The 67,973-nt window shown below is 47.3% G+C and overlaps 5 protein-coding genes and 2 long non-coding RNA genes across 24 annotated transcripts; 5 read left to right on the top strand and 2 right to left on the bottom strand.

The window, feature by feature from the left end:
- Nucleotides 1-9,031: 9,031 nt before the first annotated feature.
- Nucleotides 9,032-15,055, bottom strand: LOC148385688 (uncharacterized). Its single transcript, XR_015863314.1, has 2 exons — nt 14,906-15,055; nt 9,032-14,679 (listed from the first exon to the last, which is right to left on the bottom strand). It is a non-coding gene; the product is annotated as an uncharacterized LOC148385688 (long non-coding RNA).
- A 3,441-nt stretch (nt 15,056-18,496) lies between these two features.
- ehd4 (EH-domain containing 4) lies at nt 18,497-27,586 on the top strand. 3 transcript variants are annotated; one of them, XM_088399849.1, is made up of 10 exons: nt 18,497-18,661; nt 19,135-19,279; nt 19,429-19,823; nt 22,173-22,349; nt 22,976-23,073; nt 24,670-24,836; nt 24,914-25,047; nt 25,109-25,220; nt 25,671-25,835; nt 26,229-27,586. In XM_088399849.1, exons 3-10 carry the CDS (start codon nt 19,594-19,596, stop codon nt 26,781-26,783), a joined length of 1,638 nt encoding a protein of 545 aa, XP_088255975.1. In that variant the 5' UTR covers nt 18,497-18,661; nt 19,135-19,279; nt 19,429-19,593; the 3' UTR covers nt 26,784-27,586. The 3 variants fall into 3 exon arrangements, with proteins under 3 accessions (XP_088255975.1, XP_088255973.1, XP_088255974.1); XM_088399847.1 differs by having other exon boundaries at nt 19,135-19,823; XM_088399848.1 differs by lacking the exon at nt 18,497-18,661 and having other exon boundaries at nt 18,780-19,823.
- A 5,102-nt stretch (nt 27,587-32,688) lies between these two features.
- Nucleotides 32,689-34,677, bottom strand: LOC148385686 (uncharacterized). Its single transcript, XR_015853087.1, has 2 exons — nt 33,491-34,677; nt 32,689-33,381 (listed from the first exon to the last, which is right to left on the bottom strand). It is a non-coding gene; the product is annotated as an uncharacterized LOC148385686 (long non-coding RNA).
- g2e3 (G2/M-phase specific E3 ubiquitin protein ligase) lies at nt 34,669-38,445 on the top strand. 3 transcript variants are annotated; one of them, XM_088356332.1, is made up of 10 exons: nt 34,669-34,817; nt 35,129-35,251; nt 35,591-35,688; nt 35,793-35,873; nt 35,959-36,083; nt 36,155-36,323; nt 36,401-36,507; nt 37,122-37,238; nt 37,329-37,453; nt 37,711-38,445. In XM_088356332.1, the coding sequence occupies exons 2-10, from the start codon at nt 35,185-35,187 to the stop codon at nt 38,001-38,003; spliced, it is 1,182 nt and encodes a 393-aa protein (XP_088212458.1). In that variant the 5' UTR covers nt 34,669-34,817; nt 35,129-35,184; the 3' UTR covers nt 38,004-38,445. The 3 variants fall into 3 exon arrangements, with proteins under 3 accessions (XP_088212458.1, XP_088212457.1, XP_088212456.1); XM_088356331.1 differs by having other exon boundaries at nt 35,793-35,894; nt 37,714-38,445; XM_088356330.1 differs by having other exon boundaries at nt 35,793-35,894.
- A 286-nt stretch (nt 38,446-38,731) lies between these two features.
- On the top strand, nt 38,732-46,851 carry scfd1 (sec1 family domain containing 1). 4 transcript variants are annotated; one of them, XM_088400911.1, is made up of 25 exons: nt 38,736-38,825; nt 39,332-39,402; nt 39,567-39,655; nt 39,727-39,817; nt 40,192-40,314; nt 40,465-40,552; nt 40,648-40,737; nt 40,809-40,864; nt 41,170-41,255; nt 41,317-41,416; nt 41,499-41,638; nt 41,708-41,798; nt 41,867-41,940; nt 42,243-42,324; nt 42,397-42,493; nt 42,563-42,633; nt 43,349-43,428; nt 43,953-44,015; nt 44,089-44,164; nt 44,495-44,548; nt 44,792-44,844; nt 44,924-44,957; nt 45,441-45,506; nt 45,578-45,646; nt 46,510-46,851. In XM_088400911.1, the coding sequence occupies exons 1-25, from the start codon at nt 38,795-38,797 to the stop codon at nt 46,564-46,566; spliced, it is 1,932 nt and encodes a 643-aa protein (XP_088257037.1). In that variant the 5' UTR covers nt 38,736-38,794; the 3' UTR covers nt 46,567-46,851. The 4 variants fall into 4 exon arrangements, with proteins under 4 accessions (XP_088257040.1, XP_088257037.1, XP_088257038.1 ...); XM_088400912.1 differs by lacking the exon at nt 46,510-46,851 and adding an exon at nt 45,787-46,037; XM_088400913.1 differs by having other exon boundaries at nt 38,784-38,825; nt 39,485-39,655.
- A 563-nt stretch (nt 46,852-47,414) lies between these two features.
- On the top strand, nt 47,415-52,659 carry coch (coagulation factor C homolog, cochlin (Limulus polyphemus)). 5 transcript variants are annotated; one of them, XM_088401455.1, is made up of 14 exons: nt 47,415-47,798; nt 47,971-48,012; nt 48,579-48,620; nt 48,704-48,872; nt 48,966-49,096; nt 49,188-49,295; nt 49,545-49,692; nt 49,796-49,899; nt 50,000-50,226; nt 50,288-50,402; nt 50,489-50,632; nt 50,739-50,895; nt 50,954-51,048; nt 51,669-52,659. In XM_088401455.1, the coding sequence occupies exons 2-14, from the start codon at nt 47,991-47,993 to the stop codon at nt 51,839-51,841; spliced, it is 1,635 nt and encodes a 544-aa protein (XP_088257581.1). In that variant the 5' UTR covers nt 47,415-47,798; nt 47,971-47,990; the 3' UTR covers nt 51,842-52,659. The 5 variants fall into 5 exon arrangements, with proteins under 5 accessions (XP_088257581.1, XP_088257580.1, XP_088257579.1 ...); XM_088401454.1 differs by having other exon boundaries at nt 47,416-47,798; nt 48,707-48,872; nt 48,963-49,096; XM_088401453.1 differs by having other exon boundaries at nt 47,416-47,831; nt 48,963-49,096.
- An 8,223-nt stretch (nt 52,660-60,882) lies between these two features.
- Nucleotides 60,883-67,542, top strand: LOC148385682 (dynein regulatory complex subunit 2-like). 7 transcript variants are annotated; one of them, XM_088401209.1, is made up of 9 exons: nt 60,883-63,095; nt 63,429-63,581; nt 63,690-63,857; nt 64,202-64,371; nt 64,882-65,029; nt 65,113-65,295; nt 65,368-65,586; nt 65,656-65,769; nt 66,110-67,542. In XM_088401209.1, exons 2-9 carry the CDS (start codon nt 63,465-63,467, stop codon nt 66,374-66,376), a joined length of 1,386 nt encoding a protein of 461 aa, XP_088257335.1. In that variant the 5' UTR covers nt 60,883-63,095; nt 63,429-63,464; the 3' UTR covers nt 66,377-67,542. The 7 variants fall into 7 exon arrangements, with proteins under 7 accessions (XP_088257335.1, XP_088257336.1, XP_088257337.1 ...); XM_088401210.1 differs by having other exon boundaries at nt 61,515-61,556; XM_088401211.1 differs by lacking the exon at nt 60,883-63,095 and having other exon boundaries at nt 63,103-63,581; nt 66,131-67,542.
- Nucleotides 67,543-67,973: the final 431 nt, after the last annotated feature.

Genomic DNA, 67,973 nt, shown 5'->3' with positions numbered 1-67,973 from the left:
TTTGTGGCCATTTTAAAGCCTTCTCGATGTAAGCCATGGCTATTTTTAAATTATCGCCATATTGCTTATGAAGCAGTTGTCTGGCTTCTCTGTAACCTTTCTCTGGGGTCATGTGTTCACAGCTTCTCACCAGATCTTGTGGCTCTCCACGTGTATATTGCTCCAGAAAGAAGAGTTTATCTTTCTCATTTTGTGTCTTATTGTCAATAGCATTGTCAAATGCTCTGAGAAAAGATTTATACTTGAGTGGATCACCTGAGAACACAGGAATATCTCTCTTGGGCAGCAGTGATAGGCTTTGCTGCTTGACCAACATTTCAGTGATTAGGTTTTGATGATGCATCACCTCATAAATCCTGTCACCTGTAGATGTGGGCTCCTGAGGACGTATAGGTGGGGCTCCATCTGAGTGATCCGGATGACACAAATATGCATGAGATGAATGTTTTGTGATACTAGCAGACACATCATACATCGGATGATCTTCCTTCTCTTCAGCATCTGCTGTCATCTGAGCCTGGACTTCAAGTACAGGTTGGGATCTTGGAAGACTTGCCAAAGGTTGTTCCAGCCTGTATTTCACATATTCATTCATTGCATCTTGGGGATCCTCGTGGTTCTGGAAAACTTTGAGCTTAGCAGTAGAGGCTGCTATTGCAGTTTCAATCTCTATCTCCTCCAACTCAGCCTTCAACTTTGCTTCCTGCAGTTGAATTGCCTTCTTCTTTTTTAGCGATTCAGCTCGTGCTAGAAGAGCTGCTCTTTTAGCCTCCTCTTTCATGCGAGCCACTGAACTCGTGTTTGACACAACTGAAGAACTTTCAGTCCTGGAACTCGATCTGCTCTTACTTCTTTGACGACGAAGATCCGCTATTACAGAAATACTGTCATATGGAGCAACCTCCTCTTCATTGTGAACACTTCTTTTACGTTCTTGAATCCAACCTTCAGTCTCATGCAAAAACTGCTTAATAGTAGCTGCCTTTGACTCGTACCAGTCACGCTGATCTGTGTCAGCTTCATCTGCAGGTAACATCTGTACAATATTGTTGTTTAGCAATATGAACTCTTCATGCAGCTTGTAAAAACTTTGATGTGTTTCTGACTCCATTTTATCAACATGCTCTTCATTATTCTTCATGTTGTCCATTTCCTTCATTTTAGCCGTAATATGAGCCATTTTTGCCCTTCTTTGTCCGATAAGCCTTTGGAGTTTCTCCTCGAGTGCCTTTTGTGTGTACTTTGGCTCCCTCTTGTGGTCACTCGCCTGCATTGCGTCCGATGCGGCAACAAACGATCGTTTCTCCTCCATGTTTTAATTTCAGCAATATCCAACAAGCTTTTTCAACAAACGATCAAAAAGGGCTTTTATAGTCCATGAACGTAACAGTATTTTTCTACTTTAATGTCTTCTTAACTTGCAAAACGACTCATTAAGTGTGAATAGGCGCTCCCTCCGTTAGCATAGTTAGCTTCGCCATTAGCATGTTAGCAGGTCAGCTACTCACGGTGATACTATGGCTCTCATCCTCTCGTCTTCCAAAAGCTTCCTCTCATTCGTCTCCTTCTTTCTTGAATGTCCTTTTATCCTCCTGGAGACAGTTTTTGACTAATATTATGGCAACAGATCCAATATCTGTGTCATTCCATAGACACTTGTAGTAAAGGACGCGTGCGAACCGTGAATTTAACAAAAAGGTCTTTATCTATAAAAAATACAAATACAAAAATTACGATAAATCAGTTTTACAATTCCCTTTTCTTTCTTTCCAAAAAATACACAGTATATACTATGTACACGATCTACACGGTCAAAAACTGTTTTTCTCCGTGTCTACGTAATCCAACTGTCTAAACGATCCCTAAAAGGTTTGTTCTAATGCAATACAACCTGACAGGAAATAAACCTTTCAAAATAAAACAAAATTTCACAATAAAAATGCCTAAACAAATGTCAATCGTCTTAACTCAATTTTACAAAATAAAAAACAAACCACAATACAATTAACTTAAACATTTCCTACTCATGGCTCTAACAAGTATAATAATAATAATAATAATAATAATAATAATAACAATAATAATAATAATACTTCAAGATTCAATAGTTTTTATTCGCCATGTTTGAGCGTGCTAAACAAGGAATTTGACTTTGGTAAACCACAGCCTCTGTTCAACATTTAGGTGACTAACAGCAACACTCAGAACATGTGAAAAATGGCAAATATTCTCAAACATCCCATGATCTTAAACTCCCAATAGGGCAAGGAAAAACTCAAAACTCCAGCTAGGGGAAATGAGAAATCTTGAGAAGAGACCACAGATGGGAGGGTCCCTCTTCTAGGATGACCAGGCTGCAATGGATGCAGAGAGGGCACATAGTACAAACACTGTAGACAATTCAAAAAAGGTGTGGAGAGCAGGATGTTATTGCACAGTAATGACTCTGAGACTCCAAGAGTGGTGTGAGTTCATCAGAGCAACAGCCTGGGGGAAAAAGCTGTCTCTGTGTCTGCTGGTTTTGGCCTACAGAGCTCTATAACGCCGCCCGGAGGGGAGTAGTTCAAACAGACTGCAACCTGGGTGAGAAGGGTCTGTAGAGATGTTACTTGCACGTTTCCTGGTCCTGGACAGGTACAAGTCTTGGATAGATGGGAGGTTGATTCCAATTATCTTTTCTGCAGTCCTGATTGTCCGTTGTAGTCTGTGCTTGTCTTGTTTGGAGGCCGATCCAAACCAGACCTTGATGGAGCTGCAGAGGACAGACTGGATGATAGCAGTGTAGAAGGTCTTCAGCAGCTCCCGCGGCAGGTTGAAGTTCTCGAGCTGTCTCAGGAAGTACAGCCTCTGCTGGGCCTTCTTCCATACAGAGTCTATGTAGCCGGTCCATTTCAGGTCCCGAGAGATTGTGGTTCCCAGGAACTTGAAGGTGTCTGTGGAGAGAATAGTATTACTGCGAATAGTGAGGGGTGAAAGTGGTGAAGGGTCTCGCCTGAAGTCCACTGTCATCTCCACGGTCTTGAGCGGGTTCAGCTCCAGGTGGTTTTGGCTGCACCAGTGGACCAGCCGCTCCACCTCCTGTCTGTACGCAGTCTCATCACCGTCCTGAATCAGTCCGATGAGAGTGGTGTTGTCTGCATACTTCAGGAGCTTCACAGAAAAGTCATCATGACTGTTCACTGAGGGCGCTGTGCAGGCCGCCGATTTCTGGATAATTGGCTGCAAAAGGCGTATGAGCAGCCTGATCCACGGGTATGTCACATGTCACAAACTGCGTGGCACCCCCCAAACACAGAAGATGGCCGACCTTCCGAGAGACTGCCTCTCTACCGAACCTCCATTCACGAACGTGGGCATCGATGCATTCGGACCATGGACCGTATCAGCACGCCGTACGAGAGGTGACCTCGCTCACAGTAAGCGGTGGGCAGTGTTATTTATGTGCATGAGTGTACGAGCTGTCCACATCGAAGTCATTGAGTCCTTAGACACCTCTAACTTCATCAACGCCCTCGGGCGTTTCCTTGCTGTCAGGGGCCCCATGAAGCTCATCTGTTCCGATCGAGGAACCAACTTTGTCGGCGCTTGTAAGGAGTTGAAGATCCCTTCGAACGTCGACAGCGTTTCGGTCGAGAAGTTCCTCCTGGACCAAGGATGTGCATGGAAGTTCAACGTTCCACACGCCTCTCACATGGGCGGTTTGTGGGAGAGGATGATTGGAGTAGCATGAAAGATCCTGGACTCAATGTTCCTCCAGCTTGGAACTTTGAGACTCAGCCACGAAGCACTCTCCACACTGATGGCTGAGGTCGCTGCGATCATCAACGCCAGACCTCTGATTCCAATGTCTACTGACCCAGACAATCCTTTCATTCTTACTCCAGCAACCCTCCTCACCCAGAAGGTGAGTGTACCTTCAGCCCCAGTCGGTGACTGGATCAAAGACCTCCACAAGTCCCAATGGCGCCAAGTCCAACATCTGGCCCAAACGTTCTTGGATAGATGGAAGAAGCAATACCTCGCATCACTTCAGCCGCGACAGAAGTGGCAGGCTCCCACTTTGGAGGGCAGGATACTCACCTTTAACCATCTCGAAATGCTCTTTGACACACTCTGATTCAGGCGATTGCAGTTCTTGTGACGGCTTGAGCGCTCAAAGGCCATTCACGGCTATTTAACCGTTAAAGGGGGTACAACTTTGTCCTTGCAAAACACCCCTCCCCTGTGCCTCTGCTCTGTTTCCCATCATAGTTTATAACCTCAAGGACATATGCCCGAACAAAACACCCTCCTGTATGTCATTTTTATGTCATTTTAATTGGATGGGAAAAAACTTAACCTTACACTCCTATAGTTTAAATTACATATCTTTCCGATAGTTTGCATGATTCATTAACCGTAAGTCAACTTAATTAACACCTGCTCTTTTGAACATTAACATCCGCTCTTTTGAACATTAACGTAAATCACAGACACACGCATGCACGCATGCACACACACACACACACACACACACACACACACACACACACATACACACACACACACACACTCTGGTACCATCATACATATATAGTATACAATAACAACACCAAATCATGCCTTTGATCTCAATTATTCATTAACCGTAAATCAACTTGTTAAAACCTTTGATATATACATCACACACATTTTAAATAATATTTTTTGACATTATACATTTTGATATGAGTGATTCATTAACCGTAAATCATATTTTATGACATTATACACTTTAATATTTAAACCGTTTGATGTGTAAGCCATCAATCAAGTTTTTGACAGCTCGACCTTTGGCCCCATCGATCAAATGTTGTTATTACCGTATTTGCCGGTGTATAAGTCGACTCGGTGTATAAGTCGACCCCCTCAAATTCTACGGAAATTTACGATTTTATGATATATCCTTTGTATAAGTCGAGCTCAATTGTTGCATTATATTAAACTTCAAAATTCAATCAGAAATATGCGAAATTTATTGACGAAATGTGTTCAAATTCCGGGAGGCCGTGCGCATGCGCAGTGGCCGGAAATAGCTCCAGCCGAGCGGATCGGCTGTTTATAAGCACCGCGGAGGAGATCACGGAGCCTCATTCGACTTCCAGCGGCCGGCGAGCTTGCGCACGCCGCCCGGCACCACCGGGAGGCCGGAAATAGCTTCAAGCCGAGCGGATCGGCACTTTATAAGCACCGCGGAGGAGATCGCGGAGCCTTATTCGACTTCCAGCGGCCGGCGAGCTCGCGCACGCCGCCCGGCACATCCGGGAGGCCGTGCGCACGCGCCAAGTGGCCGAAAATAGCTCCCGCCGAGCGGATCGGCACTTTATATGTCAGGCAGGGAACAAGACAGAGGACTCGGATGCAGAGTCGTTTCTTTCTGGGATTTATTCCAGCAAGCACACTGAGCAAAAGTACAAATCAAATCGCCTCTTGCGAGGGAAAACACGTGGCAAAAAGTACAAACAAAAGGTGTCGCACTGAGGCGAGTCAAAAGGCTAAAAGTACAAATCAAAACGCCTCTTACGAGGGAAAACACGTAGCACAAAGTACCAACTAAAGGAGTCGCACTGGGGCGAGACAAAGAGGCGATGGGGACCAAGGCACAAACAAAAGCGTCGCTCGGTGGCGAGACAAAAAGGAGGGTTCTTACAGAGAGTTCGGACATCAAGGGATCGCTGGTGGTCGGGACGAGGCAAGACACACTGGCACAAGACAAGGGGAAGACACGGACTAAATACACACAAGAGGGCGGGGACACAGGTGATGACAATTAGTGTCGATTACGCAGGTGCACACAATCAGGATCAGGGAAGACAAGACAACCAAACACCGAGGACGGAAACACGAACTGAAACGGAAGGAATGACAAAATAAAACCGGAAGTAAAGTTACGACAATTGACGAGACAAAAAACTGAAAAAATAAACGCGACCGCATGACATTATAAGCACCGCGGATGAAATCGCGGAGCCTCATTCGACTTCCAGCGGGCCGCGCACTCGCGCACGCCGCCCGGTTCAAATTTTCTAAGTGCAACGCACAATGAGATGCATGAGAAACGGCCTTGGTTACCATCACATTTGAAGCAATGAATACGAAGTTAAATTTTATGACTCGGTGTATAAGTCGAGGTCGATTTTTTTCGGTCGATTTTGGATCGAAAAAGGTCGACCAATACACCGGCAAATACGGTAAGTCCATTTTCCCTCTCTCTCTGGGGGGTACTGTCACGACTCGTCCCTGATCGTGTCCATATTGTCATAGTTTCTGTCCGTGTGTCTGTGTGCTCGCCCCTCCCCTCATGTGTGCCCAAGATCTGCGTGATCATCCTCACCTGCCTCTCATTAGCTGTCTTATATTTAAATCCTGTCTGCCCCTCACTCCCCTGTCGGATCGTTCTTGTTTCTTGGTTCCTGTCTTTGTCAGTTCTGTTTCGGTTAGCCAGTCTGTAGGTCGGTCTGTTAAGTTATGTTAGTTTGCCAGTTCTGTTGGTTTTGTTCCCCTCATCCTCCCTTCCAACTCCCTTTTCCCTCAATAAACACTGGTCCAAGCTGCATTTGGTCGCCCTGCTCCATTCCGTTTCCTGACAAAATAACATTTGCTTTTTCAATGTAGGCTACTCATACAGTTATAAACTTTCAAAAAGATTTTATTCACTTGAGATTTTATATACTTAAAAAACCCACTACCATTAACATTTAGCGACCATTAATGTTTGTGTCAGAAGCTCTTCTCTTCCAAATGATTAAAACTAAAACAACTAGTCACGTAGCGAATTATGGGAAAACAAAGTACTTAACAGGCAAGCTACAACTTAAGTCCAAGCTTGAAATCCATTGATAATGAAATGGACAAACATTGCAGGACAAAACAACAGCTCTTACTGAAAAACGTCAAAGACTCACCTCATAGCAGTTGTCCTTAGTGTCTTTTTTTTATTTTGTCTTTTAGAAGCAACATGCGTCGACTGAGCAATTTACTTGCTGCGGACACTTTTACTTCAACTTCTTCTTCTTCTTGTTTTTTTTTACGGCGGCGCACAATTTATCCGCGTTTCTGCCCCTAGCATTTCAAACGAAGCAATACAACATTGTTTGTACAAATTACAGCTGGTTTAGGGTTCAATATTTTATATTTGATGGATTTAATTTTGGCTTCTATATAAGGTCTATGGAATAACCTAATATAGACTTCTATATCAGGTTGCAGAAATAACCACACTTCACAAGGATCAGTGGTTGTTTAAAACAAAGCAATACAACTTCTGTACATTATTCATACAACTTATAGGGTTTAATATTTCATATTTGATGGTGGGGACAAGCGGGAAAGAAGATGGATGGATGGATGGATGGATGGATGGATGGATGGATGGATGGATGGATGGATGGATGGATGGATGGATGGATGGATGGATGGATGGATGGATGGATGGATGGATGGATTTAATATTGGCAAGAGGTTACAGAAATAACCACACTTCACACGGATCAATGGTTGTTCAAAACAAACCATCACAACTTCTGTACATGATGTATACAACTTACAAAATGGTTTTAGGTTTAATATTTCATATTTGATGGATTTAATTTTGTCGTCTATTTTAGGTCTATGTGTAGACCTAAAATAGACGTCTATTTTAAGTTATTCTATATGTAACACCTTTTTATTTTTGACAGTGCTTACAGTTATTTAGATAATAGACCAGTTCTAAGTTCGACTATATTTGTAGTGGTGATAGAATAAGTAAAATAAATGACCACAGACCAAGGTTTGAACTGAACTGCCGGCTTATTTTAGTAGAGAAAATAGTTGACATACAATTTACAAACAATAGACATAAATTTTACATTTAAACTCAACATTAGTTGAAGAAAATAATTTCCCTTTCAATTAAACTTTTCAGTTTAAGGAATTTTAGTTTCAACCCGGGTTGTTTTATTAGTTCTAAGGTTCAATCTGTTTAGTTACCTCACTTTGTGTTGTTTGAATAACATTCATTACAGGTAAGTAATTCAAAAGTAATATTAAATCTAATTTGAGTTCAGTTAAAGCCACTTTTAAATTCCCACCATTTCACAGATTTTGTTCAAACCAATCAATATTTCAATAACACCCTTACAGCATCATCACATATACAGTTCACAAAAATAAAAGTGATAAAATGTACAAAACTCAAAACAATTCAGCAAAAGACTGAACAACTTTCAATATCCAAATGTCTCTATATCCCTTCAGTTGGCTGAATAGACAGTCAATCCTTTCCGAATCCACTTCGGTGTAGCACAGGAAAAAAATAGATAGATCCTACCAGGTTCGATGAACAACGTCCAGCGAGTGCTCTCCGCTCCTGCGTGAGAGACAATTCAAAGGCCTCTTTGGTGGCTCGCCATCTTGCGACTCGCACAAGAAAATCAGCTTCGTTAATAGTTCAGATGTTTCTGAACCAACTCTCGTGAATCAAGTCCCGTTCCGCACTTGCATTACCAAGGTGAAAAGAAAGTTTGAAAACAGAAAAATAAGTCCATCAAATACAAAAAACTTTATATAATCCTGTTTCACTCTCTCTTCCCTTTAGTTTAACGTACTTACTCCCGTATTTAGCACACCTTCGTCGTCATCCCGAAAAAGAACGGCGGGAAAAAAAAAAAAAGTAGAGTTCGCATTTTTGGTCACATGGGCATTTTCATTACGTCATCATGTCTCCTTCAAAATAAAAGTGCATGTTCACACTTTTATCATTTTAACAAATACAAAACATTAATAAAATAATGAATTTGTATTGTTTTAATAATTGACATGCTTTTAATCTGTGTTGGTCTGTTTAGAAGATATTTAAAATGTACTTTCTTTATTTTTATTAACAGGCTCTTATTTTACAAGGCTATGTTAACCTGGGTTACATATACCGTAATTTTCGAACTATAAGTCGCTCTGGAGTATAAATCGCACCAGCCATAAAATGCCCCAAAAAGTGAAAAAAAAACATATATAAGTCGCTCCGGAGTATAAGTCGCATTTTGGAGGGCAATTTATTCGACAAAATCACACACCAAGAACAGTCATGAACAAGCAACAACAGGCTAAACCAGGGATGTCAAACATACGGCCCGTTGGATCATTTGATCCGGCCCGGCATAAATTTCTGAGTATGTCAAAAAAAGAAGTGAGTCTCTAGCTCATTTCTATCAAAAGTTATGATTTTTTAAAACAAATACAAACCAAGTGCTCCCTCCGGCCACGGGAGGGCAGTAAATGTGTAAAAGAGCGGCATTGACACGAGTTAGTACTAAAACTAAACCGTAAATCTTGCTTCACAATTCACCACAAGTTATCAGTCAACACACCCTTCCCAAAATGACACTGTCAAAAAGAAGAAAAGTGGACACGGAGTGCAGAGTTTTCAAGGAAAAATGGACTGAGCATTATTTATTCACAGAAGTGAATGCAAAACCAGTGTGCTTGGTATGTAGTCAGCAAGTTGCAGTGTTCAGAGAGTTTAATATTCGGCGCCACTATGAGACTCATCATAAAGACTAGTATGACCACTTGAAAGGACAAATAAGGAAAGACGAGATAAACAAATTTGTGGCTGGTCTGAAGAAACAGCAGTCTACTTTTACGCGCAGCCGCAATATCGCTGATGGGGCTGTAAGAGCCAGCTACATTATTGCTAACGAGCTGGTGCAGGCATCCAAGCCATTTTCTGATGGGGAGTTTGTGAAAACATGCATGTTGAAGGCTGCGGAAGTCGTGTACCCTGAAAAGCGACCTGCCTTTGCCAATATTAGTCTGACGAGGAACACTGTCGCAGATCGGGTGACAGAACTCTCAAGTGACTTGACGCGCCAAATGGAAGAGAAAATCAAGTCATTTATCGCATTTTCAATTGCAATAGATGAGAGTACCGATGTCACAGATATTGCTCAACTGGCCATATTTATTAGAGGTGTTGATGAAACTTTGACCATCACCGAGGAGCTGCTTGAATTGGTACCCATAAATGACACCACAACAGCAGACGACATTTTCAACGCTCTCGTTGGAGCGCTGGACAGGGCGGGAGCGAACTGGTCACGTGCCGTGAGCCTGGCTACCGACGGTGCGCCATCAATGGTCGGGAGAAAGGCAGGCGTTGCTACAAAATTCCGTGACAAAGTACAGACCGCAAATGGAGGACAAGACTTTTGGGCATTTCACTGTATTTTGCATCAGGAGGCGTTATGTTGCAAAACACTGAAAATGAACCATGTTATGAGTGTGGTTGTGAAAAGTGTCAATTTCATCAGAGTGCGCGGTCTAAATCACCGTCAGTTTGACACATTTCTCCGTGATAATGACATTCATGCTGGTCTACCATACCACACTGACGTGCGGTGGTTAAGCAGAGGTGCAGTACTCAAGCGCTTCTTTGAGCTACGAGGGGAAATTCGACAATTTATGGAGAAGAAGGGACGCCCAGTAAAGGAACGTAAATGCAAGGAATGGGTGCAGGATCTTGCGTTTCTGACTGATATTACACAACACTTGAACACACTTAACACTACATTGCAGGGCCGAAACAGAGTTGTCACTCAATATTACGACAGCACAAGTGCGTTCAAGATGAAACTGTCACTGTGGGAGACGCAGATATCCAGCGGTGAGTCTGCGCATTTCTCTTGTCTCACAGCTGTTCGTCCGGAGGCACCGGACCGTCCCGATAATGATTTGAAAAAATATAAAGACAACATAACAGATTTGCTGCGAGAGTTTGAGCAGAGGTTTCAGGTATTCAGTGAACTTGAGAACAAATTTGGCTTTTTTCGCTCGCCATTTACAGTGAAGCCTTCTGATATGCCAGCTGACATTCAACTCGAGCTTATTGACTTGCAGTGCGATTCCGCTATGAAGGATAAATTTGGGTCCGTGGGATTGGATACGTTTTATCAATATCTCGTGCCAGGTTACCCCAAATTAACAGCCATGGCTGCAAACGTTCTATCCATGTTTGGGACTACTTATCTTTGTGAACAGGTTTTTTCCGTAATGAACAATACTAAAACAAAGCAGCGCTCAAGGTTAACAAACACTTGAATGATATTGTTAAATGTGCTGCTACTCAGGATTTCACACCCAATATTGATACACTTGTGAAGGCAAAAAGATCCCAAGTTTCAGGAGCCAGCAGCTGCAAGTAGACTGCAGGAGTGCAGTGAAAGAGAAAAAAAGTGTGATGACACGAAATTTGTTTGCACTCATTAATACAGATCATTAAAAATAAGATTAATCTGGTTTCATATTAAAGACAGTTAATATTGTGCAGTATATTCTCAGCTTCAGTAGGCCCAGCCTAGTAGTTTGATCGGATGTAGTATAAGCATGCACTGCTATAACTTTTATTTTGTATTTCTTTTTTTATTTATTTCAAAGCAGTACGACAATTAAGGCGAGAATTTTTTTTTTCATAGCTCCCACTTGAGTTTGTTAAGTGTGGTGAGTTGGTTCAGGTGTAAAACTGCGTTCACTTCATTTATTAAAATAAACCAGTGAACCATGAAATAATTTTTTTTCATTGTTTGTGGAAAAAATGTGTTGTGCTTAGAAAAGATTCCTTGTCATCCGTGATTATAATATTTAGGGTAGGCTACAAATGTAGGCTGAATGATAAAACATAGTACTGAAAAACAAAGCAAAATATTTGGAGTTGACATTCTTTTACTGATCCGGCCCACCTGAGAACAGAAAGTCTGGATCCGGCCCCAGAGCCAAACTGAGTTTGACATGCCTGGGCTAAACGATAGCAACAACAGGCTAAACGATAGGTATGCTAACGTGACAAACACAAACAAAGAGCTGAGAACGGGCCTGACGTAACATATAGAGTTATTAAAGACAACTATTACATAAATAACATGTTCATAAAACCATCTGTGTCACTCCAATTCATTAAATCCATCGATCGTTCGATACGATAGCAACAACAGGCTAAACGATAGGTATGCTAACGTGACAAACACAAACGAAGAGCTGAGAATGGGCCTGACGTAACATATAGCGTTATTAAAGAGAACTATTACATAAATAACACGTTTATAAAACCATCGGTGTCACTCCAATTCATTAAGTCCAGCGATCGTTCTTTGTCAACAATGGGTGCGCGCGGCTGACGGCGCTTGCAATTCAAAATATTCCACAGGCCCTTATAACGATATATAAATTATATTTCAAATAACTATTATATAAGCAATATTATCAAACCATCTGTGCACTTTAAATCATTTAAATCCATCCATCAAATTCCTCATCCTTTGTCAACAACGCTGCGCGTGCGTCCTGACGTCAGCCTCGTCGTTATTCCACAGATCTACTATCTAACTATATTGTAGCGTTAACAAAGTACAAGGAAAGACGTGGGTTTGGTAAACGGCTCTTTAGTTAACAAAACAAACTTCCAAGCGTGTGGCGGCGTGGACTTCCAGCCACCGATGTGGAAGAGAGCTCCATACAATAGGACCGGGCGTGCGTAAAAGCCATGTCCGAGCCCCATGCACCGTCCGCGGACAGCCACCCGGCCGAGCGCCGGCCCCCGACTTCGATCCACGGAGATGAACGAGAGCTCAGTAGAGTAGGACCGGGCCTCCGTAAAAGCCATAATAGTTTTTCAAACCTTCTATGTCACTCCAAATCCTTAATTCCTTCAATCTCTGCGTCCTCCGTGTCACTTAGAAACAAAGCCGCTAATGATGCCGGTAGTACGTACGTCGGTACGTTTGTCCTTTATGTAAACAACCGCCGCGCCACGCCACACCGCGCCGCAACGCGCCGCGCCGTGCCACTGACGTCACTTGAAATTCAAATTACAGTAATGCTTTGGTACATCACGGTTCTCCAAACTTTCTTTCTGCTGCTCGATTACTGTTTTCTGCTGCATATTTTACAACTTGAAGATTGTTACCTGCAAAATATGAGTTTCTTTTTGGTGCCACTTTTCTTAAGCCCTTCCCATTTAGAGCGCCCTCATCCAGTTTCGTCTGAAAATATTTTTTTTTTCAGATGTAGTTTTTTTGTTTTGTTTATTTGGTTGTTTCATCAAAGTCAAAGTCTGCTTTATTGTCGATTTCTTCATATGCCAAGACACACAAAGAGATCGAAATTACGTTTCCACTATCCCACGGTGACAAGACAGTACACAATATGCATACAAGTAAACAACACAAAAAAAAAACAAGAAGGCACAAACAATGAATAAATAAGAGTGATGAATAAATAATAACTAAACACATAACATAATAAATATAAGAGGAGCAAAAATGGAGCAAGTGTGCATACAGCAGACAGTGGACTTGGATATGGCGCTTTAAAGTGTTAATTGCTTTATTTGATTTTTTCTCTACTTTTTATGTTTTGAATATGTTCAAGATAAAGATATAAAAGCATGTGAAGTGATGAACTATACTAAAAATAACATGTGAAGTGGTCAACTATACTTGTAAGTAAGTGATGTGTTAATGATCAAGTAAAAATTTGTGAAAAAAAACATAAGTCGCTCCTGAGTATAAGTCGCCCCCCCACCCAAACTATGAAAAAACCGCGACTTATAGTCCGAAAATTACGGTAGACCTAAAATAGACGTCTAAATTATGTCTATGTGTGACCTAAAATAGACATCTAAATTATGTCTACACATAGACCTAATATAGATGTCAATCATGTTACAGAAATAACCACACTTCACCCGGATCAATGGTCGTTTAAAACTCTGTTCATTATTTATACAACCTACAGCTGGTTTATGGTTTAATATTTCATATTTAATGCATTTAAATGTGTCATCTATTTTAGGTCTATATAGACCTAATATAGACGTCTATTTTAGGTCTACACATAGACCTAATTTAGACATCTATTTTAGGTCTATAGATTAACCTAAAATAGACGTCTATATCAGGTTACAGAAATAACCACTTCGCATGTATGGATCAATATGGTTGTTAAAGCCAAAGCCAAACAACTTCTGTACATTATTTATACAACTTACAGCTAGTCAAGACTTTAAATTTTTGAAATATGATCATATTTGATGTTTTTAATTTAGACGTCTATTTTAGGTCTACGTATACATAGACCAATTTTAGACATCTAAATTAGGTCTATACAGAGACCAGATGTCTAATAGACGTCTATGGCTGACAGGTGATGTTGTGAAGGTTGCTGACGCCATCCAGCAGGGTTCGGGGGACTGAAGTGCACACCACAACTAAAATTCTTGCTCACCTCTTGTGCCAATTCTAGATAGTGACTGTAATACCAAAAGAAACCACATGATGTCATAAATGGTAAAATACACACTGGAACTGCCTGAGTGGTACGTGTGTATTGTGTGTGTGTGTGTGTGTGTGTGTGTGTGTGTGTGTGTGTGTGTGTGTGTGTGTGTGTGTGTGTGTGTGTGTGTGTGTGTGTGTGCATGTCACGTGTGATTGGCGAGGAACAGGAAGTCGCCTCGTTTTTCAGGAAGTTGATGGCGACGCCATTGTTCTCCAGGAAGTGGACTCTCAGTCTAGGGCAGCTGTGCGGCGCCAGCAGCTTCCCGGAGATGAGCTCCAGCAACCGGATCAGAACTGCGCCGCTCTTCCGCGTTCGACTTCATCTACACAGCTGTCAGAACTGCACATCCCCCGCCTACATGTACGCAGACAGACACACACACGAGAAGCGACCGATGGGAAGTGTGTGTGTGTGTGTGTGTGTGTGTGTGTGTGTGTGTGTGTATGTGCGTGTGTGTGTGTGTTTGTGTTTGTGTGTGTGTGCGTGCATGTGCGTGTGTGTGTGTGTGCGTGTGTGTGTGTGTGCACGTGTGTGTGTGAGAGACACACACACGTGCACACACACACACAATACAACTTACACGTTGTTGCGTGTTGTGCGGGCTGTCCGATGTTGAGCCAGGAAAAACAAAGATGTGGAGTTTAGAGTTGGTTCTTTATTGGCAAGATCTTGGGTTGTTTAATGGCAGCCAGTACACATAGCGGGGCGGCACATAAACAACAACTTCCTTCTCCAGGTCAGCTTGTTTTATACTGTTCGGCAAGGCGGGAAATTGTCACATGACCATTTGGTATCTGTGAGTGTGGGGGGCGTCACCCCCCCGTGTGTGTGCGCGTATGTGTGTGTCTTTGGCTGTGTGTTTATACAGTTCTGTGTTGTATTCATGTTCTGATTGAGCAGTTATGTTAATATAAACTAATGAAAAGAATTGCACACATATAAACATTAAAACGTGCATGAGATTGTCTAACCTAACAGAATATGTGAACATTGCTGTTGCTCTCTCTTCAATGTGCACACACACACACACACACACTATTAGCCAGGAAGCTAACTGTTACACTTGGACATGTGGACAATTAGTTTGAAATGTTTTGACAGTTGCTTTCAAAATAAAGTGCGGAATGTTTCCCAAAGAGGCCAACGGGAAGTTGAGCTGAGGTGGTCAGAGGTCATTCTTCGAGAGGCCACCGCCATGCAGCTTCCTGCCAGTCTTCCACAAGTTCCTTTTGGCAAACAAGTGTATGCTCAAATTTGAGACCTAATTCAGATTTTTACTGATTTGATGACGTCATCAGCTAGCACGTCTACTGTTTGCTTTGTGCGCTATGTGCTCACCCCAAAACTCACATTCATACAAGCCAATGTCACGTCTCGTCCCCAACTGCTCCACTATGTGTCTGTTGTCTTGGTTTCTGTCTGTGTGCTCGCCCCTCCCCTCCTGTGTGCCCATGATCAGTGTGATTATTCCCACCTGCCTCTCGTTACCTGTCGTGTATATAAGTCCTGTCTGCCCCTCACTCCCTGTCGGATCATTGGTTGTGGTCGTTCGGTGTTGGATTTACGTTGTGTGTTCATGTCATGATGTTTTTTTTGGATCCTGGTTCCTGTCATTGGTAATGTCACCCTGTCTTTTTGTTTCACGTCTTTTTGGTCAGTCTCGTTGTTAGGTTTTGTTAGGTCATGTCAGTTGCCGAGTCTGTTAGTTTGCCTTTTTTGAGTTCACCAATAAACCCTGGTCCACGCTGCACTTGGTCGTCCTGCTCCATGCTCCACCCGACCGTGACAGAATGATCCGACCACCAAAACGACCAGCGCTTGGACCCCCCTCCACCACCAGCTCCCGCTGCGACGCACGATCCACGTCTGAGCAGGTTCCAGCGCCATGGGCTCCACAGCTGCCGTCTAACTTGCTCCTGCGACACCGGACCCACGGCCGCCACCAGACTTCGCTCCAGCGACGCCGGACCCGCGGCCGCCATGAGACTCGCGGCCACCATCGGGGCTCACCCCGGCGTCACTGGACCCATGGCCGTCGTCGGACTTCTTGCCAGCAACGCCGGACCCGCGGTTGTCGCCGGATTTTGAGCCAGCTGCACCTGGCTCCACTCCCACTGCTGCGGCGCGTGATGGCTCATGCCGCTACGCGCAGCCACGCCTTCTGAAATGCCACCGATCGCGGTACGGACTGTCAGAGTTGCCGCCGATCGAGGTACAGACTTCCAGAGTCGCCGCCAATTGCTGTACGGACTTCCAGAGTCGCCATCCGAATGCATTCTATGTTTGGGTTGCCGCCCGAGTGCGGTTCATGTTTGTGTTGCCGCAGATTGCGGTTCATGTTAAGGTTGCCACCCGAGTGCGTTTCAGGTTAGGATTGCTGCCCGAGTGCGTTTCAGGTTAGGATTGTTGCCCGAGTGCGGTTCAGGTTATGGTTGCCGCCCGAGTGCGGTTCATGTTATGGTTGCCGCCCGAGTGCGGTTCAGGTTAGGGTTGCCGCAGATTGCGGTTCATGTTAGGGTTGCCGCCCGAGTGCGTTTCAGGTTAGGATTGCTGCCCGAGTGCGGTTCAGGTTATGGTTGCAGCCTGAGTGCGGTTCAGGTTAGGGTTGCCGCCCGAGTGCGGTTCATGTTCGTGTTGCCGCCCGAGTGTGGTTCAGGTTATGCTTGCCGCCCGAGTGCGGTTCAGGTTAGGGTTACCGCCCGAGTGCGGTTCATGTTAGGGTTGCCGCCCGAGTGCGGTTCAAGTTATGGTTGCCGCCCGAGTGCGGTTCAAGTTATGGTTGTCGCCCGAGTGCGGTTCAGGTTAGGGTTGCCGCCCGAGCGCGGTTCTGTTCCCCAAGTCGCCGCCCGAGCGCGGTTCTGTTCCCCGAGTCGCCGCCCGAGCGCGGTTCTGTTCCCCGAGTCGCCGCCCGAGCGCGGTTCTGTTCCCCGAGTCGCCGCCCGAGCGCGGTTCTGTTCCCCGAGTCGCCGCCCGAGCGCGGTTCTGTCCCCCGAGTCGCCGCCCGAGCGCGGTTCTGTCCCCCGAGTCGCCGCCCGAGCGCGGTTCTGTCCCCCGAGTCGCCGCCCGAGCGCGGTTCTGTCCCCCGAGTCGCCGCCCGAGCGCGGTTCTGTCCCCCGAGTCGCCGCCCGAGCGCGGTTCTGTCCCCCGAGTCGCCGCCCGAGCGCGGTTCTGTCCCCCGAGTCGCCGCCGGAGCGCGGTTCTGTCCCCCGAGTCGCCGCCGGAGCGCGGTTCTGTCCCCCGAGTCGCCGCCCGAGCGCGGTTCTGTCCCCCGAGTCGCCGCCCGAGCGCGGTTCTGTCCCCCGAGTCGCCGCCCGAGCGCGGTTCTGTCCCCCGAGTCGCCGCCCGAGCGCGGTTCTGTCCCCCGAGTCGCCGCCCGAGCGCGGTTCTGTCCCCCGAGTCGCCGCCCGAGCGCGGTTCTGTCCCCCGAGTCGCCGCCCGAGCGCGGTTCTGTCCCCCGAGTCGCCGCCCGAGCGCGGTTCTGTCCCCCGAGTCGCCGCCCGAGCGCGGTTCTGTCCCCCGAGTCGCCGCCCGAGCGCGGTTCTGTCCCCCGAGTCGCCGCCCGAGCGCGGTTCTGTCCCCCGAGTCGCCGCCCGAGCGCGGTTCTGTTCCCCGAGTCGCCCCCCGAGCGCGGTTCGGTTCCACTAGTTTTTTTTTTTTTTTTTGGGACGTCGGGAGCCGTCCCTTGTTCTGTCACGTCTCGTCCCCAACTGCTCCACTATGTGTCTGTTGTCTTGGTTTCTGTCTGTGTGCTCGCCCCTCCCCTCCTGTGTGCCCATGATCAGTGTGATTATTCCCACCTGCCTCTCGTTACCTGTCGTGTATATAAGTCCTGTCTGCCCCTCACTCCCTGTCGGATCATTGGTTGTGGTCGTTCGGTGTTGGATTTAGGTTGTGTGTTCATGTCATGTTTTTTTTGGATCCTGGTTCCTGTCATTGGTAATGTCACCCGGTCTTTTTGTTTCACGTCTTTTTGGTCAGTCTCGTTGTTAGGTTTTGTTAGGTCATGTCAGTTGCCGAGTCTGTTAGTTTGCCTTTTTTGAGTTCACCAATAAACCCTGGTCCAAGCTGCACTTGGTCGTCCTGCTCCATGCTCCACCTGACCGTGACAGCCAAATCTGTTTGCGAGCTTTAATGACCTTGGCTCCCACAGTTGTTTTTTTTGGGGGTGGGGGTGGGGCAGCTTCACGCAGATAATAAAAGCATGTGTTTGGTTTGTGTCGTAAGGTATGAAACATCAAAGGATTTAAAGTACTGAGTCAGCTGGGATGGCAAACGCTGTTTATTGTCAACAAGTGCTTTGTGTGGAGTGACAACAGCCAGTATGGAAACTCGAAAGGTGACACCTCAAAAGACAACGCGTGCACACTTATATTTAATAGGACGTTCGTTAGCATTTGTTGCTAACGTCAAAGAAATTTATTAATCCAGGCCATCAAATGTGTTGGTTAAAGGGGAAGTAACACACACACACAGACACACACACAGACACACACAGACACACACAGACACCATTTCGTTGTAATATGTTCTGTGCAGCCAAACTCGTCGCAACAGTGTACTCATTAATGTTTCGTTTAGATTTAACAGGCATATGCCCGGGGGCGGCCATTTCGCCACTTGTTGTCGCAATGTATAATATCTTAAATTATCAATGTAGAATATGTTAAATCTTGCTTTGATTGCGCAGGCATTGTGTATCATGACGTAGGTGCGTATTTAGCGTTTTAAGATCAGGACGAGCCATGGAGGAGCCTGAAGCTATGAAGCAGGGAGTCAACACACAAGCCTCGTCGATTGTCCTCTTTTTAGAAATTCCCCTGCAAGCGTCGGTCAAGACATGCATAAACTGCCGCTTGACACAGTTTGTCCTGAAGGAGGCGCCGAGCTGCCTTCAACAACTGGCGACGCTCAAATGACCTCCGAAGTGCCATGACGAACGAGTGACACCACCTCGGTGACGTAGCAGCACTTTCAGTTGCACATTCAACCTATTCAGGGACAAAATGTCAGCATTATGAAACACATCCGCGCTGTTTGTTTCCGGGTTGCTGTGACGCAAACGTGAAGGGGCGGGGTGTTATGAGCAGTTTGTCCCTCCCGCAGGTAGGTTGCTCGCACGCCCATCCCCGGCAAGTTGCCCTCCAAGGCGTCGGTCAAAAAGTCCAAGACAAGGAGGGAAGTTGTAGCCCTTTACGCGTTGGCTTCTCCTTTTTTTCTCCCCCTCCCTTCGTTGTGCTGTGAGCGCTGCTGTCGCTGCTTGTGCTGGGGATGTTCAGTTGGGTGAAGCAGGAGCAGGGCGGCCGCAACAAGGAGGGCGAGATGTACCAAACGGTGACCGAGGGGCTGCAGAGCCTCTACAGCAAGAAGCTGCTGCCGCTGGAGGAGACGTATCTCTTCCACGACTTCCACTCGCCCGCCCTGGAGCCGGCCGACTTCCAGAGCAAACCCATGGTGCTGCTGGTGGGCCAATACTCCACCGGGAAGACCACCTTCATCAGGTAAGGCACGGCGCCACAGCGGAATATCCCGGCCAGCCGGCATTTGATTGATTGATTGATTGATTGATTGATTGATTGATTGAACATTTATTTATCCCCGGGGGTGGGGAAATTCAGGCCCCAGCAGTATCCATACCACAGAGCGGGGATACAAAAGACACAGATGGCTTAAGGCTGCCACACAACGGCGCCACAAAGAAAGCCAGAAAGTGCGAAAGATAAAAATTTGCTTCCCAATTCTTTGCCGCACCTTGGAGGGACAGAGTGCGACCGTAACAGTCGACGGCGTTCAAATGGGTTGGATGTGTTCGAATGACAACGACACGGGGCTGCTTTGAAGAAATCTCCACCGCTCGAACTTAACTCGATCGGATTGCGTCGGCTCTCGGCGGACTTCCGCGAGTTGAAAGCAGAGGCATCGAGTGAATCAAGACGCCCGGCCCTGGCATGCTCATGAAACTCGTGCCGCACCTCCCGCGCGATGTAGAGTAACTCGGTCCCTCATCCTATTCGGCATTTGAACCTACTAGTGTGGATAATTTGGCGCGAACGCGCTCAATCTGATGCTTTTCAATAGGGCCTGTGTGTGTGTGTGTGTGTGTGTGTGTGTGTGTGTGTGTGTGTGTGTGTGTGTGTGTGTGTGTGTGTGTGTGTGTGTGTGTGTGTGTGTGTGTGTGTGTGTGTGTGTGTGTGTGTGTGTGTGTGTGTGTGTGTGTGTGTGCGCGCGCGTGCGTGCGTGTGTGCGCGTGTGCGCGCGCGTGTGTGTGCGCGTGCTTGCGTGTGAGTGTGTGAAGGGGGTCATGTGACCATGATGTTTCACTTGACAGTTTCACAGCTGTAAAAACACGTTTTTTTTGAAAAAGAAAATTGAAATGTTCGCATATCTTTCAGTGCACGTGCACGTTGTTTTCGAACATTCACTTTGGACCTGCTACAAGTGTCCCTCCTTTTTTTTTCTTTCGGCTGTCGACACCCCCATTGTGTGCACTTCCTTCATGTCATGTGAGCACTTGACAGGCGCTCGCAGTTTGCCACCAGACTCGACGTGATTTCAAACTGGTCCACTTGAAAAACGGCCGTAGCCACAGGCTGCAACATACTTGCAAATCGAATGCAACCGTGGTAGAAGATGCGGACGCGGCTGCACACCTTTCTCACCAGACGTGAGATTGGTGGTCGGTGATCACCGACAGTCCAGTTGGTCGGGTTTGCAAATCCACACATCGTTGTCAAGTTAAATGAAACCTGTATTGCCATTCTTTTTTCCAGCGTTTCATTTACATCAAATTTGCCCCAAAGCAAATTGTGTGATTGTGACGTGTAGGTTGCCAGCCAAACAATTTGGGTACCAACCGACTCCAAGATAAATGAGAATGATGTTCAGCTATCTGTCTTGTTCCGATTTGCTCCATTTGTTGTCTCTTCCCGCGAGTAACGATTCACTTACCCGTGCACAATTTGTGAGGACTCTCACGCGGTTGCAAATCACACAGTATTATTTTTCACTCACTCGCAAAACTGATTTGGTTCTTGTTGTGACAGATTCGTTACTTGCTCAAATCATTTTTTACTTTTTGTGTTTCCTCGGGTTTTTGGGGAGCCTACAAGCTGCAGAGAAATCTGAGCTGCTGTTGCAGCGCTCATGTGCGTGTGTGCGCGCCTCTTTGGAGGCCCCACCCTGTTCGGAGGAATGCCGCCAATCACAGGAAAAAGAAGGATTACAACTTCATCATGCGGACGGGACTCGACATGTCGCTTAAAGCAGCCGAGCTAAACGACTCACGTGACCTGCCAATGAGATGGCGGCTCTATCACTCGCTTATTTTCTCGTTAACACGCGAGGCTGACGACGGCCCATGTCGTGATTTGGCCGTTTGTCGGTGCCGCAAATAGTAGTTGAATTTGTTGTGCGTGAGGAGTTGAGGACGGTCCCCCTGCTTACAGCAACCAATCAGATTGCAGCGGGGTGTCTACTGCCTACATTCGTTCTGGATATCTCAGCTCAGTGGTATTCCAAAAAAAATCGTTGCTCTTTGTAGAGGATAAATAATACATGACTGTGAGTACTGGGCTATTCACTGGCTCGGTGCTGTAGCCTGGAGGCACAAAGTCCCGCAAAATAGATGCTAATTGGCGCTTGCATATCAGGCCGCTTATTTTTTTTAATCCTCAAGGTTTCTTCTTAGGTTGAGCATGAAATCACATTCAACCAGGGCAATCGTGGTCATGACAGTTGTTATGGTGACATCACGTCAGAGGTAGCAGATGCAAAATGAGGCCGTTTCATCCAGTCGTCCCAAAAAAAAGAACGGGTCTTCGTTGCATAAGAGGAGGCTTCTATGACCACAGGTATCTTCTGGAGCAAGACTTTCCGGGTATGCGGATTGGACCCGAACCCACCACGGATGGCTTCATCGCGGTGATGTACGGCAATAACGAGGGGATCGTACCCGGCAACGCCCTGGTGGTGGACCCTAAGAAGCCCTTCAGGAAGCTCAACGCCTTTGGAAACTCATTTCTCAACAGGTATGCTTCTGATACTTAAAAATAGATTCAGCTCGCCGATAGGATCAGCACGGTAATTGCTGTTTTGACGCATTTATACGTATCAGGCTTTGCAAAAAAATTGAATCTGCCATCTGAAAAGTGAAGAAAATTTCAGAGAATTAGTATGAACTTTTTTCAAATCGCTTCCTGTTCCAAGAGAAGCAGCCGAGTGTTTTGCTCACTGCGCTTTTTGTTTCACCTTCAAAGCTATGTGGAGGAAGAACCTGTTAGTGCGCCCGCAACTTTTGTTTACAATTTGAACACAAAGATGTCAGTTGTCTCAGACAAAAAGCAAAATACTACGTTGCCCGCATCCACAAGTATTTTTGAGAGGAAGCGATGGGGAGCCATCTTGTGCCAGTGAGGGCCCCCCGCCTCAATGAAGCATTGTTTCCAGGGGGAAGCGTTTGTGCGTCACACGTGGCGGCATTGCGCTCTTGTTATTTTCCGCCTGCCATGGGATTTATGACCAATGAGGCGTTTATGGTCCCACGCGAACGCCCTTTTGGATGTACGCTGGGCTATCTATGCAAATACAAATACAGGCTCCACGAGCTAAGGGAGCTAAGCTAGTGGCCTTCCAATTGATCTGCTTGTGTGTACAGGTTCATCTGCTCTCAGATGCCCAATCAGGTTCTTCAGAGCATCAGCATTATCGACACGCCGGGGATTCTGTCCGGAGAGAAGCAGCGCATCAGCAGAGGTGCCCGCTAGCCCTCCGCCTTGACTTTTGCTTTGTCACACGCTCACCATGCAACGGCAGCAGGAACAAAGCGCTAACTAGCCGACACGTAGCAATACAACGCTATTTATTTCAAGAGTGGATTTCACCACCGCTGGAGCTGGAACAAAGCGCTTAAATAGATATTAATAAGAAATACTTTTTCTATTTGAACCGAGCATCTTTGAAAGCATCCCACTTGTCAATCAGACGCATGCCTGATTTAACATTTAGCTTTGAATTATTTGCCCATGATTTTTGTTGGTGCATTGAGGGAATCGGCTGCGCGAGGGACGGAGACGACTACTTTCAGGCAAAAGTCGTCATCCCTCGCAGACGCATTTGGAGCTTTACTTTATCCCCATGATTCCGTGTCGGTCCCGTCAACACATGATGCGTGGCGCGAGAAAGACGGGCCAACCCGCTCTCGCTTCGGCGCCGGTTTGAGGTCGTCCCTTCGTGACTTTGCGTTCGAAGCGGCAACATGAACAGTGTGCCAAAGAGCCCGCTGAGTTTGCTCGATGACATCCCCGGCCTCAGCGAGTCGGGCGGAGTCTCGGTGGGAGGACGAGTGGAGATGGGGGGGCGCGTTGCTGCAATCTGGAAACATTTAGCGCTGCTCAGCCAATTCACGCACACGTGCACGCCCTTACAATAATGTCACTCTTGTCACGGCATATTTTGTACTAATATGAAAAGGAATCTGAAAGGGAGCCCTTGATTGTTTCCAAGTCTGAAAATGGCCGTGCTACTCAAGTCACAATTTGACTCGAATCTCTCAACTCTGCCATCAAGAGTGATGGTGTCACGAGTTGGAAGCAGTTGTTGACATTTGACTCGTGCGTCTCACACCGCAAGTTCCACATCCTGATTGGCACCAGGATGTGTTTCCATAGTGACCAGCAGGCCGGTTGAATGAATGAGCGCCCTTTGCGGGTTTTCTTGAGTCAAGTTGACAGTTGCCACGTGATTTTGTTTCACAATGCTAAAAAAGGAAGCAAGATTGCTGGACAAAAGACATTTCCTCAAAAAGGGGAAATGGAACCTATGAAGTCTTCACCCGGCATCCTGCACATACACACTTGAAACCGCGGAAGGAAACTGACACCCGAGGGCGTCGCCTTTGTCACCGCCATCCTTCATTTATTGATGGAGAAAAGCTGCTTTGGTGGGCAATCGCCTAAAGCAACTACGGCAACTTCACACCCTTATTGCATCTGCGAGAAACTCAGTATAGTTCTGGGGTCCTTTCTCGGGGGAGACATCAAGGACTAGGTTGGCCTGTTCAAAGACAGCTTGTGGCTGATGATGAAGAGGAAGTATTCTGGCCTCCTGATGGGGCAAAGGGAAGGACCCGTGTGTGTTTTGGGTGGGGGGGCTAAGCGACAGTTTGTAGTAAAGCTGCACTACTAGGTGGATTTTTTCCTCGATCGGATGGGCCGGGGTATAGGGGTCTGGAAGGTGAGTCTCCTGATCAATGATGTGCTTCGGAGAGATTGGGAACTTTTTGGCTTGCGCTTTCCAGCTTTACAGTGTCCAAGCACGTCAACGTAAGGGCTCCTCGTCCTATGTGAACAGGTTACGACTTTGCCGAGGTTCTGCGTTGGTTCGGCGAGCGAGTGGACAGGATCATCCTGCTTTTTGACGCCCACAAACTGGACATCTCGGACGAGTTCTCTGAGGCCATCCGAGCTCTCAAAGGACAAGATGACAAGATCAGGGTGGTCCTCAACAAGGCCGACCAGGTCCGCTCTCCCTCGCGTCCGTTGCCTCGCCTCATCCGCAGCCTTAACGCCTTTTCCTGCCCACCCTCGTGTTGCAGGTGGACACGCAGCAGCTGATGCGTGTCTACGGCGCCCTCATGTGGTCTCTGGGCAAAGTGATCAACACCCCGGAAGTGGTGCGGGTTTATCTGGGCTCCTTCTGGGCCAAACCCCTACAGAACACAGAGAACAGGTACCTTCCCATAAGGCGTGTCCGTCCCTTGACCTCTCGCTAAATTCACTCTCGCCCTCAGACGTCTATTTGAGGCGGAGTCCCAGGACCTCTTCCGGGACATCCAGAGTCTTCCGAAGAACGCGGCGCTTCGCAAGCTCAATGATCTCATCAAGAGGGCCAGGCTGGCCAAGGTAAGACGGGAAGTGCATGGCGAGGTGGGAGGAAGTCACATAGGCGCATGTTAAAACTGGAAAGGTTTAAGCAAGTCAATTACTGGCACGAATGGCGGTGCTCGGCTCCAATGAAGTGGCTTTGGGGGACTCGACGCCAGAGACACAAGCAGAAATGGGGAAAAAACAGCATTACGCTTTATGTCTATATTTGGGCACCGCACTCAAATGTGTGTCAAGTATTTTGAAATGAATCTCATATTGACTTACTCCACCTGTGGAATGCAGAGGGTGACATTGGAAACGTTTGTGGAATGCGTGCGATGCCGTTTCCGCTGCCGGCGTCATGCGATATCCCCACCAACGCCAGCCCACACGTTATCAGCGCCTTTCTGCGCTCTGTCTCCTGTTGGAGAGAGGACCCTCCGAACCATCCCACGTTTGCATTGACGCTGGCCGTGTGCTTGGCAGGTGCACGCCTACATCATCAGCTACCTCAAGAAGGAGATGCCATCGCTGTTTGGGCGCGAGAAGAAGAAGGAGGAGCTTATCGCGAGGCTGCCTGAGATCTATGCCATCCTGCAGAGGGAGCACCACATCAGCCCTGGAGACTTTCCTAACGTCAACAAGATGCAGGTACGTAGAGGGCAATGCTCGACTGCCCCCCCCGCTGTTGATGTCAAGATTCATTGGGCATTGAATGACTCAACAACGAGTCGATAATGGTTTAGCGCCATAATAATTCCAAATCTTCGAATTGATTTCTCCATTGAGATCGGCATGCTGAAAATAACGCTGTGGTGAGTCTACAGGTGTAACGTCAACTCCTCTTCAATCCTGCTTTTTACGCCCGCCGAACGTCCCGGTCAATGGCGGGCTACTTTTACTTGCGCGCAGTTATTTCTTTGGCATGCAATCACAGTAGCGGTCTGACGGACATATCACAACCACCGGGGTGAATCAAGCAGACGGGTTCTGTTCGAAGGATAGGACCGGCGCCCCAATGACAGCTGCGCATGTCTCTTCCAGGACATGCTGCAGCACTACGACTTCAGCAAATTCCCATCGCTGAAGATGAAGCTGATCGAGTCCGTGGACAAGATGCTTGCGTCCAAGATCGCCGGGCTAATGACCATGATCCGCGAGGAGGAAACCAAGGCGCCACCTGCCATGGTGTCGGGCGGCGCCTTCGAGGGCTCCCAGGACGGCCCCTTCGGCCGCGGCTATGGCGAGGGCATCGGCGCCGGCGCCGACGGAGCCGAGGACTGGATTGTCAGCCGGGACAAGCACCGCTACGACGAGATTTTCTACACGCTCATGCCCGTCAATGGCAAAATCAGCGGCGTCAACGCCAAGAAGGAGATGATGAACTCTCGGCTGCCCAACACTGTACTGGGCAAGATATGGAAGCTGGCTGACTGCGACCAGGATGGCAGCCTGGACGACGAGGAGTTTGCGCTGGCTCAGCACCTCATCAAGGTCAAGCTGGAGGGCTACGAGCTGCCGGCCGAGCTGCCCCCACACCTGGTGCCGCCCGCCCATCGCAAGCACGCCGAGGCTGAGTATGATCCCGGCGAGGACTAGACGCTCGCGTCCATGCACCCTGACTGACGCTCGACGACAACAGGCACCTGTGTTTATTTGCTATGCTGCCCGCTTGCTTGAAATTTTTGGTTCAACTCAAAATTAGCAAGTTTGCCATCAGCAGATTTTTGGGGAGGGACTCTCGTCTTTTTATTTGCTGAAAAAGTCGCTTATTTGCTGTTTTTGTTCTCACTGCATCTTGGCTTTGGAACTGTTGAAGTGAGTTGAGGCGCTTTATAGGCAGATGTAGTGATTTGCCGCCATCTTGTGGTTGGCTAGTACAGTACACTTTAAACCGTTTTAGGGGCGTGTCACTCACAGGCCGGATGAGCTTCATTTAGGGCAGAGGTAACCCACCTTTTTGAAACCAAAACCAACTTCTTGCCCACAATGCTTAAAAGCAAAACATGGTTTTGAAGGTCCTTTTCATACTGGTTTTGCTGGTGTCACTTGCAAGACTCGGCAGCAAAAGCAGCCAAGATTTGAACAGCTGCACATTTGGTCACCAGGCAACCCGCTACGCTAACTCAGCAAGAGATTTTAAGATGTGAAGACGTATAGCCTTGTTAATTAAATTTGAAAAAACTGTGTTGTCTATATGTATGTGTATATGAACTGTTTTGGAGCAATGATCAAAGTATTGTACATCATTTCAAGGTTCTTGTCCCGCTCTGTTGTTCCATAGTTAAAGGACACATATCATGGGAAATCAGCTTTTTATGTTTTTAAAGTCATTTTCTTGTGTATCTGGACTATGCAGGAGTGTAGAAAAGTGTAATATATCCCTCCAGGTGCTACAGAGATACTGTTACGATCGTTTTGGGAGGCTATTTTTTACTCTGTTCAGATTTCTCTGTTTTCTATGACTTTTTTTAATCTTACAACACATCCGTTGGGGCGGGACAAACCAAACAAGGTAATGGGTATTGCCAAACGGAAATCCGAGTAATAAACATGGCGGATTCACAAATCTGCCATGTTTGACGTATCCGCTTGTTTATAACTCAGTGAGACTTTTGTAGTCCAAACAACTCAAGAAGGCCGAGGGGGAGAAATCAAAATTTTCCACACAAATCATTGCACAACATCACAACCTCAAAGAAGTGCCTGGTCAAATTTCATTTTTCATGCAGTTTTCCCACGTCTGTGGACAAAGTCCTGCCTGTTAAGGAGTGTTTCAGAAATCTTTTGTCAATATAGAACAGGGGTCACCAACACGTTGCCCGCGTGCACCAGGTCGCCCGCAGGACTGTTCTAAAATTAGTTCAAATAGCGGCACTTGTCAGTGAGCTGCATCTATTTATTTTACACTTCACTGGTTTCTTTTATATCAAACAAATTGTTTTAGGTTATTCACCTGACATGTTTCGGCGGTTTCTTCCGCCTTCATCAGAGTGTCACAGATGTGATAGTGACGCATCTTTATCAGCAGATGGATGAAGGCGTGGCTCACCTGTCAGATTTGACAGGTGAGCCACGCCCTCTGCTGTCCATTCACCTCTCCAGAATGCTGTTCCAGGTTGTAGAGAGCATATAGGCTCCCTCATCCCTGTTGATGGTTCTCGGGCCCCGCTTGCGGATCTCAATGGCCTCCCTGATCCAACGCTGATGTTTATTTTCTTCAGTGCGGATGACTCTGGCCTTTTCCCAGTTCATGATGTGGTTTTCTCTTATTTATGGCACACCAAAAATTCATAAACCAGGTACACCTCTCCGCCCCATCGTAGACAGCATAGGGTCAGTCACATACAACCTTTCAAAAGCACTCACAGAAATAATAAAACCACTACTAGGACTCACGGATCGACACTGCAAAAACTCGAAACAACTCGCTACAGAACTCACACACGTAAAGGTACAGAAAGATGAAATGCTCATATCACACGACGTCATTTCACTCTTCACAAAAACACCCACACATGCCACCATACACATAGTACATGACAGACTATCAGCAGACAGGACACTTAAGAAACGCACAAACCTAACAGCACGGGACATCACCCAACTACTCCACTTCATCGCCACCTCCACATACTTTCAATACAGAAACACAATTTACAGGCAAAAAGAGGGATTCCCCATGGGAGACCCTCTTTCTGCCATCATGTGCAATTTTTTCATGGAAGATCTGGAACAAAAGGCACTCTCAACAGCTCCGGACACATACAAACCCACGCTATGGAGACGCTACGTCGATGACATTCTAGAAAAAACAAAAACAGGACATACACAACACCTGACAGACCATCTCAACACCATAGACACCACCGGTAACATTAAATTCACCCATGAAGAAGAAACAGACCAAGCCATAGCCTTTCTAGACATCAACATACACCATACAAACAACGGAGACATAAAAATAAAAGTACACAGAAAACCCACACACACCGACCAATACCTCCTCTGGACATCAGAACATCCCACTATACATAAACTGTCAGTTGTCAGAACACTATATGAACGCACAACAATAATCACGGATCCGGAGGACGTAGCACAGGAAGAACAATACATACAACAGGCACTTAAAAAATGTCAGTATCCACAATGGGCAATAACCAAAGGTGCAGAACAGGTAAAAAACAAAGGATACAAAACACAGGGGAAAAGAAAGAAACAAACACGGAAACAAGAACCCAGTGGAATGGTGATTTTGCCGTATGTCAGAGGAATTACGGAACGCATCAAAAGAGCCATGAATAAACATAACATAACCACACCTATCAAACCACATACAACACTCCGTCGAATACTGGTCCACCCAAAAGACAAAGTCAACCCGGAAAACAAATGCAATTCCATATACGAAATTCCATGCAAATCATGCAATAAATCATACATTGGAGAGACAGGGAGGAACTTCATCACAAGAAAAATAGAACACAAGAAGGAGTGTGAGAAGGAGACGGCAACAAGACAAACAAGAGCAATAAAACTACAAGCAGAACAGGAGCACTACAAGTCAGCCATAACCGATCACTGTAAAAGAGAAAACCACATCATGAACTGGGAAAAGGCCAGAGTCATCCGCACTGAAGAAAATAAACATCAGCGTTGGATCAGGGAGGCCATTGAGATCCGCAAGCGGGGCCCGAGAACCATCAACAGGGATGAGGGAGCCTATATGCTCTCTACAACCTGGAACAGCATTCTGGAGAGGTGAATGGACAGCAGAGGGCGTGGCTCACCTGTCAAATCTGACAGGTGAGCCACGCCTTCATCCATCTGCTGATAAAGATGCGTCACTATCACATCTGTGACACTCTGATGAAGGCGGAAGAAACCGCCGAAACATGTCAGGTGAATAACCTAAAACAATTTGTTTGATATAAAAGAAACCAGTGAAGTGATTAAATAAGGAAAAACAAAATGAACTTAGTACAAGTATTTATTTTACAGTCAAACCTCGGTTTTCGAACGTCCTGGTTCTCGAACAAATCGGAATTCTAACAAAAAATTCTTGATTCAATTCTTCGGTTGTCAAACAAAATTCAGAGGTCGAACCTCGCGAGATGAGCCGGCAGGACCCGAGAAAACCCGACCGTGCGGCCCGGATGCCGACTGACTCCGTTGTTATTGTATTTTCGTTACTTTGAGGATTGTATTAACCCCTAATCATGCCTCCAAAGATAGCAAGTGGGAGCAGTAAAGCCATCCTAAAACACATAGACGCTCTTAAAGCAATGCGACAGTGAGCGCCCGGTGCCCTGCGGTTGCGCGATTGGACCAAATTAAGCTCCCTGCGCACTGAGGTCCACTTAAATTTTGGAAGGTACATCAGGACTTGAAAAATATTTTCTAAATTTCAGCGACGGCTCTGTCACAATAATGCGACCAGCGCGGTGCAGTTGCGCGGTGGGCGACACGTTACACTGTTAAAAATGGCTGTGAAATCTACAGTTACTTACTGTATTAAACACAGTAACCTTACTGTGTATGATTATTACAGTAGAATGCTGTAAGTGTTACAGTTACACCTCGTAAACATGACAAAATCACAGTAGGATAAGTATTACAGTGAAAAATACAGTAGTCGAAGCATTACTGTAAAAACATCACAATAGCCAGTATAGTACTGTAAATAGAAAAGTAAACTTACTGTAATTTTATTGTCAATGTCGACTGTTAAAAATGGCTGTGAAATCTACAGTTACTTACTGTATTAAACACAGTGACCTTATTGTGTATGATTTTTACATTAGCTTGCTGTAATTGTTACAGTTAAACTTCGTGAACATGACAAAATCATAGTAGGATACGTATTACAGTGAAAAACACAGTCGTCGAAGCATTACTGTAAAAAAATCACAATAGCCGGTATAGTACTGTAAATAGAAAAGTAAACTTACTGTATTTTTATTGTCAAAGTCGTTGATGAATGAACATTGAAAATTCCTATTTAAATTTATTTATATATATATATATACATATTAGATATAAAATATCTCATAATAAAATCATTGATTATCATATAATTATCACATAATCATTATGAGTTTTAACTCATAATGACTTACCATGGCATTTTTTTTTATTCCCAACATTACGTTTTTTCCCTTTTCTTTTTCACTGGCGGACACGGGCTGACGTGATTTATCCAATGAGGATCAAGAAAGTTCAACGGTCTTGCTTCGAATGGCCAATCACGTCAAAGTAAACGGGACAAATCGCGATCACAGCGATTGCACCTCTGAATCCCACAACAACATTTCTTACACAAGGCTTTGTTTTGTGCTGTGTGCTTTTTGTTTTGTTTCTATGTGTTTGCGTCGTCTGTGTTCATTTGTTTCAGTTTGGCAGCGAAAACGGCTCCGAGAGAGCGCTGTTTTTCTTTAACTGACCAGATTCTCTTTTTTTTAAAACTTACTGAAGCACTCGCAGCGACAGTACGACGGTCGTTACTGTGTCGTTATTTTATATTTTTCTGCTGCGCGCGGGACAAGATTACTTTCCCGCCTGTTTTTTTTCTCCACCTTCTGCCTCCGTGTTGGTTTTCCTCCTGGCGGCTCGCGACGTCCATAAACTCCCGATTATCTTTTTCGCAAACCTGATTGTCCATTGCATTCTGTGCTTGTCTTGTTTGGTGGCCGATCCAAACCAGACAGTGATGGAGGTGTAGAGGATACACTGTAAAAAAAATCCTGTAAACTTTACAGTAATTAACTGGCAGCAATTAGCCAGCAACTTATTTTAAAAACATTTCACAGTAATTAACTGGCTTCAGTAAGTTTAAAAAAAAAGAGAAACAGCGCTCTCTCGGAGACAGCACAAACACACAGCACAAAACAAAGCCTTGTATAAGAAATGTTGTTGTGGGATCCAGAGGCGCAATCGCTGTGATCGCGATTTGTCCCGTTTACTTTGACGTGATTGGCCATTCGAAGCAAGACCGTTAAACTTTCTTGATCCTCATTGGATAAATCACGTCAGCCCGTGTCCGCCAGTGAAAAAGAAAAGGGAAAAAACGTAATGTTGGGAATAAAAAAAATGCCATGGTAAGTCATTATGAGTTAAAACTCATAATGATTATGTGATAATTATATGATAATCAATGATTTTATTATGAGATATTTTATATCTAATATGTATCTGTGTATATATATATATATATATATATATATATATATATATATATATATATATATATATATATATATATACATATATATAAATTTAAATAGGAATTTTCAATGTTCATTCATCAACGACTTTGACAATAAAAGTACAGTAGTTTACTTTTCTATTTACAGTACTATACCGGCTATTGTGATTTTTTTACAGTAATGCTTCGACGACTGTGTTTTTCACGAATACAAAATCACAGTAGGCTGTGATTTTGTCATGTTCACGAAGTTTAACTGTAACAATTACAGCAAGCTAATGTAAAAATCATACACAATAAGGTCACTGTGTTTAATACAGTAAGTAACTGTAGATTTCACAGCCATTTTTAACAGTCGACATTGACAATAAAATTACAGTAAGTTTACTTTTCTATTTACAGTACTATACTGGCTATTGTGATTTTTTTACAGTAATGCTTCGACTACTGTATTTTTCACTGTAATACTTATCCTACTGTGATTTTGTCAAGTTTACGAGGTGTAACTGTAACACTTACAGCATCCTACTGTAATAATCATACACAGTAAGGTTACTGTGTTTAATACAGTAAGTAACTGTAGATTTCACAGCCATTTTTAACAGTGTAGACTGGATGATGGCAGTGTAGAAGGTCTTCAGCAGCTGCTGTGGCAAGTTGAACTTCCTGAGCTATCTCAGAAAGTACAACCTCTGCTGGGCGTTCTTCAGGACAAAGTCTATGTGGCCGGTCCATTTCAGGTCCCGGGAGATTGTGGATCCCAGGTGATAGCATTACTGAGGATGCTGACGGGTTGAAGTGACGAAGGGTCTCTCCTGAAGTCCACTGTCATCTCCACGGTCTTGAGCGGGTTCAGCTCCAGGTGGTTTTGGTTGCACCAGTGGACCAGCCGCTCCACCTCCTGTGTGTACGCAGTCTCGTCACCGTTCCGGATCAGTCAGATGAGAGTGGTGTCGTCTGCATACTTCAGGAGCTTCACAGAAGAGTCGTCTGAGGAGCAATCAGTGTAGAGAGAGAAGAGCAGTTGGAAGAGTACGCACCCCTAGGGGGCGCCAGTGCTGATAGTCCGGGTGTCGGATGTGATGGTCCACAGCCTCACCTCACATGTTGTTTCCTGTTGGTCAGGAAGCTGGTGATCCACTGACAGGTGGAGGCAGGCACCGCGAGCTGGATGAGCTTCTGGTGGAGGGTGTCGGGAGTGATGGTGTTGAACGCCGAGTTGTTGTCCACAAACAGGATTCTGGCGTACGTCCCTGGGGTGTCGAGGTGGCGCAGGATATAGCGCAGTCCCATGTTGACCGCATCATCCACCGACCTGTTTGCCCGGCAAGCAAACTGCAGGGGGTCGAGCAGAGGGCACGTGATGTCCTTCAGGTGGCTCAACACTAGCCTCTCAAAGGATTTCATGACCACAGATGTCAGGGCGACACGTCTGTAATCATTCAATCCTGTTCTGGTGGGCTTCTGGATACTCCAGATACATAAGAAAATGACTTTAAAAGCAAAAAAAGTCGATGTTTCAAGGCAAGAGTCCTTTAAATATAATGAAACTATATTAGACGCGAGGGCACCTCGTAATAATCTCTTAGAAAATATTATATTTTCACGACGAGCAAACGAGCGCCAACGATCACTGTGAGCATTTTGTCGTCTAAAAGCGGTCTATTAGCGGTCTATCCGTTCACCCGGGTTTGTCCACTCTATTAAAACAATATTAATAGCTTTTCATTCTTTTAACCGCTGGCGTCATGTTTGTTGCTCAGTTCGACCATTTCAAATCGGCAGCGCTATCCGGTGGCTAAATTGTTGAACTTCCATTCCAATGTCATTTAGGCCACAAACGGGATCCTGGCGCACGTCCCTGGGGTGCCGAGGTGGCGCAGGATGTAGTGCAGCCTAATGTTGGCCGCATCGTCCACCGACCTGTTTGCCCGGTCTCTTACGTCCAGATAATATTATTTAGCATTCAAAATGTCATAAATATGATGATTTTTAAAAAAAAATCTGTTTAAATGGTTGTATTAGTACAAGGGATTCAATTCTCTGTCGTTTTCCTCAAAAAGGAAGCTGAAATGTATTTCTTTTTTTTTTCTTTTCACGATAAAACACGTCAAAAAGGAACGGGAACCCGCCGCGTAAACTAAAACTAAAATTGTTGTATGAAGAAGAGACAACTATTTTAAAATACAAGAAAGACACATCTTCAAAAAGAATGCAATTCACTCATTCGAAAGGCGGTGAACGCAAGGGACGAGAGAATGTCCATCTTCGAGGAAAGGGGCGGAATCGGAAATGACGTATCTTATTTTGAAAGAGCGAATTTTCAAAAGAGTTAGCCATCAGAAAGAACACCGCAAGTCCAGAAAAGACAACAGAGCGACATAAAAAATCATTGCAAACTTCCAAATCACGCGCTGAGCCTTGACGTAGGTCCACTCACTCTTATTCCACCGACATTTTTGTTTCGGTTTGGGCAGCTTTTGCACGGTTTCTCGTGTTAAACCAAAGAATGTTCATCAAGTCAACGGATAGCGAGAAGCAGTGGCTTTCATTTGTCAATAAATGAAACATTTCTGATGTATTGCTCCAAAATCCCATTTTAGACGAGAGTGTCTAGCTTCAGTTAGCTGTGAGTGTTTGCAATTAGTCATGATTTGAAGTTTATTTAATAGATATGTCTATTTTGGCAGCCTTGCTGTGTCTGTGAATGTATGAATGCATTTGTTGTTGTCTGCAGCATCAGACTTGAGTTTTCCAACAATTGTGTGACCGCTGACCCTGGAGAAGAACAACATGAAGAAGAAAGCCAGGCGCTTTGGAAGGCACAAAGCGGTCACCAGCAGCGAAATGTTGGTCCAGTGTAAGTATGGAACGAGGGAAGACAACAAACAACTCCCTTTATTACTTTTGACTTAGATTTGAAGCTTTTTTTTTTCTTTCAACGAATTGGCTTCTTTTAGTACTGCGCTTATTGTTGTCTTGGTTCCTTTTGAGCAGATTTGGATTTATTTTGTGAATGAGCAATTTTGTATTTGACTAAATTTTGTCGCGTCGATTGCTTTTGGCTTCATCCTTTACTCAGTTTATTTCATTTTAGATGGGATAGTTGTATTGAGTTGAGTATGTTTGCGCTAAATTTAGTTCCCTCTTCATTTTTTTTCCCTCCTGCTCGGACCCGATGTTGCGTGGTATCTCCCAGGTTGCGTTCTCTGCCGACGCTGTGAGGATGACCCCGCCTTGTTTGGGGACAAATTCACCCTGCGGGAGGACAACATCTCTGTGCACTACTTCTGCTTGGTCAGCATCGAGTTGCGCTTTCGTTGCCCCGAGAAGCCCTTCCTTCATAGACAAAGAACCAAGACCTCATCCAGAATTTTGACTCTGTGCGCTTCTCCTCGCAGCTGACGTCGTGCGGCGTTTACCAGCGGGGCAAAGATAGCGAGGGCGTGTTGGGGTTCTTGGTGGACGACATCAAGCGGGAGGTCCGCCGCTCGGCGCAACTGGTCGGTTTGCTTTGCCGCGTCGCCGCTGGCCCGGCAGTTGAGCCTTACTTGTTCCGTCTTGTAGACGTGCTGCGCGTGCAGGAAGAAGGGCGCATGCGTGGGCTGCAATGTGAAAAGTTGCCGAAAGACGGTGCATTTCCCGTGCGGACGCAACAGTGGGTTTGTTTCGCAATTTACCCAAAACTTCCCGTGAGTCTCGCGTCTTTGGCCTCGCGCAGCGCAAAATGTGCTTGTCCCACTCTCTGTCCATTTGTCCGCAGCTCTTACTGTCCCAACCACAGCCCGTCCCAGTCTGCATGCGTGAGCTCAAACCCGAGCCCGCCTCAGTCGTGTTCCGTGTGCTTGGATGCCATCGACGGCGACCTGTCCTACGGCGTCCTCAAGTGTCCGTCCTGCCGCGCTGGCTGGTTCCACAGAGACTGCGTGCAGGTGAGCTCGCCCGCCTGCAGACTGACGCCCTCACTGTGGACGCGCCTGGCAGCTGTGTGACATTATGTGCGCGTCAGAGGCAAGCGCACAGCGCTGGCCTCTTCTTCTTCAGATGCGCCTTGTGCAATAACAAGGACGAGTACCAGCGGGAGATGCTACGCATGGGAATCTACATCCCCGAGAGGTACGCAACTCAACACCGCGCAAAAAAACACATAACTAGAGGACCACCATAACACAGCGTCAAATGGCACATAAAAAAAACGGCAACATGAACTGACAACTGGCAAAAAAAACAGCAGCCAAGACATCGCCAGGCATCAAAAGGAATGACATAGAAACACACAGGACAAAACAGCACGAGAACGAGGCAGCGCAACACGATACGGGATGCACAAGCGAAGGAAATGCAACAGGCGATGCCAGGCAGGCAAAAGCCAAAGAGGAGCGCCGAGCAACACAAGCGCACAGCTGGCGAAGGCAATGCGAGACGGGGTCACGCTGCAAGCCGAGACGCCTGCAGACCATTGCTGTGGTCTGTCTGTCTGTGAGTCACTCGAGGCCCCTGAGGATAATCCTCAGAAGCGCAAGGCTTGCTTTAGGGAGGCTGGAGAGTTCACTGAAGGAGGAACCAAGCTCTCGGTAGTACCACTCTGACGTCAGCGCAGGGCACCACAGCCAGAGGTGTTCGGCGGATTCTTCCTCTTCATCGCATAGTCGACATCGGGCGTCGTCACACTTCCCCATTAGATGTAGCCACCTCCTGAGCGTAGTACCATTGCTGTGGTTGCGGTGCAGAGACGCATCATGGGAGTTGGAGGCCAACGCCTACGCCGACCTGCTAGAGGTCTACATGCACTGCGACGCCCGCGCCTGTGTTTGCACCAACGGACGTGCGCATTCCGCCAAAACCGGGTGAGTCCGCCTCGCCGGAGGTCACCACATTCCCGCGACGTCGCTCTAAAAGTCGTCGTAATCTTCTCTCCCCATTGCCATGACGCTCAGGTGGTTCACAGTGATCAGATGCCTGCTGTGCGGGTCTAGGGGGACGCACAGGAAGTGCTCTGGGCTCAAGGTGGACGCCGCCGACTGGACCTGTCCCGAATGCGCAAAGTCCACTGACAGGAAAGGTGACCAAAGCCGACGCCCCTTTCAAGGCCCTTTTCAGCCATCTTATGTCCACACGACTTCCTCCACCTTGACATACTTGTAGAAGCCCTTGCATATGCCTCATCCCCCCTTGTTCCTGCTGGCAAATTACCCTAATCCCACTGGCACAACAATAGTCCCTCCACATGAGTGTAGCCGCTTCACACGGAGATGCGGGCCTCTCCAGCACACCCCAACGCACCGCATCCCCTCTTTGACATTGCAATTGTTTCTCCAGCAGCCAGCCACCGCAACACCATCTTCCTGCGAGATCTCCTCCTCTTGGCCACCGGTTCACCGACGCCGCCGGCCTCCCGCCGACTCCCTCCATCTATCGCCTCTGGCCTCACCGCCGACACGACAAGGAGGAGGAGGACAAAACACGACCGAAGCAGGGCCTCTTCCCGCAGAGCCAGCTCGAGGAGAACCCCCTCCTTCTGCCCGTCAAGTCGTCCTACCAGCCCGGCCGTTGGCCATCATACGCAGCTCCTTCCTGGCAACGTTGCACCATCACAGTTTCTTAACAATTAAGTTTTTTTTATTACTCTAAGACAGGGGTGTCAAACTCATTTTTTTCGCGGGCCGCATTGTAGTCATAGCTTCTTTCGGAGGGCCATTATGACTGTCAACCCAAATAAATGTATGAGCACCTCGTATTATATACAGTAAAAGCTACAAAACAAACTGATTAAATTATGATTAAAAGTGAACACAATTTGAAATTCTAGTAATGACACACGAATTTGATGCAGAGTTTGTCTTCGCGGGCCACATAAAATGATGTGGCGGGCTGTATCTGGCCCCCAGGCCTTGAGTTTGACACCTGTGCTCAAAGATGTAGCATGAAGAGAATAATGTGACATAATAATTGACATTGTTCACTTGTTAAATTGTGACTTTAGTATCAACTTGGAAAAATACAACTCTTAATTCAAATAAATCCTTGCTTGCTTGCTTGCTTTGTTGAACTGGCTTTTGTACTCAGATTCTTCCCTTGTGAAGACCTCCAAAGTTTGAATTTTCCTCCAAGGACTACAAGAAAGACCTTTGATACATATGTTTATGATTCAAATGTTTCTTTGTCACGGTGCTGACAATCACACTATATCATTTTGGAATAATCCAGCCAAATTGACACCCTTTATCGGGGAGGGGGACAAATCGGTCGCGTCCAACGTCGTTCACTCAAAAGGTAGCGGAGTAATACCTCCTCTCGGTCGTCTCTCGCGATGGTTTCGTCAAACTGCGTCAGAGTGGCGCCTTCTCCTACTAATGCCTCTTTGTGCTGATAGACACGTCACCGACAGTCCACAACATCCAAGATGGCGGCATCGGTGCGCGACAAGCAGACAGGTACGTGTCTTCCGATCGTAAATTTTCAAATCACTTGTCATCCGTCATCTGCTGCCGGTGGTGCACTCTTGACTTTTAAACTGTCCATTAAGACGGACGCGTAATTTAAACAAGCGTTCATGGACCGCCATATAGAATTAGCTTCTGTTCCCTGGCGCTCTCCCCCGTATTTCGCATTGACGTCTCGTCTCCAAAGATTTGAAATCATCGAGATGGCAAAGAAATTTCAGGATGAAAGTGTAAGCAAAAGTTGCCGCTTAGCTCGTCGTGCGTGTCCCAAAATTGATTGCGTCCGCTGCACATTGGAGGAGAGCAACGCTTGATCGTCCCGAACGGAAATGCGAACCTTTCCCTTGACTCTATTCCCCGAACATCTCTTAAATTTAACCTAAGTTCCATCGAACAAAGTGTAGCAAAATAGAGCCAACCCGAGCAGGGTCTCGGCGCGTCTCAATTGATGTTATGTCTGCTCACGTGTTGTGTCTTTTCTCGCGGTTGCCGTCCAGTGGCTCTGAGGCGCATGTTGAACTTCAACACTCCTCCCGTGAAGAACGCCACATCCGAGCCAGTATGGAAGGTAAGAAACAAACACAAAATGACACACAAACTAACGAACCAATGGCATCGAAAGCCGACTCGAGCATGTGAACTTCACTTAGGAGCGAAGCGGGAGAACTCCATCGGATGGCAGTTTGAGTGTGGCGAAAGACGCATCGAGACAAGTTTGCGTTTGTTTCCTAGGTGCTGATCTACGACCGCTTCGGCCAGGACATAATCTCACCTCTGCTGTCTGTCAAAGAGCTGCGGGACATGGGCGTCACCCTGCACCTGTGAGATGCCGTCGGGCGGGCGCACCTCACCTCGCCCCGCCATCGACATCTCGTTGCCTTTGTGCCTTCAGCTTGCTCCACTCGGACCGAGATCCCATTCCCGACGTGCCGGCCATCTACTTTGTCATGCCCTCGGAGGAGAACGTCGACAGAATGTGTCAGGTGCTGGCGCAGGCGCCTGCGTCTCTCGAGTGGAACGTTGCCAACCTTTTGGCACTCAGTGACCCGCGTCGGCAACCCAACCTTGAGTTGTGGCAGGTCTCAAATGAGCATCAAACTCAAGACGCAATTTTTTTCCCCTCATGAGGTTACACATTGGCATCGCCTTATGGCGCGAATGGGCACAGCCGGCTCCGGTTGCGCCTTATTTGGTCTTGGCCCGCTCCTTGAGCACGCCGTCATTTTGTGTCCAATTATCGGACTGCTTGTTGATCAAGCGAGCGACCTCTCGCAAGTGAAAACTCCCAAGTCGAGTTGATGTCAGCAGACTTCTGATCCGGCTCCGTGTGTGCATACCTGTGTGTGCGCGGGTGCAGGACCTGAGGAACCAGCTGTACGAATCGTACTACCTGAACTTCATCTCGGCCATCAGCCGAAGCAAACTGGAGGACATCGCCGGTGCTGCTTTGGCCGCTAATGCCGTCAGCCAGATCACCAAGGTTGCCACGCTTACCCTTTATCGATTATCACTCACAAATTTCAGGATGAACAAAATGCGATACAACCTCGGTGGCCTCCTGTTATCATTTGGACCCAAATGTTTCTTTTATAATGGCATTGGCTAACTGGACCTTTTTTGGTTGCTTCAGGTTTACGACCAGTACCTGAACTTCATCACGCTCGAGGACGACATGTTTGTCCTGAGCCATCAAAACAAGGAGCTCATCTCGTATCACGGTGCCGCTTTACTGCTACGTCATCGCGCGAGCGCCTCACCGCTGCTGGCTGCTGCCGCCCGCTCACTGGCACCATTGTGGCGCATCACCCTGCAGCTATCAACCGGGCGGACGCACAGGATGCCGACATAGAGGCCATCATGGACACCATCGTGGATAGCCTCTTCTGCTTCTTCGTCACCCTTGGTGCGTCCCCGCCAGCCGCCGACCCGCCCTCGCCCTGACCTTGACGACGAATGCGCCCTGTGCTTGCGCAGGCGCTGTGCCTGTCATCCGGTGTCCCCGTGGCAACGCGGCCGAGATGGTTGCTGTGGTGAGTTGACCGGCGCCGTGCGCTTTTCAGCCCCTTTTGCAGGCGAAAACCCACGAGAGCGTGGTCAAACTCAAGTCGGAACCTGGTGACGTCTCGGCTGGAGACCCAGAGAACCAGAGACCTGTCTTTTAAGCTTGTGGTCAGTCACAACCATCGGGGCTCCATTACCGTAGAGGAATCGGAGCGTGTCAGTCGGTTTTGGTCCAGTTCCACATTGGGACAAAGTGATCCTGACCCGCTTGTCTTCTGAAATGGATGCGTGACCTTTTGATTTACTTCACCGTCCACCCCACCCCGTCTCATAGAAGCTGGACAAGAAGCTGCGTGAAAACCTCCGCGACGCCAGGAACAGCCTGTTTACGGGAGACAATATGGCCGCCGGGCAGTTCAGGTGAGCACACATTTCTTGCCAGCAGCGGCTCCCGTGACGCTTGTGGCCCTCTCGCGCGCAGCTTCCAGAGGCCGCTGTTCGTCCTGGCTGACCGCAACATGGACATGGCCACACCCCTTCACCACACATGGACATATCAGGCGCTCATCCATGATGTCATGGTGAGCCGTCTGTTAAGTTTTTGGATTATGATGAATGATAAGTCCACTAAAATTATATTTTGACTGTTGAACTGCCCGCCAGGACTTCCACCTCAACTGGGTGGTGCTGGAGGAAGGCGCGGTGGCCGAGGCGTCCCCCGCCGGCGCCAGACCCAAAAAGAAGAGCCGCCGCACGTACGACCTGACGCCCGCCGACAAGTTCTGGCAAAAGCACAAGGGCAGGTGAGTGGCCGGGGAGCGAAGGGAGAGCAGAGTGCTTTTATGACCGCGTATGCTCGCGAGCGGCGGCAGTCCCTTTCCGGAGGTGGCCGAGTCAGTCCAGGAGGAGCTGGACGCATACCGGGCACAGGAGGACGAGGTCAAACATCTGAAGAGCATCATGGTGAGAAACCCCGGGTGGGTCGGGTGCTGTCCCCTTGCCGCCGCCGGCTGAGCTCTCTGTGCGGGCAGGGCCTGGAGGGCGAGGACGAGGGCGCCATCAGCATGCTATCCGACAACACCGCCAAGCTCACGTCGGCCGTCAGGTGCGTGGCATGCTCCCAGCTTCCTTATTTGCGAGCAAGTTAACCCATCCCCATGGGAATGCCTTCATGCAGCACCAAATGCAGCAACTTTCTGGGCCTGCTGTTCAACGGCTTTTATGCTGCTTTTCTCCTCACCCAGGAGGCAATGTAAAACCTACATGCATACGAAACATAAATTTGATGGCGAAAAAGAGCATCACAGTTTTGTATTGCTCAGATGATAACGACTCGATGCCCGTGACAATTGTTATGTCGAGAGCAAGACTATGTGCGCAGGGTGACTAAGTTTGGTGTTTGTCTAGTTCTCTGCCCGAGCTGCTGGAGAAGAAACGCCTGATTGATCTGCACACCAATGTGGCCACGGCCGTCCTGGATCACATCAAGGTACCGACATGCACGCGCTGCCTAACCTGTAAAGTACGCGCCGTGACGTGTCGTGCCCTTGTGTGTTTTCAGAGCCGAAAATTGGATGTTTATTTTGAGTATGAAGAAAAACTGATGAGCAAGTCGACTTTGGACAAATCTCTCCTGGACATCATCAGTGATCCGGATGGTACGTGCGCACACTCACAGCTCGGTCTGAGCGCCTTGTTGTTGATGCCACCCTGTTGTTGCTCGTCAGCGGGGACTCCGGAAGACAAGATGCGACTCTTCCTCATCTTCTTCATCACAGCTCAGCAGCCTCCTTCTGAGGTATCGCCAAGCTTAGAATTAATTTTTTTTTACTTTTAAAATTAGTCAAAATTGTTGCATGCAGCAAAAGCCACAAACAATTGACAGGTCACCAGATAACAGCAAAACACTACTTTTACCATAATGAAATTTCTCAGGCGCTTCAGCATGTGTCCCCGCAGATTCCGCAAGATGATGCTAAAGTGATCCTTTGGTCCAAAGGAACTGCTTTGATCACGTCTTCAATTAGTAATGCCCTCGCAGCTAGATGCTGCAAGATGGCGGCAAAGCACTCCTTTTGTGTAACAGAAACCCTAAACCTATTTCCTTGGCACTTCACTTCGCTTCACTTCGATGTGTTTTGCTTGAGCACAAAACGGCAACTATTTTTCAGCAAAGGTAAGTTAGGAGAAAAAAAAAATCAGCGACGAGGTGAATATTGAACCGAGCTCTCTCCGTGTGTGCCTGCCAGGGGATCTGTCTCGCGTGCGTGCGTGTCTGTTTGTCTGTCTGTCTGCCTACCCCTGCGCTAGAGCAACCGCGCTGATGGCCATGACAGCGGCCATGTCGTAAATCGTGCTCGTCCTTTTCCAGTCCAAACCTTCTCTAAGTACGACGGAATGTTCCCTTGCCGCTCTTTTGTTTTTGCACTGGTCCTTTTTGTTTTGCCCTTGCCGTGGCTCCAATGATACCAGCACGACTTTGTTTGTTGCATTTGTTTGTTGTGTGCCTCCAGTCTGACGTGGAGCAGTACAAAAGGGCCATGCTGGATGCCGGCTGTGACCTGTCGCCCCTCACCTACATCAAACAGTGGAAGTGAGTCTCTGTGCCTGCGTCCTTCGATGAGCAATGCCTCCTGCTTTGTCTTCCCCCCCCAACTCCCCCACTTGGCCGCATGGAAATTAAGTTGCGCTTTTCCCGGAGGATGATCTTGGAAAGACGAGTTGGCGGGTGGAGATAGAGAGCGGACAACCCAATGTGCCCCCCCTCAAAACGTGTCCTCAGGAACACAGTCGCTTGGAGTACAGCGTTTAGTTTTTGCTCAGCAAGCTCAACTTGTGGTCAAACAGTCCAGAGTTTGAAGGAAAACAACTGAGGTTCCATGAAGACAAAGTAAAAGTATAAAGCCCGTCTGACCAGCCTGTCATTGAATTGCTTCTTTTGATGCTACAAACCCTTGCAGCCAAAAAGAGCATCTGCAGGCCTCCCCCTCCGAGTCGTGTGTGGGCTTTCCTGTCAAACCTGCAAAAAAATTGGACCGATGGATGCGTGGTCCGCTGTGATGCCTTTATGAGAACAAATGCCGCTGACACGCTTTGATTTGTGTCTTTGCTGTGCAGGGCCTTCACCAAGATGTCCACCACCCCCGCCAACTACGGCAACAGCGGAGTCAAGCCCATGGGGTACCTTCTTCAAATAGCCAAAGTAAACCCGATTTCCAGCCTGAGCTTGTCCTCCGTTCCTCCTCCTGCTCAGACTCTTCTCACGAGTGATGAATAGCGGCTCTCAGCTGGTGATGGAGGGAGTGAAGAACTTGGTGCTCAAGCAGCACGTGAGTCAGCAAGCAAACACCTGCGCAAGTCGTTTCCATGCCGCCTCACCGTTCATTGTTCCACCGGCCCACTGGCGTTGCCCGCAATGATGTCATCTCTTGATCACATCACCTTGATGTCTCGTCTCCAAAACATTCCACTCAATATCTTTCTTTACAATTTTGTTCAAGATCAATGATGATTGATCCCAGAAGAGGCCCTTTTTTTCCATTTGGAAGGAAAGGAAATATTTCTGCTTTCCTGATTCTTGTCTCTTTGTTGAAGTTAACAATTCACCTTGCGTCTCGAGAGGGCAACAGTCGCTATTAACGATGTGTTATCACTTTCAGAACCTCCCGGTGACGCGAGTCCTCGACAACCTGATGGAGATGAAGTCGCACGCTGTGAGTATAACACATACACACACACACACATACACACACACGTGAGCACGAGCACACACAAAGCGGTTGTTGTGCTTGTTGAAAGGAAGACACGAGCGAAATAATTTGTACCGACACGCTTATTTTTTCCCCGCTTGACTTGCTGTGCTCACACTAACCCATCTTAACCTTGGATCGTGAGGCTCCACCTCCTGGCTGCCAATAATTTTCGTCACGTGTTTGTTTTTTTCCTTCCCGTTCCAGGAAACGGACGACTATCGCTACTTTGACCCAAAGATGCTGCGTGGCAGCGAAAGGTAGCGCACGCGCAAGCGGTTGCTCTTAGCGCCGCGACGACGTCACAGCAATGTCATGTCTCCCTCGCGTCGTCCGCAGCTCCATTCCCAGGAACAAGAACCCTTTCCAGGAGGTGAGTCCATCTGTTTTTGACCGATACGTTCATCCATTGACTGAATTGTAAATGCCTTGCCAAGGACAAGAAACGTGAGCTGGATGACAACGAGACAACTGAAATATTTTTGAAGAAAAAAAACAAGCAGTGTGAAAAAAGCAAATAGATTTTAAAAAAATGTACAAAATGTAAACATTTCTGAAAGAAAGGAGGAGAAAATGTCAAATTGGATATAAAAATAGTAGATTAACTAATTCTAGTTGTGTAAAAATGAAAAAGTAATTCTGTGGCAAAAGGGAATGAATGAGAAGGCAAAAGGTTCAGTTTGAAAAAATGTGCTGTATTTCTGGATGCAAAGGTAAAATGCAGCAAGAAGAAAGTCAAACAGAAAATTGGGTCAATGCAAACATTTAAGTTTGTAAAAAGCTTTTCAGAAATTCTCCAGAAGGGAAAAAGCCAGTTAGTGTTGCGTATCACAATCATGACCTTGTTGTCCTCGAGGCCATCGTCTTTGTGGTGGGTGGCGGAAACTACATTGAGTACCAGAACTTGGTGGACTACGCCAGGGTATGTGAACTCGCACGCACACACGTACACACGCACACGACTCACCGTACTGACGTGTGTCTGTGTGTCAGTCAAAAGCAGGCAAGAAGATCCTTTACGGCTGCAGTGAGCTGTTCAATGCGTCGCAGTTCCTCAAACAGGTCAGTTGCAGCCCCCCCCCCCCTTTTTTTTTTTTTCTTTTTGGGTGAAAACCTTTCAACTTGTGGCCTTCTGACGTGTGAAAACCAAATTGAACACCGTGTGTGCGTATGTGTGTGTGTGTGCGTGTGTGTGTTTGCAGCTCTCCCAATTGGGCCAAAAATGAGGTGGCAGACCCCAAAGAACATTTTAGCCTGTGAGCATAAGTGCTTGGGATGGATGAGCGCATCACTTGCTGTTGACCGGGTGGATGTTATCCAGCAGCATCAATACAAAAGAACTTGACCAACCCCCTTTTTTAAAGTGTGTTGCTTTTGGAAGATGTATCTGAGGAAACCCTGTCTGTCAATCACCCCATAAATCAATATGTAGAATAAAAATCGTCAAGCCTCATCAAGTCCAACCACGTCATCGTTTTTTGCAAGCACATATGCGATCAAGTGAGGATAATCGGGCCTTGCCATTGACAAGCGGCTTGATGCACGTATACCAGCCAGCCACCAAATCCAAAATGAGAGTCTTCAACTTTTAGCTGACAACAAATGATTGTACAAGTCAAAGTGACATTTTCAGACAAAAGGCTCCCAAAAAAAGAACAAATCTCTTTAGTGGTGCCATACTACTGCAGCGCTGCCGGACACAAAAGCTTCTTGTGCTGTGAGTCAACAGAAAGCTTGAACTAAACCAAGATGAGCCACACCTCATGCAAAGTAAAGGGAAATGTGCTTTTGGGAGTTTGCAAACATATTTTTTAAGGTTGTGTTAAACTTATAATCATATTAATATCTAGTATTGGAGTGCTCGTGTGGATTGGTGGGGGCCGAGGAATGTGCAGGCAAACTGCATGAACTTGTTTTCTTCGAAGTGTTGTGGAATAGGCCCGGATAGGGAGTACCGGAGGAGACCGTCTCAAGGTCGGTGAGGAACGAGAACAACAGCACGTCTATGAGACCGGCCTTCGAGGGGAAAACCCAACCGTCTGACCTCAGCGACACCTGGACCGGGGAGGAGATGGCCATCGACCAATCATCTCACAATATTTTGCATGCTTTAATATTCATATTGTGTTTCTTTAAAACTGGGCAACCCGGAAGAATGTGTCGTCTTTTGGTGGTCACAAAAACGCACAAGTTTTAGTGTGAGGGACCCGGGACCCAGGCCTGTATTAGTGCGCTTTGTCAGGAATAAACAATTGGTAAATTTGGTCTGATTGATCTACTGGTCTTCTCTTTGACAGAACGAACTCGCAAAATTGTTAGGTGCGCCAGTGTGTGGATTAGGACATAGCAATTTATGTGTTAAGTGTTGATCGTAATTTGGAGTCAGATCAATAACTAGAATCCGTAACCTAACAAAAGACAGTCGGACTCTGGCTGAGGGGAGAAAACGGCGCCTCCTCTTGGAAGGAGAAGGACGAGGAACCACCGCAAGTTTTCATATTGGAACAAAGAAGATGAATATGAGGCGTCCGCGTCCTGCTGACCGAGCTCCACTTCCCGGCCTGGAACCACATGAGAGACATACTTGCTCTCCGTCTCAGCTGGAGACGCAGTAGGAGGAAATTCTCCTTCCTCCGCAACAACATCCTGTCTCGTGTTGATGTCATCAGGCCAAATCTCATTTGCTTCCATCCCAATCAGCACAAACCCCGACGACTGGGGAGCTCTTGCACAAATGAGTGAACAGCAAGGTCCAATGAAAAGCAGGCGGAGCGTGGCTGGCTGCATCGTCATTAGGCTCATTTCACTTTTTTTTTTTTTCCAGACAAAGCAAGACATTAATCAAAGAAGCGTGCAGTTTGACACTTTGACCTAGCTGACTGCCAATCTCGAATCACCTCGAGCTTAAAAAAGGATTCGGGCAATTCTGCCATTGGGCGAGCAAAATGTAGCCCAAAATATGACAAGTTGGAAGCTGATATGCTTTCTCTTCTCTTTTGACTTAATGTTTTTCTTTCCACTTGGACTTGAAAGGGTTGAGGTGAAAAGCTCGAGTTGTTTGTTCTCCCGTCGTGACTCGTCAGAGGGCGCCGCTGCCTCTACGCCCGTGGAGCGCGTGCACGCGATCGTATTTAAGGGCTCCGGTCAGCCAGTCTTGTTCAATTTCTTCATCCTCATCCAGGATTTCGGATTTACTTGGATTCCAACCAAGGCGGTCAGCGTTGGCAACTTGACATTTTTTGCCGTGGTGCGATTGCGTTTGCGTGGTGTCGGGCCCGCGGCCCATTTGTATCTCGTTTGCATGAGCGGCGCCTCATTAGAATTGTTGCATTTACGCCCCTGTGCAGTAAGTTTGACGACTCTTTTTTCATTTGCTTGTCTTCCAGGCGGCGGCATCGGTGCGCTCATGTCTGCGCTCCTTTTCAGCGGTACCGGCTGGCACCCACTCGTCTCCGCTCGAGCGTGATTCTTCTGCGGCTTTGTCTCTGTCGAGCGTTCAATTCTTCTTCTCAAGTGCCCTCCTTAGTTCGGGCAGAGCTCTGTTGTTCCCCGTTTACCCTTAATTTCCGACTCGACCATGTTCTGTTCTGCGACGTCCTTGTTCTTGTTCCACCCTTCCAATTCTGTAGTTTTAACATTTTTTTTCCCCCAATCTCACCCGATACTTTTCCTCTCTTCTACTGTACTCTAACACTTTTGTATTGGAATCCACTGTCTTGCACTCGATTCCGTGCGACCTGTATCCACACTCGTCCAACTCTAGCCTCCATTTCCACTTTGTTCTGCAGGACTCTGTAGCATTCTGTGTTATTTTTCTATGTCCGTCCATGATGCCGCTCATCGCCGTTTTACTTGACTCTCTGTTCTATTGGTCTGGAGTCGACTCATCTCTGTTCGCTCCTCTTCCCCCCTTCCCACTCATGTCCTTTGTTTGCCTCCATTCTGTTGATGTGTATTGCGATGATGTTTTGAATTCTTTTCTCTCTTCTTGCAGGTGTTCTCTTCCTGGTGTCATGGCGGTCCTGCGAAAGCTCGGGTGCGTCCTCACCTTTTTTGCTCGTGGCCCTCGAGCTTGTTTCGGTGTCTTGTGAAGTTGCTGTGTTTCTGCCGGTTGCTTAGTAGCGCGGGCGCTCACCTGCGGCACCCGTGCTGCCGACCTACACCCGACGGCGATGGTGGGCGGCGTCCCGCTGCGGTGCCCGCCCCACTGTGCGCAACACAGACTCTCTGTCTTCGGCACCACCGTGTACGCCGCCGCCTCATCCATTTGTGGCGCCGCGCTGCACAGGTAAAAAGGATTATTTAAGCCTCGCTGTCCCACCTGCCCACATGCCTCGACCTCACCTCCCGTTTCGCGACACAACATGTTTGTCTGCAGCAGCGCTGTAGGACACACTGGTGGCGAGGTTCTGCTCAGCCGTCTGCCGGGACAGCAGCACTATGTGGGCACCCTGGCCAATGGCATCCAGTCTCAGGCCCTGTCACGCTGGAGCGCCTCCTTTACCCTCCAAGGTAGGGTACGTGGGTATGGCTAGCGCCGGGGAACATGAGCACTCACCGGGCCAGGTAGGACTCACAAGGGACTCTTTCCACTGTGACCCAGGGCTCCAGGACCAAGGACCTCAGGAGCTGATCCGGGACTCGGGCACCAATTCCAGGCCAGCCAAGAAAGACGACAAGAAGATGTTTGTGAAAAAAGTTGGAAATAAAGGTAAGCTTGTCCTATCCGTTGTTTTATTTTTTTTTTGGTCCTGTTCTATCCCATGCCATCTTGCCTCTTCCCTCTCTGGACCTGCCTCGGTCTGCCCTGTGCTATCTAATGTCTGCCAGGCCGCTCTGCCCCATCCCTCCCAGTGCTGTCACTTCTCTGGACCTCCCTCCCCTCGCCTCGCCTTCCCCGCCCCATCCATCCTTTCTGGCAGCCATTTCCACGGCATTCTGTCCCATCCTTTTCTGCCAGACTGTCAGATGGACATTGGGCTGGTGATTGACAGCAGCTCCAACTTGGGGCAGCGGCGCTTCAACCTCCAAAAGAACTTTGTCGCCAAGCTGGTGGCCATGTTGAAAGTTGGAGTCGACGGACCCCATGTGGGCCTCGTCCAGGCCAGGTCACGCACGCGCCAGTCGCTTTCCATCCATCTTGGTTGACCGGCGTTCAGCAACCCTTGAGCTCAGAGCTACGAGTTAATGTGTGTGTGTATGTGCGTGCAGTGACCTTCCTAGGACAGAATTCATGCTCAGCAACTACACAGAACCCAAAGAGCTTCAGTTTGCCATCAAGGGGCTTGCACACCTGGGAGGGAACACCAACACGGGTACTCACACACGCAGTGTGACTCGCTGTCGCGGGACTTTGGCTGGATGGTTCCGCAAAAGTCTCTAAGGAAGCCGCGTGTTTGTGTGGCACTCCCGCAGGCAAGGCCATCGCGCACACGGCAGAGATGCTGTTCACGCAGCGGAGCGGAGCCAGACGCGGTCGCCCTCGCGTCATGCTTGTGCTGATTGACGGCTGGCCGTCAGACGACCTGCAGCCGGCAGCGACGGCAGCCCGCCGCGCGGGCATCAATGTCTTCCTGGCCACCGTCACCCAGCCCACGGCCGACGAGCTTCCTGCCGTGCCTGATCGCGACTTTGCCAAGAAGGTCGGCGGTCTGGCCCGTGTTTATCCCAGCCACGTGTTTGACCCGCGTTTGTTCGCTTCAGGCGGGGTGCAAAGACAACGGCTTCTTCAGCTACCAGATGTCCAGCTGGTTTGGTACCACCAAACACGTCAAACCTCTGGCGCAGAGACTCTGTTCGCCGGACGGCCTTCTGTGCAGTATGCGATTTGATGGTGCCAGCACAACACAGCAGAAATGCACTCGTACACCATCCAAATGCTCGCTGTCGTGTGTTTTGCCACAGGTCGTACGTGTTATAATTCAGTCAACGTGGGCTTCTTGATTGACGGCTCCTCCAGCGTGGGTGATTCCAACTTCCGCACGCTCCTGGACTTTTTGGCGGCCATCGCCAGCAAGTTTGACATCTCCGATATGGGTGCTCGCGTGGGTGAGCGTGCCATCTTACGTTGCCACTGTGTTAAACTTGAGTTTTTTTATATCTCCATGGCCTTTTCATATGCTTTTCTTGTGTGTGTCTGCAATGTAACAACCAGGCGCCGTTCAGTTCACGTATGATCAGCGTCTTGAGTTTGGCCTTAGAGAGCACGACAGCAAAGATGGCGTCCTGGGTGCCCTGAGGGCCATCCCCTACATGAGCGGCGGCACGGCCACCGGGAGCGCCATCACCTTCGCCGCGCAAAACCTCTTCAGGTGACGCTCGCCATCACTGGCGCTCCGATTCCAACGTGAATTGATTCTCTCGTAACAGGCCGACGGCAGTCGAACGTAACTTCCTGATTGTGGTGACTGACGGCCAATCGTATGACAGCGTGGACGGGCCCGCGCTGGCGGCGCAGAATCAAGGTGTGCCCATGTGACAGTTTTCATTATATTATTGGGAAAGATTCTGCAGTACCAATATGGACAGTTTTCCTTGAAATTTGTTACTGTAATAATTTTCTTAGAAATGGAGAACTTTTCAATAAATAGGACTTATTAGTGGCGCCACGGCGGCACGCAGGTTAGCATGTTGTATTTTGCGGGGGCTCATTTGTGTCACGTCTTTAAAGCAGTGGTTCTTAACCTGGGTTCGATCAAACCCTCGGGATTCTGTGAGTCGGTCTCAGGGATTCGGCAGAGCCTCCACTGCGGCGGTCCAAACACACCTGATTTATCGTGTAAATTCGTGATGACGCATAACTGAACTGGTCTCGCAAAGGCAACAGTAGAAGTCACACTGATTTGCAGGAATGGAATTTGTTGTGAGTTCATGGAGTTTGTTGGTGATGTTCATGCATGGCTCATTTTGTGCACCAGTTTGAAAAAAAAAAAAATATTTTTCACTAAAAAGGGGTTTGGTGAATGCGCATATGAAGCTGGTGGGATTTGGTACCTCCAACAAGGTTAAGAACCACTGCTTTAAAGCGATTAGTTGATTTTTTTCACCAGGGTGCTGTTTGTCGCTTTTGCCCCGCCCATGAAAGGCATCAGCATGTTTTCAGTGGGCGTGGCCTGGGCGCCCATGGACGACCTGCGCGCGATGGCGTCGGAGCCCAAAGACGAGCACGTCTTTTTCAGCCAACACTTTGATGGCCTGGAGGAGCTCGTCGACGATGTCGTCCGTGTAATTTGTCACGACTTTGACGTCAACAATTGAAACATATAATATGGACGCTATAACGTCATCGCCAAGACACCACGCGTAGTTAAGTGAACTCTCTTGAATGCCATGTAGAACATTTCTGAGGCGCTTATTCATATTCTTAACTGCAACGAAGTATACACGTAAGTGCTTCCAGTTAAATGCTCTCACTGGTTCCAATGATTTTCGCTTTGTAGAGCGACATTTTCGAAACCATCATGAGCCCTCTTTGCATTGAAATTGGTCGTGCTCGCATCTTGAGGCTACTAACAGCAGAAGTTGAGTCTAATTTCTTTCGTGTAGTCTTTTAAAGGCATTGAGTTTTGTAATATTTATTCCATCCATCCATTTTCTATACCGCTTTTCCCCACGGGTGTCGCAGGCGTGCTGGTGCCTATCCCAGGCAGTAGGCGGGGGACACCCCGAACCGGTTCCCAGCCAATGGCAGGGCACAGAGAAACGAACAACCATCCGCACTTGCACTCACACGTAGAGTCAATTTACACTGCTCAATTGGCCTACCAAGTATGTTTTGGGGATGTGGGAGGAAACCGCAGTGCCCGGAGAAAACACGCGGGCACGGGGCGAACATGCAAACACCATGCAGGGAGGGCTGGAGGTGGAATCAAACCCGCACCCTCCTAACTGTAAGGTGAACGCGCTAACCAACTTTTGTAACAACAAATTTATTAGAAGCTGTTTTCAAGAACACTGGTTCTTTAAAATGTGGTTATATTTTGAAAGACTTTAAAGCCTACGTATCATGGTAATAAATTCTACTGTTTTACGTTGTAATCATTCAGTTGTGGTCTATATAAAGTGGAACAGCAATGCTTTTGTATGAATTCCTTGTTTTGATAGGATTACTTCTTTTCTTCTTGTTCTGAGGTACGGCTCAGAGCAAGCCGTTTTGGTGTGGTCTTTTTGCATTTAGCAAATGAGATATTTCACACACCATTCCTTCCATGCCACAAGATATGCACCTCCCTTTCCGGTCAACATATTTGTAGTTTTTAGCCGAAGTAGTGTTTACTTGTGCCGCAAACGTTTTAATTGATTAAAAGATGTCAACGGAAGAAGACTTGTCCATACATACATAACACGTAATACGTAATAAATCCTCTCACAATATTTATGAACACGTATTGTAAACAAGCACTGCAATCAAGCTGCTGCTAGCGCTAGCATTAAGCTAACGAATGCATTTAAAACATTATTGTGTCCCCCAAGAATAAAACAGCATCTTCGATGCAATTCATCTGATACAATTACTCAAAATACACCCACAAGAAGTGAAAACATAGAGCACACAGCCCCAAAATCAGCAGAAAGACTGACGGAAATGGTATGAAAATGAGTGCAGACACAATATTATTAAAGTGAAATACAGTTTAGTATTTTTGTTTCATCTCAAACCTACCGCTTTATTGTGTCCATCGGTTCCATAGATTGAAAGAACCGAACCATCAACAAAACAAAGTATTTCGGCGAATGTTTCTCTCTAAATTGTGGTTATTTTTATAGCCCGTCCATAACCAGTTATTCCATAGACCTAATATAGACGACAAAATTAAATCCATCAAATATGAAATATTAAACTCAACCAGCTGTAAGTTGTACAGGGTCCGGCAAAATGATCTAACACATGGGTTTAAAAAAGCACAAATAAAGTAAAGAAACTACATATTAAAGGGAAATGTGCTTTCGGCAGTTTGCAAACATATTTTTTAAGGTTGTGTTAAACTTATAATCATATTAATATAATATCTAGTACTGGAGTGCTCGTGTGGATTGGTGGTGAAGGAATGGGGTCAAAATGCAAAAAGTCCTGCCTAGCTACAAAAACAGATGTGCTCAAACCTCATTGAATAAAGTACATAAGCAGACAAGTATATTCACATATTAAATCAATAAAAGAAAACATTTTAAGCATATAATTATACCTACACACCAAATCAATAAAGAAGCCATAACTAGACATTTTTGATAAGTGGTAATGAGAAAGGTTTTTATGAACTTTATAATCTGATATATATTTCTGAGCACTTTGAAATAACAAATGTCTTTTGATATATTGCCTAAATAGCTTAATGACCCTTAAGGAACTGTGTAATGCATGCCTGATGTTTTTCTCTAAATCATGGACACGGCCAGAGTCGTCTTGACCGTTCAGTACTTGATTGTATCTTATGTTTTGACTAATGCTAGACACCAGTTTTTGATTACTACTGAACGCTCTGCACAGAGGGAAATATTTTGCCTAACAAAGAAAAGATACGGTTGGAAGCATGATTAAACTAAGAATAAGCAAAGACGTGAAGTATCAAAAGAACAAATTTTACATAGTCAGGGAACAGCAATAGATTAATGATGTCATAGCCAAAAGCTAACATAATTTCGTACAAAATGACAAAATTGAAAGAATGAGGTACGACAGTGTATGTCCAAGACTGGAGAAGAATGTTCACAGGAAGGTCACGTGGAGATAAAACCAGCAGGTGCCAGAGGGAGCCAGCCAAGGACTCGGCCAAAGATGATCGCCAAGGCCGAAAGACGGGATGGAAGACAACAGCCCCCCCACACACCGAATCGCCCATAACCAGCACCCACTCCCATGGCGAACTTGCCCCACCCCAAAGACTCATCACCCATCAATCTCGGCCCACAATGTGCAACTTAATATAAGCTGATCAAAGAACCTTGAACATTGCCTTTTCTGAATGGAGACTTTCTGCTCTTGAAGGGCCCAGCGCTGTATTGTACTTTCCTGAAAACAGAGCTTTCTGAACAAGAATTGTGATTGAACTCAACCAACCTGTGTAAGTCTAATTTGTGCTTCAGTGTCTTAGCATTTTCCTAAATCTGAAGAAATCAAACGAGCACGCAGTGAGTAAATTGGATGACAGGTGATTGGCAATGGCTTTTGCCGTGAGGTGCAGATAACGCGCTCCCTAAATTGTGGACAAAATCCAACAGTGGGTGGCGAAGAATGTGCAGGCAAACTGCATGAACTTGCTTTCTTCGAAGTGTTGTGGAACAGGCCTAGACAGGGAGTACCGGACGAGAACAACATCATGTGCAGGTGCAGGTCCATTGGCTGACGCCTCCTCCTGTGATTAGGGAGATAAAAAATGACCACGCCCCCCTCCCAAAAAAATTGTCCTCTTTTTCAGAAACCCAAATCTGGTTACCCTACATAAACTCCAAAAAACACGCAGAAAAACTTTACTTGGTCCGCACACTTCTTCTTGTTTTGGTTTAAGGTTGCACTCGATTTATGCATGTTGCTGCCTCCTAACGGGAAGTTACCGAGTTGTTTTTACTCTAAAAGTGATCTCCGTCCATGCGTTTTGTTTACGATTTAAAACGAAGCAATATAATATTTTTACATAGAACCGGCTCAGCGGCCTAGTGGTAGAGTGTCCGCCCTGAGACTAGAAGGTTGTGGGTCCAAACCCTGGCCAGGTCATACCAAAGACTATAAAAATGGGACCCATTGCCTCCCTGCTTGGTACTCACCATTAAGGGTTGGAATTGGGGGGTTAGATCACCAAATGATTCCCGAGTGTGGCACCGCTGCTGCTCACTGCTCCCCTCTCCTCCAGGGGATGGATCAAAATCACACGGGGATGGTTTAATTCAGAGGACAAATTTCACCACACCCAGATGTGTGTGACGATCATTGGGACTTTAACTTTATTTATACAGGGTCCGCCAAAATGATCTGAGACATTTGTAGCTTTAATAAAATGCAAATAAATTAAAGAAACAAATTATTTTTCATTTTTGAAAAGTACATATAATGGCGTTTTTTTGTTTCGTTTTATTTCATTTCTGTTTCGTTTTCGAATAATGTTATTTTGTTTCGTTTCAGTTGCTAAGATGAATTGGACCAGTGAGCATCGCGCTTTCATTGTGGAAACGTTTATCAAGAACGAATCTGTAACTGCAACACAACGAGCGTTCCGTTTGCGCTTCAGACTTGGTAGACATGATCCCGTACCTGCTCGAAACACGATCTTGTTATGGGTTACTAACTTCAGAGCCAGTGGATCAGCATTGAAACGAAAAAGAAAGAAATTGCTACCATTCCCCCATGAAATCATCTGCCGATATAGATGTGTGTGTGTGTGTGTGTATGTGTGTGTGTATGTGTGTGTGTGTGTGTATGTGTGTGTGTGTGTGCATGTGTGCGTGTGTGCGCGTGTGTGCGTGTGTGTGCGTGTGTGCGTAGGTATGTATGTATGTATGTATATATGTATGTATATGTATGTATGTATGTATGTATGTATGTATATATATATATACATATATATATATATATATATATTGTTAGGCTCCGGATTTTAGTTATTGATCTGACTCCAAATTGCGATCAACACTTAACACATGAGTTGCTATGTCCCAATCCACACACTGGCGCACCTAACAATTTTGCGAGTTTGTTCTGTCAAAGAGAAGACCAGTAGATCAATCAGACCAAATTTACCAATTGTTTATTCCTGACAAAGCGAACTAATACAGGCCTGGGTCCCGGGTCCCTCACACTAAAACTCGTGCGTTTTTGTGACCACCAAAAGACGACACATTCTTCCGGGTTGCCCAGTTTTGAAAAAACACAATATGAATATTAAAGCATGCAAAACATTGTGTGATGATTGGTCGATGGCCATCTCCTCCCCGTCTAGGTGTTATTGCTGAGGTCAGGCAGTTGGGTTTTCCCCACGAAGCTCGACCACCTGGCAAGATGTTGTTCTCGTTTCTCACCGACCTTGAGGTGTTCTCGTCCGGTACTCCCTGTCTGGGCCTATTCCACAACACTTCGAAGAAAACAAGTTCATGCAGTTTGCCTGCACATTCTTCGCCACCTAGCAATCCACACGAGCACTCCAATACTAGATATTATATTAATATGATTATAAGTTTAACACAACCTTAAAAAATATGTTTGCAAACTGCCGAAAGCACATTTCCCTTTATTGTATATATTTTTAATGTTTTAAATGTGATAAGATTAAAAAACATTGCACATTTATGTTTGTGATGGTTGGATAATGTTCTCAAAATGTTTTTAATTAGATTCAATTACATTTAGGTTAATTTTAACACCAAAAGGTGTATTTATATCCACAGCCAACAAAACAAAAAACGTAAATTTTCACACCCTGGAAGAACACCAAGGTAAGGATCACAATTCAAATGCATTTTCACAACATGCTGGACCTACACAAAGGCAAGATCTGTCACGTCTCGTCCCCAACTGCTCCACTATGTGTCTGTTGTCTTGGTTTCTGTCTGTGTGCTCGCCCCTCCCGTCCTGTGTGCCCATGATCAGTGTGATTGTTCCCACCTGCCTCTCGTTACCTGTCATGTATATAAGTCCTGTCTGCCCCTCACTCCCGGTCGGATCATTGTTATGTGTCAACGTCATGATGTCTTTTTGGTTCCAGTTGCTGTCATTGGTAATGTCACCCGGTCATTTTGTTTCACGTCGTTTTAGGTCAGTCTTGTTGTTAGGTTTTGTTAATGAGTCATGTCGGTTGCCGAGTCTGTTAGTTTGCCTTTTTGAGTTCACCAATAAACCTTGGTCCAAGCTGCACTTGGTCGTCCTGCTCCATGCTCCACCCGACCGTGACAGAATGATCCGACCACCAAAACGCGCTTGGACCCCCCTCCACCACCAGCTCCCGCTGCGACGCACGATCCACGTCTGAGCAGGTTCCAGCGCCATGGGCTCCACAGCTGCCGTCTAACTTGCTCCTGCGACACCGGACCCGCGGCCGCCACCAGACTTCGCTCCAGCGACGCCGGACCCGCGGCCGCCACCAGACTTCGCTCCAGCGACGCCAGACCCGCGGCCGCCATGAGACTCGCGGCCACCATCGGGCCTCACCCCGGCATCACTGGACCCACGGCCGTCGTCGGACTTCTTGCCAGCAACGCCGGACCCGCGGTTGTCGCCGGACTTTGAGCCAGCTGCACCTGGCTCCACGCCCACTGCTGCGGCGCGTGATGGCTCCTGCCGCTACGCACAGCCACGCCTTCTGAAATGCCTCCGATCACGGTACGGACTTTCAGAGTTGCCGCCGATCGCGGTACAAACTTCCGGAGTCGCCGCCAATTGCCGTACGGACTTCCAGAGTTGCCGCCGATCGCGGCACAGACTTCCAGAGTCGCCGCCAATTGCTGTACGGACTTCCAGAGTCACCATCCGAGTGCATTTTATGTTTGGGTTGCCACCCGAGTGCGGTTCATGTTTGTGTTGCCGCAGTTTGCGGTTCATGTTAGGGTTGCCGCCCGAGTGCGGTTCAGGTTAGGGTTGCCGCCCGAGAGCGGTTCATGTTAGGGTTGCCGCCAGAGTGCAGTTCATGTTAGGGTCGCCGTCAGAGTGCGGTTCTGTCTCCCAAGTCGCCGCCCGAGTGCGGTTCTGTCCCCAAAGTTGCCGCCCGAGTGCGGTTCGGTTCCCCAAGTCGCCGCCCAAGCGCGGTTCAGTTCCCCAAGTCGCCGCCCGAGCGCGGTTCGGTTCCCCAAGTCGCCGCCCGAGCGCGGTTCGGTTCCCCAAGTCGCCGCCCGAGCGCGGTTCGGTTCCCCAAGTCGCCGCCCGAGCGCGGTTCGGTTCCCCAAGTCGCCGCCCGAGCGCGGTTCGGTTCCCCAAGTCTCCGCCCGAGTGCGGTTCTGTCCCTCAAGTCGCCGCCCGAGTGCGGTTCTGTCCCTCAAGTCGCCGCCCGAGTGCGGTTCTGTCTCCCAAGTCGCCGCCCGAGTGCGGTTCTGTCTCCCAAGTCGCCGCCCGAGTGCGGTTCTGTCTCCCAAGTCGCCGCCCGAGTGCGGTTCTGTCCCCAAAGTTGCCGCCCGAGTGCGGTTCGGTTCCCCAAGTCGCCGCCCAAGCGCGGTTCGGTTCCCCAAGTCGCCGCCCGAGCGCGGTTCGGTTCCCCAAGTCGCCGCCCGAGCGCGGTTCGGTTCCCCAAGTCGCCGCCCGAGCGCGGTTCGGTTCCCCAAGTCGCCGCCCGAGCGCGGTTCGGTTCCCCAAGTCGCCGCCCGAGCGCGGTTCGGTTCCCCAAGTCTCCGCCCGAGTGCGGTTCTGTCCCTCAAGTCTCCGCCCGAGTGCGGTTCTGTCTCCCAAGTTGCCGCCCGAGTGCGGTTCTGTCCCCCCAGTAGCCGCCCGAGTGCGGTTCTGTCCCCCCAGTAGCCGCCCGAGTGCGGTTCAGTTCCCCAAGTCGCCGCCCGAGTGCGGTTCAGTTCCCCAAGTCGCCGCCCGAGCGCGGTTCAGTTCCCCAAGTCGCCGCCCGAGCGCGGTTCGGTTCCCCAAGTCGCCGCCTGAGCGCGGTTCGGTTCCCCAAGTCGCCGCCCGAGCGCGGTTCGGTTCCCCAAGTCGCCGCCCGAGCGCGGTTCGGTTCCCCAAGTCGCCGCCCGAGTGCGGTTCAGGTTAGGGTTGCCGCCCGAGAGCGGTTCATGTTAGGGTTGCCGCCAGAGTGCGGTTCATGTTAGGGTTGCCGCCAGAGTGCGGTTCATGTTAGGGTCGCCGTCCGAGTGCAGTTCTGTCTCCCAAGTCGCCGCCCGAGTGCGGTTCGGTTGCCAAAGTTGCCGCCCGAGCGCGGTTCGGTTCCCCAAGTCGCCGCCCGAGTGCGGTTCGGTTCCCCAAGTCGCCGCCAGAGTGCGGTTCGGTTCCCGAAGTCGCCGCCAGAGTGCGGTTCTGTCCCTCAAGTCGCCGCCCGAGTGCGGTTCTGTCTCCCAAGTCGCCGCCCGAGTGCGGTTCTGTCTCCCAAGTCGCCGCCCGAGTGCGGTTCTGTCCCCCAAGTCGCCGCCCGAGTGCGGTTCTGTCTCCCAAGTCGCCGCCCGAGTGCGGTTCTGTCTCCCAAGTCGCCGCCCGAGTGCGGTTCTGTCCCCCAAGTAGCCGCCCGAGTGCGGTTCGGTTCCCCAAGTCGCCGCCCGAGTGCGGTTCGGTTCCCCAAGTTGCCGCCAGAGTGCGGTTCGGTTCCCCAAGTCGCCGCCAGAGTGCGGTTCGGTTCCCCAAGTCGCCGCCCGAGTGCGGTCCGGTTCCCCAAGTCGCCGCCCGAGTGCGGTCCGGTTCCCCAAGTCGCCGCCCGAGTGCGGTCCGGTTCCCCAAGTCGCCGCCCGAGTGCGGTTCTGTCTCCCAAGTCGCCGCCCGAGTGCGGTACTGTCCCCCTAGTCGCCGCCCGAGTGCGGTTCGGTTCCCCAAGTCGCCGCCCGAGTGCGGTTCGGTTCCCCCAGTGGCTGCCCGAGTGCGGTTCGGTTCCCCTAGTTTTTTTGGGGGGACGTCGGGAGCCGTCCCTTGTGGGGGGGTTTCTGTCACGTCTCGTCCCCAACTGCTCCACTATGTGTCTGTTGTCTTGGTTTCTGTCTGTGTGCTTGCCCCTCCCCTCCTGTGTGCCCATGATCAGTGTGATTGTTCCCACCTGCCTCTCGTTACCTGTAATGTATATAAGTCCTGTCTGCCCCTCACTCCCGGTCGGATCATTATGAGTCAACGTCATGATGTCTTTTTGGTTCCAGTTGCTGTCATTGGTAATGTCACCCGGTCATTTTGTTTCACGTCGTTTTCGGTCAGTCTTGTTGTTAGGTTTTGTTAATGAGTCATGTCGGTTGCCGAGTCTGTTAGTTTGCCTTTTTGAGTTCACCAATAAACCTTGGTCCAAGCTGCACTTGGTCGTCCTGCTCCATGCTCCACCCGACCGTGACAAGATCGCAGGTTAAAGGTATTAAAGAGAACCTTATTTAATGTTGAATAGATGTCAAGACGTTCAAATGATCACTAATAGCTATTAGCGGTCATTGGAACGTCTATTCAATAGATGTCAAAGAACCTTTCATGTTAGGTCTATGTGTTATAGTTGTGTTTTAGACGTCTAAGCGTACACGTCTATGTATGGTCGCGTCTATAGCAATAGACAGCTATGCTATAGACGCGCCCATACATAGCCGTCGAATAGTCGAAGAAACTTTCATATATAGACGTGTTTTAGACTGATTTTAGCGTAGACGTCCAGGCACTATATAGCGGTCTAATAGACGGCTTTTAGACCGGAAAATGCTCAGTGGGTTAGGTATGATACAACAATTCATTGACACTTATTAACCCCAATGTTGCGGCTCCGAGTCACGATGAGGGGCAAGTTTTGGTTTTCAAGCGTGTTTTTATTCCTCTTCAACTTTTCTCCCATACAGAGCCGCCTTTTTCACATGTCCGTCCTTCACTTTCCTCTTTTTGAACACACTAACTGATCACTGTGGTGCCTTTTTGGGCAGTCGGAGAAATCAACGTTAACAAACAAAAAAAAAAAAAAAAAAATCCAACGTAGTTAAGAAATCACCAGAAAGATCTCCATGACAATTGTGAACACACCGAAAGATAATAAATAAATGGAACATCACTCAAATATTGGTGATCCTGTTGAGTCTCACACCAAGAATGCTGTAAAAATTGCCTCATTTATTGAAAGACTTTTTATGTGAGTCGTTTGCTCTGGCTGGCTGTTCTTTGGATATAATATGGAGATACCCCGTAATATTTTTCTTTTTTGTATCATTTGAGCTTTGTTTTTGTCTTTGTCCGTTTGTACTTGCTATGTGTAATGGGATTGTTAGGGTATGGTAATGTACCTAATTTGTGTTTGGATAAATGGTTGGGGGGGTGGGGGGTGTCGCACAGTTTCCTCAACGAGTCGCCATGGAAACGAGACGCAAACATTCCAGTAAGGAGCGCGTGGACGAGGTAAGATGACGAGGATGCGCGCTTTTTTTGTCTCCACACTTGCAATTTACTTGGAATTGCTATTATTAGCTGAGTACAATAGCGGGTTTCGGGCATGTTACACAACTTTGAAAAACATTTTCGTCGTGACATTTGACATTTTAAACGTCTGACAATTGCATGCCGTCATCACATCACGACGATTAGGTTCACCAAGTTACCACAATGTCGTTGTGCCCCTTTAAATTTTGTATTTCAAATAAGAGTAAATAAATTCATTTTAAAATCTTACACAATATTTACCCCAGAAAAATCATGATCTCCAAATTTGTCGAGATTGAATTCAATACTTAAGTATCATGTTCTTTTTGCAATTCTGGTCCTGAAACTTCAATTCAGCTTATCTACAACTGCCCTATTACTTCTAAGTTTTGGAATGATGTTAAGAATTTTATACTCACTAAAGATAATATATGTATAGACATTAGAGCCAAATATAATGTACCTGTTTTTGAATCAGAGAATACTCCACTAATGCATGTTACTAATGTTCTACTGCCCGTGGGAAAGTTCCTTATTCACAAAGCAAAAGTTAATAATTCGTCTTCACTTCTATTTTTTTTGTCTGACCTGGAGTCATATGTCCGTGTTTTAGCTCTCGTTTCCAACAAGAAAAGTGCGCGTACATTGTTATTTTTAGAAAAGTTCTTTCGTGTGACCTTTGATCGAATTTAAATCATATTTGAATCTTAAGTTTTTATGTTGCATTTTCAAATTTGTGCTTTGATCTGTTTTATATGTGCATTCTATAAACAGAAAACTTGAATGTTTGCTATGCTTCTGCTAAATGTTTGCCAGAACAAGTTACCACAATCTCACAAACATGTAAAAAAATAATACAAGGCCAATCGTTTTATCAGTGATTAGCAAATTTTGATTTAGTTTCCCCCTCCTCCTCCAGTAATTGAAGTTGACATTGTACAGTATGTACTACATGCTATAACATAATGCAGGGGTCCCCAGACCCAGGTCCGCGGACCGGTGCCGGTCCGTGGGTCACTTGGTACCGGGCCGCCAAGCCGCACAGAAAAAATATATATATAATTTTTATCGACGATCAATTAATTCAGGTCAAGACGCTTGTCCCGGTCATGTGACACGTTTCCCCAGTCGAGCCCGCAAAGCTTGCAAAAATGAGTACGAATTTATTTTGAAAAATATAAAAAAAATTGGCAATTCTCTCCCAATTATATCCGTCGGTTCAGGTCAAGACGCTCGTCTCGGTCACGTGACATGTCACCTCAGTCGAGCGCGCGAAGCAAGCAAATATGAGCAAGAAACAGAAATGTTTGGAAAGCTTCTTCGAAAACGGAAAAAAGCCCAATGAGGAGATGGAAGAAGAAGAGGCTATGACTTCTAAGAAAAGGAAAGCTGCATTTAAAAGAACATTTCTGGAGTCTGACTTAACCACTTCGGGTGTCATTGTCTCCGATTACGCCTAGATGGGACCGGCTCGTTTCTGAGAAACAAGCTCAGTCCTCCCACTAATTCAACGTAATGGTGAGTTTTATTTTTATGGCGTTTATACTTGTTTTTATGCCAGTTGTATAATTTTATTTCATCGTATTTATATATTTATTATAAATGCATTATTTATTTATATGAATGTATTATTTATTTATATAAAGGCCGGTCCGCGAAAATATTTCTGACACGTAACCGGTTTGTGGCGCAAAAAAGGTTGGGGACCAGACATAACGTACACTCACACTGACATTCTTGCAAATAGAAAGCGACTCAAAAGAGCATCGCGATTTTCTCACTGGAGGCCGTTCGATGGTTGGATGTTAGGATGATTAAACAAACGAAAAGAAACATTTGCTTGATGTTTAGGCCACCTGAGTAACAAAGAGGAGGAGGACCAAGAAGATGCTCAGACAGGCGAAGAAAGTAGGTGGGGTGTCAGAGCTACCGCAGCGATGGCATCGAGCCAAACAAGAGGAAGTGGAGAGGAAAAGGGAGGAGCTTCTCACACTCTTCCTCACGGTAAGACTCAACGAGAGAGTTTGGGTGACCATGGTGACGATGATGCTCAGAGGCTGGCGTTGCATTATTATGCACAAGGGTCTGAAGTGGGCGCGTTTGTGGCCACAGGTCAAAGTTCATCGGGAGGAGCAAAACTCGCGTGTCAATTGGGCAAAGCTGGACCAGGCCTGGCGCGTCATCCTGCAGCGGGCACGCTCAGAACAGCTGCGGCATGACATCATCGTCTTGAGACAGACGTTAGAACAACAGCTGGATGGCCTGGACGATTTCATCAAGGTGTCAGTTAAAATGACAATGGTGACCAGAATGCGCACCACTTTCTCCTTGTTTCTTGGGCCGCTTCCTGTTTGACCCTCACAAAACTTGCTCTTTGACTCTTCCTTTGTTAGTTCCAGCTTGGCCACTCTTCTTGTTGGTTTCTCGCAACACGTCATTTGACCTAAAGAGCTCCTTTAGTGTTTATGCGACTTCCTGCTCGATGTTCGCATCACTTCCTTTCTGTTTCTTGGTTTTAGTTTCTCACGTCTCCTTACTTATTCCTTACTTGCCTTCATTTTTGATCTCTTGTGGCACTTTTTGTCACACTACTTCCTGTTTTTTTTTTGTTTTTTTTGAGGCAGGTCCTGTCAGGTGACCTGGAGGAGGCGGAGCGTCAGTGTTGCCGCGTGCGTCGCGTTCACCTTCATCACGCTGAGCGTTTGCGGACTTTGCTGGAAGAGCGCATGGTGTCTGTGCGGATCCACTGGGAGCAAAACATGAAATACATTGATCAAGGCTTCGGAGAAGACAGGTCGGTGGGCTGTCCACTAGAGTAAACAACCAAGATGCATTTCCTTAGCGCCGATTTGTGACCAAACTCATGTTGTCATTTTGATGCATCGCACTGATCGGGGGATTAACCGGTCTTCTGTTGCTGCTCGGGTCCAAATAAATCCTTGGAATCAAAATTTACTCAATGGCCAGGAAGCGACTCAAAAGAGCATCGCGACTTTCTCATTTCTCACTGATTCTGAAAGTAAACATTTTTTGTAATTTCATGTTTCAACTCTTACTGCACGCAAACTAATCGACACTATGCAAGGTGACAAAACGGGCATAAAACAATTCCCCATGTATTGAAATAAGAAAAGTCGCATCCATTGGATGGCAAACAAGTGGGCTGTGTCCCTCCACAATGGTGCAAACAATCCTTTCGAGTTGCGCCAGTTTGAGTGAAAGAAAAAAAAAAGTGAAAACAAAACGCATGGTTTAAAGAAGGCCAAACAGATGACATGCTAATGCACTAAGTTGCTACCTGCAGTAACAACATGGCAGTGGAGTCCCAACATCAGCGTCGGCGCTTAGAGGATGCAGTACTGACGTCGCGGAGGCATGATGATGTCATGCGCCAAGTGCACGCGGCGTACGGCGACATTATGGCAGCCCAGCGCGACGCTCACCGCGAGCGGGTACGTCGACAACCGCTCGCTCTCACTTCCTGGACGCTGTGTTTGTTTTAGATGGCTAATTTGTTGTTGCGCCCTCCTGTCAGGTGTCGGCGCTATGCAGCGCCAACGAGAAGATGGAGGAGAAACGACATGAAAAGCAGGAACTGGAAGAGGAGGTGAAACAGAAAGTGGAGCAGGCGTGCCGCCTGGCCCAACTTCTGATGTCCAGAAACCAACGACTGATGAATGACACTGGCAAGGACGTGACGAGAGTGCGCAGGCTGCAGGTGACACCCTGGCGAGCGTTTAGCAGCCAGGGGGCGTTACCTCAGTTACATAACCCTAACCCTCACCTTCAGGTCGCCGTCAGCAGCCTATGCGCCCAGCTAAGCGCCTTCCAGACAGAAATGACGTCCGGCGCAGAAGCGCTGACGTCGGCGAGCATCGAGGTGGCGGCCAAGGCGACGAGTCTTGGCCGCCACCTGACCGAAGCCCGCCGGGCGTCCGGGAAACGTCTGTCCGTGCTGGCGCTCCAGACAGACGCCGCTGCGCACAAGCTGAGGGCGCTAGTCGCCAAGGTGTCAGAGTAAGGTCGTCGTGGAAACAGAGAGTAGAGGCCGAGGCACTGACCATCGTTTTGTCTGCAGGGTGAAAAAGTTCTGTTCGCCGCCTCTTTGTGCAGCCAGCTTGAACTCGCAACGACTTGGTGGCCAAGCAGCGGCAAAGACGACGAGCGTCCAATAAAGACACGACCGACCGAGGTAGGAGTTGGCCGCATGTAAAAAATGTTTGACAAAATAACGTAGTATGGTTAGGGTTTCAAAGTAGTCTTTCAAACTAGGGTTGGGGGTTTCAAAGTAGGACCAAGTATAGTAAAACCTTACATGGTACATTGCTTTGGTTAAAAAGAAAAAATAAGACCATGTATAGTGAGGGTTTTTTTCTTTTTTTTTTACCAAAAATATTGAAAAATGCAGAATCAGAATAACATGGCATTCACATGCACAATGAGCGAAGTGGTGAAACAGTAGCTTAGTAAACTAAGTACATTTTTACATTTAGGCTCTCGAGACTTTAGGGACTTGATGTTTGCGCATGCAGACGTTTCCGGAATGTTACCAGATGAGTTGCCTTCTCAACTGGGACCTGGTGCAGCAAGACACGCTGGCCAAACGCTTGGAGGAGCTGCGTCGTGACAACCGTCGGCTCAGGCTTCTGCTACGCCGCTGTCTGCACGGCGCGGCGCTCGGAGGAGGCCCCGCACTCGTCGCCATTGAAGCAGCGCCCGTCGCGGGCGCACACCCAGTCGGAACGTCGCGCCATAACGTCATCGAGGCCAACGCCGTCGTCAGAAACTCACTTACCTAACAAGGACACCTGTGGCCACGAAGCAGACTTTTACTTTGGAGGCGCCACATGCCACGGAGCTCCTGAGCGCCTCTCGTTCTTTCTGAAACAAATTGCCCCGAAGCAGGGACGTGCGCCTCCCCTGCCCTCATGAGAAGGGGAAAAACTAATTCAGTTGTTTTAATTTTAAAGTTATTTTCCTTTTAATTTCAATAGTTTTGTATCATTTTTAACCAAAATCGCTGAATTTTTATAGTTATTTTAAAACCGAAGACGATTCGCTCGAAGGTAATCACACGGATGCCCATGCTCTCTGTCTTTATGTCGCTGTTTAAGTGTTCAAACACTGGCTATATTAACTAATTTCCGTAGTTAAGCTGATGTATTGAATATCTAGTGTTTTTTTGTCATCTGTCTGTAACGTCGTGTTTCTTAAGATGAACAAAACGGCTTTGAAAAGAGACCTTACAGAGGCTACGAAAAAAGGTTCTCCAGCCTTATGGCAGGGGGTGCCAGTGATCCCCGGGATGCTTCAAACACCTACCTGTAGAATAAGAGATCTCCAGTTCAAATTTACAGTGAGCAACTGAGGAGCAGTCGTCCATTTATTTCGTTTTACATTCGGGTTTTTTTTCTTCCGTTTTTACATTTCGTTTTACAATGTAATATATATATTAAAGGGAAATGTGCTTTCGGGAGTTTGCGAACATATTTTTTAAGGTTGTGTTAAACTTATAATCATATTAATATCTAGTATTGGAGTGCTCGTGTGGATTGGTGGGTGGCGAAGAATGTGCAGGCAAACTGCATGAACTTGTTTTCTTCGAAGTGTTGTAGAATAGGCCCGGATAGGGAGTACCGGACGAGAACACCTCAAGGTCGGTGAGGAACGAGAACAACAGCACGTGTATGTGGCCGGGCTTCGAGGGGAAAACCCAACCGCCTGACCTCAGCAACACCTGGACGGGGAGGAGATGGCCATCGACCAATCATCTCACAATATTTTGCATGCTTTAATATTCATATTGTGTTTCTTTAAAACTGGGCAACCCGGAAGAATGTGTCGTCTTTTGGTGGTCACAAAAACGCACGAGTTTTAGTGTGAGGGACCCGGGACCCAGGCCTGTATTAGTGCGCTTTGTCAGGAATAAACAACTGGTAAATTTGGTCTGATTGATCTACTGGTCTTCTCTCTGACAGAACGAACTCGCAAAATTGTTAGGTGCGCCAGTGTGTGGATTAGGACATAGCAATTTATGTGTTAAGTGTTGATCGCAATTTGGAGTCAGATCAATAACTAGAATCCGTAACCTAACAATATATACAATACATATACAAACGATTTTCAACTATGGATTTTCGGTCGAAGCAGGAGGTCATCAGTAAAGGAAGAGCAACTCCGGAGTTAAAAGGTTTGATTCGGAAAACGGGACTTCGGAACGGAGTGGTACGCACAATCGAAAATAAGTTTTTGATTCCATGTGCTTTATTGAGTGTTTTTATGTGACTGCTGATATGAGATTTTAATTCAAATAGTTCAAATTAAATAATGAATAAGCCACACTAGAGCAGCGTTTCCAAACCTTTTTTGTGACACGGTTAGGTGCCGGACAAATTT

The sequence above is a fragment of the Syngnathus floridae genome, chromosome 16, assembly GCF_059516105.1.
Source record: "Syngnathus floridae isolate MCC-2025c chromosome 16, RoL_Sflo_1.0, whole genome shotgun sequence".
In the NCBI taxonomy this organism is placed as follows: Eukaryota; Metazoa; Chordata; class Actinopteri; order Syngnathiformes; family Syngnathidae; genus Syngnathus; species Syngnathus floridae.
Note: the sequence above shows the minus strand (reverse complement) of the source record. Positions and strands in the feature narration are given on the sequence as shown.

Excerpts from the sequence above, each read along its gene's own strand:
- ehd4 (XM_088399849.1), top strand. The coding sequence starts at position 19,594 with ATGTTCAGTTGGGTGAAGCAGGAGCAGGGCGGCCGCAACAAGGAGGGC. Across the intron at positions 19,824-22,172 it reads GGGAAGACCACCTTCATCAG|GTATCTTCTGGAGCAAGACT; the intron begins GTAAGGCACGGC and ends CTATGACCACAG. Across the intron at positions 25,836-26,228 it reads CTAACGTCAACAAGATGCAG|GACATGCTGCAGCACTACGA; the intron begins GTACGTAGAGGG and ends TGTCTCTTCCAG.
- g2e3 (XM_088356330.1), top strand. The coding sequence starts at position 35,185 with ATGAAGAAGAAAGCCAGGCGCTTTGGAAGGCACAAAGCGGTCACCAGC. Across the intron at positions 35,689-35,792 it reads CTGTGCACTACTTCTGCTTG|CTGACGTCGTGCGGCGTTTA; the intron begins GTCAGCATCGAG and ends TTCTCCTCGCAG. Across the intron at positions 36,508-37,121 it reads GGAATCTACATCCCCGAGAG|AGACGCATCATGGGAGTTGG; the intron begins GTACGCAACTCA and ends GTTGCGGTGCAG.
- scfd1 (XM_088400911.1), top strand. The coding sequence starts at position 38,795 with ATGGCGGCATCGGTGCGCGACAAGCAGACAG. Across the intron at positions 41,639-41,707 it reads TGGCAAAAGCACAAGGGCAG|TCCCTTTCCGGAGGTGGCCG; the intron begins GTGAGTGGCCGG and ends GAGCGGCGGCAG. Across the intron at positions 41,941-42,242 it reads AAGCTCACGTCGGCCGTCAG|TTCTCTGCCCGAGCTGCTGG; the intron begins GTGCGTGGCATG and ends GTGTTTGTCTAG.
- coch (XM_088401453.1), top strand. The coding sequence starts at position 47,991 with ATGTCTGCGCTCCTTTTCAGCG. Across the intron at positions 49,296-49,544 it reads GAAAAAAGTTGGAAATAAAG|ACTGTCAGATGGACATTGGG; the intron begins GTAAGCTTGTCC and ends CTTTTCTGCCAG. Across the intron at positions 49,900-49,999 it reads GGGAGGGAACACCAACACGG|GCAAGGCCATCGCGCACACG; the intron begins GTACTCACACAC and ends GCACTCCCGCAG.
- LOC148385682 (XM_088401209.1), top strand. The coding sequence starts at position 63,465 with ATGCTCAGACAGGCGAAGAAAGTAGGTGGGGTGTCAGAGCTACCGCAG. Across the intron at positions 63,582-63,689 it reads TTCTCACACTCTTCCTCACG|GTCAAAGTTCATCGGGAGGA; the intron begins GTAAGACTCAAC and ends TTGTGGCCACAG. Across the intron at positions 65,587-65,655 it reads TGAGGGCGCTAGTCGCCAAG|GGTGAAAAAGTTCTGTTCGC; the intron begins GTGTCAGAGTAA and ends TTTTGTCTGCAG.